Consider the following 72,089-nt stretch of genomic DNA (forward strand, 5'->3'; position numbering starts at 1 on the left):
ACAGAATCTCAAGTAGTCTCAAATGAGCGCTGTAATCTCAGACACCTTTATTATTAAAGCTTTTATTTAGAGAAAGTGATTTGATAAGTTGCTCAGACCAGGTGTCAGAAATGTCATAAAAGTCCTCCTCTACTTTTTTTGTTCGCCAAACTTTGAAATATGAAACACAGGAAACTACGTTGAGACGTGTGTTTTTGAAGGAGGGGGGGGGTGTCATTTTGATTTATGTTACGCTGTGACAAAGACTTAAGGAAAAGAAAAATGATCTTTCTTTTATTCATTTTTTGTTTTGTTTCGGACTTTTCTTTGTGTATAGCTTTATTCAAACCCACGACAGACAGCAGCAGACAGAAGGATGGAGTTAAGATGTGGACTTTTATTGGCCGTACTAGTGGCTTTAAGTAAGTTCATTAGCTAATATTTGCAGTAATTAGTCAATGCAGGGCCGGCTCTAACAATTGCGGGGCCCTGTGCGAAACAGATTGCTCGGGGCAAAGTCTGGGTAGGGATAAAGGATAATAAGTGAAAATTAAGATTTTGTATTACAAAATAAATTCGTTTTTTTTATTCATTTTTTTTACTAAGTACTATATCACGATCAAAATTCTGTTTCCTACATAGATCACGCTCAATAGCAAGAATTACCAAATTGTTCGTGAATTTTTGACCTCAAGTAATTCTTGATTAGTTTTCTTTCTCTTTTGTTCTTATGCTCTTTCTCTTTGCTCTCTTTCATTTTATTTATCTCTTTTCTTTTTCTCCTAGCTCCCTCCCTCTTTTCTCACTTTTCACTAACTCCTCTAATCTTTTGTACCTCATTCTCTCTTTCTTTTTCTATCGCTGTCTTTCTCTCTCGATCGCTTATACAACACGTTTTCCTTCTTTCTCTCCTGCAGAAACACCAACAATTATAGATAGCTTTTTATTGTTATCACCCTAAAATGTGAAGATTCATTAATCTGATGATTGGGTAAATATTCAATACAATCATTCTATTAATATTACAGCGTCCGGACAAATCCCTCCCCGGCCTAATATTGTGATCAGTGGAGTACCCTGCACCCAGTCGGACATCAGCAACATGATAGGTAAGTGTATGATCAAGTTCTCCCGCGGCCACGGTCCAGCGGTCATGGTCAAGATGAGGAAAAGTCTTCAGTGCGAGACGTCTATGATAAACTGCACGTGAGTTGTTGTTTTGGTTAACTTCAAGACGTGACAGTTTTGGTTAACTTCAAGGCATGACAGTTTTGGTTAACTTCAAGGCGTGACAGTTTTGGTTAATTTCAAGACGTGACAGTTTTGGTTAACTTCAAGGCATGACAGTTTTGGTTAACTTCAAGGCGTGACAGTTTTGGTTAACTTCAAGGCGTGACAGTTTTGGTTAATTTCAAGGCGTGACAGTTTTGATTAATTTCAAGGCGTGAGTGTTTTGATTAACTTCAAGGCGTGACATTTTTGGTTAACTTCAAGGCATGACCGTTTTGGCTTAAGTCAAGGCGTGACAGTTTTGGTTAACTTCATGGCGTGATAGTTGGTTAACTTCAAGGTGTGACAGTTTTGATTAACTTCAAGGCGTGACAGTTTGGTTAACTTCAAGGCGTGACAGTTTTGATTAACTTCAAGGCGTGACAGTTTTGATTAACTTCAAGGCGTGACAGTTTTGGTTAACTTCAAGGCGTGACAGTTTTGGTTAACTTCAAGGCGTGACGGTTTTGGTTAACTTCAAGGTGTGATAGTTGGTTAACTTCAAGGCGTGACAGTTTTGGCTAAAGTCAAGGCGTGACAGTTTTGGATAACAAAGAAACAAGATGTTATACTTTTAGCAAACTTCAAGACGTGACAATTTTGGATAACGATGACTCGTGATGTGACAGTTTTGAATATAAATGATTCATGCGGAGAAACATAGAATGTAATAGAGCAGGGGTTCTCAACCTGTGGATCGCGACCCCCTTGGGGGTCGAATGACGATTTGCCAGGGGTCAGCTAAGACCATCGAAAATATGGATTGTTTATGTCTATTCTTCTATTGCTGTATGTGTGTGTGGGGAGGGGGGTCGCGGCAGAGTGGGGGATTGTAAAAAGGGGTCGCCGGACATAAAAGGTTGAGAACCACTGGAATAGAGAGAGAAAAGGAAAGAGAGATGAAGAGATAAAGAGAGAGAAAAGAAAAGAGATATAAAGAGAGAGGTAAAAGGAAAGAGAGATAAAGAGAGAGAGAGAGAGAGAGAAAAGGAAAAAGAGAAAAAAAATTAAGAGAGAGAGAGAGAGAGAAGGAAAGAGAGACAAGAGAAAGAGAAAGAGAGAGAGAGAAAAAAAAAGGGTTCGGAAAGAATCAGGAGAGAAAGACATTTAAAGAGGGGAATACCAAAAACAAATCTTTAAAGAAATGAAAACGAGAGTTTCACTTGTTTCTTAAGTGATAGTCAACATAAAATCTTTTATTTCTTTTCTGAAGTATATGCTTACTAATTAGTCTAATCTGACCTTGCATATAAAATATATCAAATATATCATTTGACCAGCTCGCTGTGTAAATACCATATTTCCATATCTCAGCGCTGTGTACATTCAATAGGCCTGTATCTGATGATATGTGTACATTCCATTGGCCCATATCTCAGAGCTGTGTAAGTTACATTACTTTTATGTATCAGAGCTGCGTAAGTTACATTACTTTTATGTCTCAGAGCTGTGTAAGTCACATGTCTTTTATGTCTCAGAGCTGTGTAAGTTACATGCCTTTTATGTCTCAGAGCTGTGTAAGTTACATGTCTTTTATGTCTCAGAGCTGTGTAAGTTACATGCCTTTTATGTCTCAGAGCTGTGTAAGTTACATGTCTTTTATGTCTCGGAGCTGTGTAATTTACATGTCTTTTTTTTTTCTCAGAGCTGTGATGGAAACCAGAGTTTGTCTAGCAAATCTTGGTCCACAGGAGTTGTCTTCACCATGCCGCCCTTACATTGACACCGTGTCTGACCATCAGTTTGGTAAGTACCGCTACTCACTGTAAGACGGAGCTTACTGACATGTACCATCTGGTTTATATACTGCAACAGACTGATACAATAAAGATGTCTAGTTATAACTTATAACGTATATAACTTAGCTAAATAACATCAACGAAAGGATTATAAAACAGCACGTTTAATCATAAATAATAAACATTATAAGAAAGCTAGAGCCAAATTAATAACAGCTCAAGCGTCGTTGTTTGACATCCTCTTCTCTGTTTCTCTATTGTGTCCCATAGTGCACAGTTTCGCGCCTAATGACAGTGTGTACTGCAGGCAGTAGCGGCTTTAGGGGGTGGCAAGTGGGGCAACCGCTCTAGGCCCCGCGCCTGAGGGGGCCCAAAGATCGGAGATTTTATTATCACAAACTTGATCACTACACATTTTCCTGATAAAATCCGATTGGACGTCGATGTTTCTATAGGCTTACCTACAAAATAAACTCTTTGAATTGGTTGCTTCCGCCTAAGTGTTTTATAGGCTACTGTGCATAGACATCATGCGGCCATGGGAGTATTTAAAAAAAATAAATTTAACTTGAAAGAAAAATCTTTTATGCAGAACAATTACAATACTGTATATAATGCACTTGTGGGGTCAATAGTAGGCCCAACAGTACCTATGTAATGTTCTATGTTTTGTAACAAACATAAGGCCTACAGCTTAGAGGCGGACATACTGAATTGTTATTGTTACATTGTTAGAGACGGATTAGCCCATAAGCGTGATATGGTGTATAAAGTCTACCCTTACTGCTCAAGGCCCCGCACAAAACACTCGCCCAGGGCCCCGCGCACTGCTAAGGGTCATAACAATAACATCATCTTATCTTAATCTGTCTTGGTCCCATCTGGGGCACACCACTTTGAAATTGTTCAATTGACATTTTACAATTTTTCATCGTGTAATTCCTAAGTGACAAGATCTGTAACTCCAATTATGCTTCGGTTACATTGGATTTAGACAAAGTTGTCTGCCCCTCTCTATCAGGTGCTAAAAACATAATTTTAATACGCCTTCCATTGAGGCTCAATGGGGGTTCCTAAGATATTTCTGTATATAAAGCAGGAAATTTTATTTTTTAAAATAACGTCGTTTAAATGTGTACATTTGTTAGTTGTTATTTTCGTTGTTGTATATCCCTGTACTTCTTAAAATTTTGAAGCAGGGGAGCTTTACACACTCACATCACGCACCATGGGTCTTGTACCATCACTAGCATAGCGGATTTTCATGTGTTGTAATGATTGAATAGTGCTGAATAAAAGTGAAAGCAATAGAAGAAAGGTTGGCTGTTTCTAAGAACTTAGATCATTTTATAAATTACAGACGTCCCTTCAACGAAGACGATAATTACTTCCTAGAATCTTATCTCTCAGAGACCACTTCTGAATTTATACAATATTGGAAGTATAATTATTCAAAAGTGCAGCTAAAGTATATGCCTATTATAACAATGGGTGGTTAATACCACTTGGTATTTTTAGATCTTTGTTTAAGTGAGGAAACGACAGAGATTCTCGTTACGAAATAAAACAATCTCTTTCTTCAAGGGGAAATCACAACAAGAAATAGAAAAAAACAACAACAAAATAAACAAAGGGAAAAAACATGAACTACTGCCATTTTATCTGAAAATTACGGGGATTAGCTCCCTTTCTGCTATATAAAACAAAATTAATTAATTAGTACTAAATCATCAATTAATTGGTTAATTATTTGGATTAATTAGTGTATTGTTATCGATTATGAATAATTGAACTTGATCCGTGAATTGGAAGTGGGAGAAAAAACGTGACAAAACGTGATAAGGAGGACTAAATACACACACACACACATACACACACACACATACATATATATATATATATATCACAAAAAATTGATTAACTAATTGTTTAGACCTAATTATTTATAGTGATTCATGTCTTGTCAGGTTAAGCGAATAATTGTGCAAAGTTGATCCGAGAATGGCAAATGGAAGAAAAAAATATAATATTTTCAAACTTTTTACCAAACAAACAGACAGACAGAGTGAGTTGATAAAAACTTTGTAAAAAAGATTAAGCATACACTTATTCATTGTTTGCTGCGACTACATTTTTATGTCGGAGAGTTTAGGTGACTAGTCCAATATCTGGGATGAGCTACTTGCACAGTAGTTTTCAGGTCAAGCAGCTCTCTATAGCTTTTCTTCTATGGTGGTGTTTTGGGGCCACTGTCTTGCTCGATGAAGAATACAATTTTTAAGGACATGGTTGAGATTCTCTGGAGAGAACTGCTAATTTCACTGGTTCCAATTTTCAGCTTCCGAACATATGTTGTCTCATCCTATTGTATCCGGAACATATGTTGTCTCATTCTGTTGTGTCTAGAACATATGTTGTCTCATTCTGTTGTGTCTAGAACGAATGTTGTCTCATTCTGTTGTGTCTAGAACATATGTTGTCTCATCCTATTGTATCCGGAACATATGTTGTCTCATTCTGTTGTGTCTAGAACATATGTTGTCTCATTCTGTTGTGTCTAGAACATATGTTGTCTCATTCTTTTGTGTCTAGAACATATGTTGTCTCATCCTATTGTATCCGGAACATATGTTGTCTCATTCTGTTGTGTCTAGAACATATGTTGTCTCATTCTGTTGTGTCTAGAACATATGTTGTCTCATTCTGTTGTGTCTAGAACATATGTTGTCTCATTCTGTTGTGTCTAGAACATATGTTGTCTCATCCTATTGTATCCGGAACATATGTTGTCTCATTCTGTTGTGTCTAGAACATATGTTGTCTCATTCTGTTGTGTCTAGAACATATGTTGTCTCATTCTGCTGTGTCTAGAACGAATGTTGTCTCATTCTGTTGTGTCTAGAACATATGTTGTCTCATTCTGTTGTGTCTAGAACATATTTTGTCTCATTCTGTGTCTAGAACATATGTTGTCTCATTCTGTTGTGTCTAGAACATATGTTGTCTCATTCTGTGTCTAGAACGAATGTTGTCTCATTCTGTTTCTAGAACATATGTTGTCTCATTCTGTTGTGTCTAGAACATATTTTGTCTCATTCTGTGTCTAGAACATATGTTGTCTCATTCTGTTGTGTCTAGAACATATGTTGTCTCATTATTTTGTGTCTAGAACATATGTTGTCTCATTCTGTGTCTAGAACGAATGTTGTCTCATTCTGTTTCTAGAACATATGTTGTCTCATTCTGTGTCTAGAATATATGTTGTCTCATTCTGTTGTGTCTAGAACATATGTTGTCTCATCCTATTGTATCCGGAACATATGTTGTCTCCTTCTGTTGTGTCTAGAACATATGTTGTCTCATTCTGTTGTGTCTAGAACATATGTTGTCTCATTCTGTTGTGTCTAGAACGAATGTTGTCTCATTCTGTTGTGTCTAGAACATATGTTGTCTCATTCTGTTGTGTCTAGAACATATGTTGTCTCATTCTGTTGTGTCTAGAACATATGTTGTCTCATTCTGTTGTGTCTAGAACGAATGTTGTCTCATTCTGTTGTGTCTAGAACATATGTTGTCTCATTCTGTTGTGTTTAGAACATATGTTGTTTCATTCTGTGTCTAGAACATATGTTGTCTAATTCTGTTGTGTCTAGAACATATGTTGTCTCATTCTGTTGTGTCTAGAACATATGTTGTCTCATTCTGTTGTGTCTAGAACATATGTTGTGTCATTCTGTTGTGTCTAGAATATATGTTGTCTCATTCTGTTGTGTCTAGAACATATGTTGTCTCATCCTATTGTATCCGGAACATATGTTGTCTCCTTCTGTTGTGTCTAGAACATATGTTGTCTCATTCTGTTGTGTCTAGAAAATATGTTGTCTCATTCTGTGGTGTCTAGAACATATGTTGTCTTCTTCTGTTTCTAGAACATATGTTGTCTCATTCTGTTGTGTCTAGAACATATGTTGTCTCATTCTGTTGTGTCTAGAACATATGTTGTCTCATTCTGTGTCTAGAACGAATGTTGTCTCATTCTGTTTCTAGAACATATGTTGTCTCATTCTGTTGTGTCTAGAACTTATTTTGTCTCATTCTGTGTCTAGAACATATGTTGTCTCATTCTGTTGTGTCTAGAACATATGTTGTCTCATTATTTTGTGTCTAGAACATATGTTGTCTCATTCTGTGTCTAGAACGAATGTTGTCTCATTCTGTTTCTAGAACATATGTTGTCTCATTCTGTGTCTAGAATATATGTTGTCTCATTCTGTTGTGTCTAGAACATATGTTGTCTCATCCTATTGTATCCGGAACATATGTTGTCTCCTTCTGTTGTGTCTAGAACATATGTTGTCTCATTCTGTTGTGTCTAGAACATATGTTGTCTCATTCTGTTGTGTCTAGAACGAATGTTGTCTCATTCTGTTGTGTCTAGAACATATGTTGTCTCATTCTGTTGTGTCTAGAACATATGTTGTCTCATTCTGTTGTGTCTAGAACATATGTTGTCTCATTCTGTTGTGTCTAGAACGATTGTTGTCTCATTCTGTTGTGTCTAGAACATATGTTGTCTCATTCTGTTGTGTCTAGAACATATGTTGTCTCATTCTGTTGTGTCTAGAACATATGTTGTGTCATTCTGTTGTGTCTAGAATATATGTTGTCTCATTCTGTTGTGTCTAGAACATATGTTGTCTCATCCTATTGTATCCGGAACATATGTTGTCTCCTTCTGTTGTGTCTAGAACATATGTTGTCTCATTCTGTTGTGTCTAGAACATATGTTGTCTCATTCTGTTGTGTCTAGAACGAATGTTGTCTCATTCTGTTGTGTCTAGAACATATGTTGTCTCATTCTGTTGTGTCTAGAACATATGTTGTCTCATTCTGTTGTGTCTAGAACGAATGTTGTCTCATTCTGTTGTGTCTAGAACATATGTTGTCTCATTCTGTTGTGTCTAGAACATATTTTGTCTCATTCTGTGTCTAGAACATATGTTGTCTCATTCTGTTGTGTCTAGAACATATGTTGTCTCATCCTATTGTATCCGGAACATATGTTGTCTCATTCTGTGTCTAGAACATATGTTGTCTCATTCTTTTGTGTCTATAACATATGTTGTCTCATTCTGTGTCTAGAACGAATGTTGTCTCATTCTGTTTCTAGAACATATGTTGTCTCATTCTGTGTCTAGAACACATGTTTTCTCATTCTGTTGTGTCTAGAACATATGTTGTCTCCTTCTGTTTCTAGAACATATGTTGTCTCATTCTGTTGTGTCTAGAAAATATGTTGTCTCATTCTGTGGTGTCTAGAACATATGTTGTCTCATTCTGTGTCTAGAACGAATGTTGTCTCATTCTGTGGTGTGTAGAACATATGTTGTCTCATTCTGTGTCTAGAACATATGTTGTCTCCTTCTGTGTCTAGAACAAATGTTGTCTCATTCTGTTGTGTCTAGAACATATGTTGTCTCATTCTGTTGTGTCTAGAACATATGTTGTCTCATTCTGTTGTGCTCTTCTGATCTGAAGTTAAAAATTATAAATTGAGAAAAACTAGAAAAGTCAATTGCAACTGGTGAGCTCTCTGAAAGACATAGAGCTAAATGGAGAGCACTACAACTAACAGCTGCTACACAACAGACAGATTGTCATCAAACAGTTCTTTCAAATCATGAAAAAGTTTGATGCATCCTGTGTGAACTCTGGACAGCCCAAGTAAAGCTAAACAACAATTGCAAGAGAAATGTTCTCCAATGGATCCCAGAACACATTGAAATTGAAGGAAATAGAAAATCTGACACACTTATAATACTTTTGGGAATGAGCAAGCAAAAATAAAAAATTGCACTTTATCCGGAAGAAATAAAGAAACTAATCGTGAGTAGAATAAACCAAAAATGGACAAGTACAAGAAAGATGACGCCTATTATAAGCCACACTCACACGACCAACTGCCCTCTTTATAAATTGGTTTCCCCAACATAGAAGAAGAAAGTTAAACTCTACTACTTGAAATTAACCGTTTCTTCTCGAAACAAATGTGTCAGTAAACATTGTTTGCACATCTCTTGAGACGTTGACATGTGCATAACGTGACACTGTTACTTCATAATCAGCTAAGATTCAGCATAACGCGCAGCGTATCACTAGACGAACAGAGTACATAGAATGTGAGTAGCTCTTGAAAACTCCAGGTAAACTTTGGCTGCTGTGACATGTTGAGCTTACAGAGAAGTGGGGGGGGGGAGGGGAAAGAAGAGGGGAATTAAAACAGATGGTGGTCTAGGGTGTGAGATAGTAACGTCATGAGTTGAAATAAAAGACTTTTTGCCTTATTCTAGGTCTGTTCAACTTGCCCTGTCACGTCCGGCATCTTAAAGCCCACTGCATGGATCTGTTTATAAAGAATGGGCTGACACAATTTGTAAGTTAATAGTTTAATTTTTGTTTACGATTTCTTGATATTAGCTCACACTTTTCTTCATAGTCAAAAACACAAGTAAACAAAAAAATCAAAACCACAATTATAACAAGAAAATAAAAAAGAAATAATATAAAAAAAAAACAACAACATAGGTGTACATGCAAAACACAGCACATCTTATAGGAAGAACTTCACATTTACAGTCATATCTGTAAGAGATAGTTTCCCTTTTCGATATCAAACAAAATTAATTAATTAACACTATATAATTAAATGATTTGTTAATTTTTTGATTGGTTTATGTTTTGATTGGTTTATGTTTTGTTAGGAACACTGAATAATTATGCAAATTTCAACTTGATTCGAGAATAGGAAGTGGAGGCAATGTCGTGCTCAAACGTGTACCAGACAGAGTGAGTCTGATGATGTAAGCTTTGTAAAAAAAACAAAAAATAACTCAAAACCACTAGTTAAAAACTCAAGACTAAAAAAAAATAAACTCTAAACCACAAGTAAACAACGATAAAAGCACATTGCTAATTCCATATACTAGGACAAATTTGTACAAATGCTCCTTCTCCTCTAGTGCTATTAAAGTTTGGAATGTGTTGCCTGAGCTAGCCAGGAAAACCAGTGACTTGACAGAATTTAGATAATTGGTTAACATGCATGACTAAATGCATGACGCGTAGGACGTAATCATCTTCTTTTTTACAGTAACGTCTGTATTATATAAGATTAGTAAATAAAATAATAAATACAATAGTTCAATCCTTTATTTTGAGCTGAGATTGTGCATCTAGTACTTTGGCTGGTAAGCTACGTTATTACAGCGTCGCGCTAACAACGCAAATGTAATGGATTCAATTCCCATGATGGCCATTTTTCCCTTTTTTTTCTAATAAAAATTATATTTGCTTCGTTTACTCAGTTGTTTAAATAAAAAGTAGGATTTCATTTAAAAAATGTTTTTATATTATTGCTTGGGTATTCCATGGGTGAAGCGCCTCTTCCATGCTCCTACACCAAGCACTGCACATTTTGGCCAGGGTATTTCTTCATGTATCACCGTGCTGCATCTCGTCAAACACAGCCCAAGCCAAATTTGGAAATATAAATTTTTAGTCTTCATCATTCTATAGTACTTTTAAAAAATTAAAGAAAAATCACAAGGGGAATAACAACTAGTGCAAGATTTGGTATAAGTTACCTCCCTAAACGTCCCTGTTTTACTAAAGAAATCTGTTTTAGTGAAATAAATACTTACTCAGTTATTAAAGACACTATTTTGGTTTCATTTCAGTGAGAAACAGACGGTGGCCAGTGTGATTTCTCTGCAGAATCTTTGTCAGTTTTATGTTCAACGTGTCTGCCAATGGTTTTATGTTCAACGTGTCTGCCAAAGGTTTTATATTCAACGTGTCTGCCAATGGTTTTATGTTCAACGTGTCTGCCAATGGTTTTATGTTCAACGTGTCTGCCAATGCTGTGATGTTCAACGTGTCTGCCAATGCTTTTATATTCAACGTGTCTGCCAATGGTTTTATGTTCAACGTGTCTGCCAATGGTTTTATGTTCAACGTGTCTGTCAATGGTTTTATGTTCAACGTGTCTGCCAATGCTTTTATATTCAACGTGTCTGCCAATGGTTTTATGTTCAACGTGTCTGTCAATGGTATTATGTTCAACGTGTCTGTCAATGGTATTATGTTCAACGTGTCTGTCAATGGTTTTATGTTCAACGTGTCTGTCAATGGTTTTATGCTCAACCTGTCTGTCAATGGTTTTATGTTCAACGTGTCTGTCAATGGTTTTATGTTCAACTTGTCTGTCAATGGTTTTATGCTCAACACAATGACAGTTTCAACGACATGATTTTAGTTGCAGTAAACTTTAGTTCAATGTGTCATGTTATTATGTGGGTTCAGCAACAACTCAATCCAATATCTATTATACGTTGACATATCCTTAACTCTTTTTCTCCGTAATTATTTACCATATTCTGGTATCGTCAGTTAGGAGAGAAAGAGTTAATGTACGAACAAATAAAAATACTTTACTCATTAACAGCATTGTCTCCCAATTTATCTTTCATGTATATCAACATATTAATAGAACTTTTAAACCTGAAAAAAAAAAAGAAAAACAAAAATTAATCTGCTGCAACTAATTATCCCTTATTCTAAGATTCTAATGATTCGCTGGCCAGACAAGATCTCGAATGAGAAACTGTGGCAAAGAGCAAAGCAACAGCCCATTGAAGTAGACGCTGGAGATAGATAGGTCACACCCTTCACAAGCCTGAATCCAACATAAGCCTAGCCCTAACCAGGAACCCCCAAGGAAAGAGGAAGAGAGGACGGCCCAAGAATACATGGCGCCACGATTTGGAAGCAGACGCCAAGTAGAGGGGCATAACGTGTGTTACAGCTAGAGCGCCTCGCCCAGAACCCAGATGCCTGGGTGGATACCTATGCCCCAGAAGGGACCACAGGCAGAGATAAAGATGACGATGATTCTTTATTCTACGAGAGTTGTTAGTACAACCATATGTTTTGTTAATGTTTGTACACCCATATGTTTTGTTAATGTTTGTACACCCATATAATTTGTTAATATTTGTACACCCATAAGTTTTGTTAATGTTTATACGCCCATATGTTTTCTAAATGTTTGTACACCCATATGTTTTCTTAATGTTTGTACACCCATATGTTTTCTTAATGTTTGTACACCCATATGTTTTCTTAATGTTTGTACACCAATATGTTTTCTTAATGTTTGTACACCCATATGTTTTGTTAATTAAGATAATTGTGTCATTGTCATCATTTTCTTTTGACACTTTGCATCATTTTTGTGTTTTGGGGGTTTTCTTTGCTGGAAACAACGTCAATAATACCGTGCCGAAAAGCAACTGCGTTATTGAAACAAGAAAGCTAAATAATGTTGAATTTAAATGTAGAAACTTGAAGAGAATTAAACAGATGTTCAATTTGTCATCAACCATATAACACGCATACGTGCTTGGTCTATAAAAAATGTTGCGGCGGTAATGTAAAGCTATCTACTTTCTAATATTAAAACAATCAGAAAAGACCATATTTCAACCACAAAATGTGTCAAAAATCGCTATACTAGCAGTAAAAATTTTAAAATGTATCATGTAATGAAGATTTTAGTTAAAACTGTTAGCATTTCTTCCATTTTAAGCTTTGCAAAGGCTCTAAAACCATTTTTCTTGTATTTGAAATATAAAATTGAATTTTCTTTATTATGAAGTAGTTAAAGTAAGTGCATCATCTGAAAGCCATCTCATGTTGAGGGATTTGTATCATTTTTCTTGAAGGGGGCTACCACCTTCTACCATGCGCAACCTCAGGTAGCGGATAGGGGAAAGACACTTAGATATAAGGGTTAGCTGTGAATAGCAAATAAACAGTTGTGGACCAACTGGTTTGCAGTTCTGGAGGATGAGGTGAAGTATTCCAGTGGTTAGAATATTTACTAAAAACATCTCAGAAATCCAGGGAAATGATTGCAAAATGCGAGTATAGGGCGCTCTAACTCTAAACCCGGGTAGATGAAACTCGTTAGCTAGGGATAGCACTTCATCTAGAAGAGAAAACTCCTAAAATAAACACCTGCTGCCTTGCAGATGATCAAAAGCTATGGGATCCAGGGGCTCCTAGTAACACATATGTAGATATTTATTTATACATATATAAATAAAACATTTAAAGTATCGTCAATGTTTTTGGTTTTCTAAAATAAAGTTTTTCATTTTTTTTACAACTGATAAAAAAAGAAAAAAAAAAGCTCTTACTGGGATTCGAACCTGCTATTTTAGGTTCTATAGGCTGATGCTCTAGAAAACCGCCAAACAGTTTATCTATTTTTAGAAAAATTTTGTTAATTATACATAATTTTCAATAGCTTTTCAAAGATGTAAATCTACAAAAAAGCTAAATAATGTTGAATTTAAATGTAGAAACTTGAAGAGAATTAAACAGATGTTCTATTTTCCACAAACAATATAACACGCCAACGTGATTGGTATATAAAAAATGTTGCGGCGGTAATGTAAAGCTATCTACTTTCTAATATTAAAACAATCAGAAAAGACCATATTTCAACTACAAAATGTGTCAAAAATTGCTATGCTAGCAGTAAAAATTTTAAAATGTATCATGTAATTAAGATTTTAGTTAAAACTGTTAGCATTTTTTCCATTTTAAGCTTTGCAAAGGCTCTAAAACCATTTTTCTTGTATTTGAAACATAAAATTGAATTTTCTTTATTATGAAGTAGTTAAAGTAAGTGCATCATCTGAAAGCCATCTCATGTTGAGGGATTTGTATCATTTTTCTTGAAGGGGGCTACCACCTTCTACCATGCGCAACCTCAGGTAGCGGATAGGGGAAAGAAACTTAGATATAAGGGTTAGCTGTGAATAGCAAATAAACAGTTGTGGACCAACTGGTTTGCAGTTCTGGAGGATGAGGTGAAGTATTCCAGTGGTTAGAATATTTACTAAAAACATCTCAGAAATCCAGGGAAATGATTGCAAAATGCGAGTATAGGGCGCTCTAACTCTAAACCCGGGTAGATGAAACTCGTTAGCTATGGATAGCACTTCATCTAGAAGAGAAAACTCCTAAAATAAACACCTGCTGCCTTGCAGATGATCAAAAGCTATGGGATCCAGGGGCTCCTAGTAACACATATGTAGATATTTATTTATACATATATAAATAAATATTTAAAGTATCGTCAATGTTTTTGGTTTTCTAAAATAAAGTTTTTCATTTTTTTTACAAATGATAAAAAAGGAAAAAAAAAATGCTCTTACTGGGATTCGAACTTGCTATTTTAGGTTCTATAGGCTGATGCTCTAGAAAACCGCCAAACAGTTTATGTATTTTTAGAAAAATTTTGTTAATTATACATAATTTTCAATAGCTTTTCAAAGATGTAAATCTACAAAAAAGCTAAATAATGTTGAATTTAAATGTAGAAACTTGAAGAGAATTAAACAGATGTTCTATTTTCCACAAACAATATAACACGCCAACGTGATTGGTCTATAAAAAATGTTGCGGCGGTAATGTAAAGCTATCTACTTTCTAATATTAAAACAATCAGAAAAGACCATATTTCAACCACAAAATGTGTCAAAAATCGCTATGCTAGCAGTAAAAATCTTAAAATGTATCATGTAATGAAGATTTTAGTTAAAACTGTTAGCATTTTTTCCATTTTAAGCTTTGCAAAGGCTCTAAAACCATTTTTCTTGTATTTGAAACATAAAATTGAATTTTCTTTATTATGAAGTAGTTAAAGTAAGTGCATCATCTGAAAGCCATCTCTCGTTGAGGGATTTGTATCATTTTTCTTGAAGGGGGCTACCACCTTCTACCATGCGCAACCTCAGGTAGCGGATAGGGGAAAGACACATAGATATAAGGGTTAGCTGTGAATAGCAAATAAACAGTTGTGGACCAACTGGTTTGCAGTTCTGGAGGATGAGGTGAAGTATTCCAGTGGTTAGAATATTTACTAAAAACATCTCAGAAATCCAGGGAAATGATTGCAAAATGCGAGTATAGGGCGCTCTAACTCTAAACCCGGGTAGATGAAACTCGTTAGCTATGGATAGCACTTCATCTAGAAGAGAAAACTCCTAAAATAAACACCTGCTGCCTTGCAGATGATCAAAAGCTATGGGATCCAGGGGCTCCTAGTAACACATATGTAGATATTTATTTATACATATATAAATAAATATTTAAAGTATCGTCAATGTTTTTGGTTTTCTAAAATAAAGTTTTTCATTTTTTTTACAAATGATAAAAAAAGAAAAAAAAATGCTCTTACTGGGATTCGAACCTGCTATTTTAGGTTCTATAGGCTGATGCTCTAGAAAACCGCCAAACAGTTTATGTATTTTTAGAAAAATTTTGTTAATTATACATAATTTTCAATAGCTTTTCAAAGATGTAAATCTACAAAAAAGCTAAATAATGTTGAATTTAAATGTAGAAACTTGAAGAGAATTAAACAGATGTTCTATTTTCCACAAACAATATAACACGCCAACGTGATTGGTCTATAAAAAATGTTGCGGCGGTAATGTAAAGCTATCTACTTTCTAATATTAAAACAATCAGAAAAGACCATATTTCAACCACAAAATGTGTCAAAAATCGCTATGCTAGCAGTAAAAATCTTAAAATGTATCATGTAATGAAGATTTTAGTTAAAACTGTTAGCATTTTTTCCATTTTAAGCTTTGCAAAGGCTCTAAAACCATTTTTCTTGTATTTGAAACATAAAATTGAATTTTTTTTATTATGAAGTAGTTAAAGTAAGTGCATCATCTGAAAGCCATCTCATGTTGAGGGATTTGTATCATTTTTCTTGAATGGGGCTACCACCTTCTACCATGCGCAGCCTCAGGTAGCGGATAGGGAAAAGACACTTAGATATAAGGGTTAGCTGTGAATAGCAAATAAACAGTTGTGGACCAACTGGTTTGCAGTTCTGGAGGATGAGGTGAAGTATTCCAGTGGTTAGAATATTTTCTAAAAACATCTCAGAAATCCAGGGAAATGATTGCAAAATGCGAGTATAGGGCGCTCTAACTCTAAACCCGGGTAGATGAAACTCGTTAGCTAGGGATAGCACTTCATCTAGAAGAGAAAACTCCTAAAATAAACACCTGCTGCCTTGCAGATGATCTTGGATGATCAAAAGCTATGGGATCCAGGGGCTCCTAGTAACACATATGTAGATATTAATTTATACATATATAAATAAATATTTAAAGGATCGTCAATGTTTTTGGTTTTCTAAAATAAAGTTTTTCATTTTTTTTACAACTGATAAAAAAAGAAAAAAAAATGCTCTTACTGGGATTCGAACCTGCTACTTTAGGTTCTATAGGCTGATGCTCTAGTAAACCGCCAAACATGTTATGTAATTTCAGAAAAATTATGTTTATTATACATAATTTTCAATAGCTTTTCAAAGATGTAAATCTACAAATACAATAAACACTTTTCTACAAATATTGTTTCAAACTACAAATTACCACATTAAATGAATTATTTTCTGTGGCTTAAAACAGAATTTAAAAAATAAAATATAGTGTATAATACAAAGAACTCGAGTTGACCTTAACGATTTAAATTTTAGTAAAATCTATACAAATTAAAAATAGATGACATCTTTTCCAAGAGTTATCTTTCTTTCAGTAGTTGACCTTTCCGTTTTTAATTTTTGTAGTACAATGACAAAGAGAACTCTGTTAATCTTTATATAATAAAATTTTAAATATTTTTGAACAAAAAACCTTTTCTCAAAATGAAATGTTAAAGTGGTGTAAAAATAATAATACGTTCATATGTTTCTATATTTTTAAAAATTTACACACAAAAAAATATTAATATTTCTCTTTTTTAATAAAATGTTAACATTTTAATTTTTGCACAATTCTATGGAAAACCAAAATTACTTTGATTGCCTTATTTATATAAATAGAAAACGTAAATCTCGTCTCAGCCAACATACCGTAATAACAATAAAAGATTCCCGAATTGTCATTTTTACCCATAAATCAAGCTTTATTAGTTTGACCCAGACATGCACATAAACAGGAAACTGTGAAATCTGTCGTGTCAAAACGTCGTCAAAAAGTGAAAAATGAACACACATTGCATTCAAGCATATACAAATATTTTGTATTATCAGCTCACCGTGTGTAATACAAATTTGAACACGTTATTTATCCAACTTCCTATTTTCGTATCAAGCTGAAATTTTACTTAATGAATTATTTTCAAAGAAAAACACGAGTTTATTTAAAGGAATGGACAAACTATTTTATTAAATTAATAACATAATAACTTTTGTTTGATTTAAAAAAAAAAGGGAAATCATTCTTTTATTATAGAGATATATGGATGTCAATGTTGAGGTTTTCCCTCTTACATAAACTTGGCTGTTGTTTTTTTTTTAAATTATTTTTTTCTATTCTGCTTGTGATTAGAAAATTACCTTGCTGTGTTAAGATAATTGTTTCATTGTCATCATTTTCTTTTGACACTTTGCATCATTTTTGAATTTTTGGGGTTTTCTTTGCTGGAAACAACGTCAATAATACCGTGCCGAAAAGCAACTGCGTTATTGAAACGGGAAAGCTAAATAATGTTGAATTTAAATGTAGAAACTTGAAGAGAATTAAACAGATGTTCTATTTTCCACAAACAATATAACACGCCAACGTGATTGGTCTATAAAAAATGTTGCGGCGGTAATGTAAAGCTATCTACTTTCTAATATTAAAACAATCAGAAAAGACCATATTTCAACCACAAAATGTGTCAAAAATCGCTAAGTTAGCAGTAAAAATTTTAAAATGTATCATGTAATGAAGATTTTAGTTAAAACTGTTAGCATTTTTTCCATTTTAAGCTTTGCAAAGGCTCTAAAACCATTTTTTTTTGTATTTGAAACATAAAATTGAATTTTCTTTATTATGAAGTAGTTAAAGTAAGTGCATCATCTGAAAGCCATCTCTCGTTGAGGGATTTGTATCATTTTTCTTGAATGGGGCTACCACCTTCTACCATGCGCAACCTCAGGTAGCGGATAGGGGAAAGACACTTAGAAACCAAAATTACTTTGATTGCCTTATTTATATAAATAGAAAACGTAAATCTCGTCTCAGCAAAGAAATGTCGGAAGGGCCAAACAAATTATACTTGGCGCTAGAACAAAATACACAACAAAATAGAATAATAACCAACATAACAGACAAAGAAGGAAACAAAATACAGGAGAGTGACAAAATTATAGAAATTTTTACAAAACACTTCGTCAACATGTATAATGAAGAACAAACAGATACAGACGCACAAAATATATTTCTAAAACACTGTAAAACATTACCTCCATCAGAAAAACAAAAGACAAATAGACCCTTTACATTAGAGGAGCTGAGGGTTGCTTTAGACACAACACAAAATAACAAATCCCCTGGCCCAGACGGTTTAACATATGAATTCTATAAAACCTTTTTCTCCCAAATAGGACCCCTACTACTAAGACTATACAATGATATGTTAGAAACAGGACAGACGCCTGCAGACTTTAATCTTGCATACATCACACTATTACCAAAAAAAACCTGAAAACAACACAACACCTAGTGACTTTAGACCCATTTCCCTTTTAAATGCTGACTATAAACTGCTGACCAAAATGATTTTTTTAAGAGTTAGGCCCCTTATACCCCACCTACATATTTCAGGTGGATGTAATGAGGGACTTCTGTCCCTTTCTTGATTTTCAACCAAGCGGCCCACTTGTCCGAATTGCCTAACTTGACAGGCTCTACTTTGGAGCCTTCTTCACCGAAAGATTGGAAAATCTCAATGATTTTGTTTTTTACAATAGTGGGTGCCACCCAATGCAGTGTAATTTTTACTTTTTCATCCTCAATGGTTGAAACTTCAACTTTGAGGGTGCTTTCAGTCCCAAAAGTCTTTCCTAGAATACGGGCTCTCACCCTTGGACTATTGGGAACTAAGAACCAGACGAAAGGGTTCTCGAATCTATAGAGAGAACCCACTTCGTCAGGAGACAGACTTAAAACAGTCATGAGGTTAGCCATTGAAGCCTTAATAGACTCTTGCCCTATCAATTTGAGCAGCAGAGTACCAGAAAGGTGAACTAAACCACCTTCCAAGTCTTTCTTCTCAATTAAGAAAGTTTTTATTGACATGACTGTGTAAATAAATGTAAACTCAAATGAATTAATCAAATAGTAAATAGTAAATCAAATAGAAGTAAAGATGAACGAGTGAACGAGTGAACAAAAAATTGAAATATCTAGAATAGAGTGTGTAGAGTGAATACACGAGTGAACAAAAAAATAAAATATTTAGAGTATAAACACTATGGAGTGTGTAAAGTGAATACCAAAATAAAAGGGCTTCTCACGTCACACTAATAATCCATAGAATATCACAATAATCCAATAATGAATACACAAAAAATACACAAAATATTTTAAGAATTTTTTATAAACCCTTTGCCTAGACAAAAAAAAAATGACTATTTTTTTTTTTTTTTTTTTTTTTTTTTTTTTTTTTTTTTTTAGGAAACCTCAGTTTTTAGCTTTTGACTTCAGTTGTCTAGCTTAGTACATCCTAGGAATCCTTGGGCTTTTGCCTCTTTTCTTTGCCTCTTTTTTGGGCGTTGCCTCTTTTTTGGGCTATAGGCCTCTTTATTGGGCTTTTTTTTTTTTTTTTTTTTTCAAAGAAAAAAACACAAAAAAACATCATTCTAAATTATTAACAATAATTAACACAAGGAAAATTTCATTAAAAAAAAAAAAAAAAAAAAAAAAAAAAAAAAAAAAAAAAAAAGACATTTTTATCAAAGTCATATTCCAGGATTTTCAGTATGATCGCGGAGTAGGCTGCAGCGAAGATCCATAAGATGGGAATGTGTCCAGAAAATGATGACAGCAAAGGTCCAGAAAAAGGTGACAGCAACGGTCCATAAAATGTTGACAGCAAATGTCCGGAAATTGGTGAAAAAAAACATTCACAAAAATTTTGAAGGTGTTCCTTAAAATGAGTATTGCCAAACTATATTTTTATTATTTTTTTTTATTTTTTTTTAAAGACTTATGAGTGATTAGCATTCATTTTTATTTAGATTTAGATTTATTTTTGCAACAATTTTTCCCTTAAGAACCTAAGACAAAGGACCTCCATCCTATATCCTTAGAAATTCTCTGGGGTCTGCTAGAGTTACAAAAATATACATTTAATGAAGCAGATTGGTTTCTATTTAAGTACAGAGCACAAAGTAAGTATGTGTATGAAGAGCTTAAAAAATTATTTCATTTTGGCATATAACTCATTTTAAGATTAGATTTATTATTATTATTATTTATTGTAATAGTGTTTTTTTTTTTGTGTTTTTTTTTTCCGTTTCTGTTTTATTTTTTAACAATTTAGTAGTCCATTTGGTCCATTTTCATGAAATCCTGTCCTGTTTGGGTTGTCTTGAAAATTTATTAATTTGGTCAAAGGGATGTAACCAAAAGAAATTTCCACCTTGCATCTTCGAGTCCTAATTGTCTCTCTTGTTGAAAAAAGAAATTAATGAATAGTTTATAGGTAATTTTTAGTAATTATAATTTTAAAGCAAATAAATGATGTATTAAAAACATACACATGCAAATTTTTAATAGTTATTACTTATACAAAACCACACACTCATACATTCAAACTTATTTTCTTCATTGTTTTAAAAGGCTTTGTAAATTGATAATTTATGATACAAATGGAATCTACCAATTCATGATAGAAAATAAAGGATTCCTCGGTTAATATAGTTTATAGGTAATTTTTAATAATTATAATTTTAAAGAAAATAAATGATGTATTAAATACATACACATGCAAATTTTTAATAGTTATTACTTATACAAAACCACACACCCATACATTCAAACTTATTTTCTTCATTGTCTTAAAAGACTTTGTAAATTGATAATTTATGATACAAATGGAATCTACCAATTCATGATAGAAAAGAAAGGATTCCTTGGTTAATATATAACATATGTACATACAATGGGTAGATGTAAAATTACCTTGGGGTTAGCCTTTATAGTGTTCAATTTTAAAATCAACTATTGGCGTAAATTAGTTTAATAAATTTTATTAAAAAAGAGCTGATTTTACATTTTTCTAATACTTTAAAGAGATAATTATGGCTGAATCTATCAAAGGAACAAAAATCCCGGGACCCATCCCAGTAGTCAAAGTTAAGGCTTATGCCGATGACACAACATTTTTTCCCTCCTCTGAAAATGATATTAATAACATAGTTAAAAAGTTTACAATTTTTGGCCATGCCAGTGGTTCTAAAATTAATATAAATAAATCCTTAATAATGGGTGTAGGGAAGTGGACATTTAAGGAAAGATATTCTGACCTGACATTGTTGTTTTATTGAATTTTTTACCAGTGACCAAGTTGTTGTTAGGTTAAAATTTGGATTGTTTGTATCTTGTAAGCAAGACTTGAGTGTGTTTGAGATTAATTCTATAAAAGAGGTATTTCTAGAAGAGAATTATTAAATTTCCAATGACTAGTTTTCCTTTTCTTTTTTTTACTTTCCTTACTTATCGTAACTATTATTGCCTTATGGTCTGAATATTCCAGAGACTCTTCCAAATGAGCTACCTTACTTATAAGGTACTCCGTTGGTACGTAAATTCTGTCTAGTCTGGAAGTTACGGGATAAGCTTTATTCACCGAAGTAGTGTCCTGACCTGTGGGGTTTACACTCCTATACGAATCCAGTAATTTGAATTCACTCTCAATGTCTTTCAAGAAATTATTAATGGTAGTGTACCTCTGTGAAGGAAGATTCACCGTTGTTGTGTACTGCTTGTCTAGTGTGGACGTGATGTAATTAAAATCCCCTCCTAAAATTAAACTATCCCCTCTGTATGTGTCGTGTAATTTTTCACTCAAATATTCAAAAAATTCCCGTTTTTCTGTTTTTTTCGCTGGTGCATAGATGTTAGCCAGTGTAAATGTTTCATTTCTTGTTTCTACTTTTATGATGACTACTCTCCCTTTATTGTCACTATACTTGTGGACTATTTTAAACCTATCTGACACCTGAAAAATGGCTACCCCCCTGCATCTGCTACCATAACTAAAACACCCTTCCTTAAAACCCATATCTGTTGTGTATTTGTGTCCATTGTGTTCTGTATCTAAGTTTGTCTCTTGTAAAAAAATAAAGTCTGGTTTGTACTTTCTTGATAAGTGAACTACATATTTTTGTTTGTTTGTGAGTCCGTGAATGTTGAGAGACAAAACCGTGATGTCCTCCATGATTATATATTTAAATGGGTTTGTTTGTAACTAAGGTGCATGTGTGTTTTTGTGAAAATTGAATTGATATTGGATTCCTGTAGGAAAATAAAGTCCGGTTTGCGTGTTTTAGTTGAGTGAACTATGAATTTTTGTTTATTTTTCAGACTTCGAATGTTAAGTGAAAGAATTGTGATGTCTGCCATGATTGTGTGTTGGTAGGTTATTGCGTTGTGTGTGTGTTGTGTGTGTTTGACACTGTGTGTGTGCCTACTATTTAAAAGTAGTTCATGTGTTAGGCGGTGTGTCAGGGTCCTCCCCCTCATCAATTACTAGAGGTCCAGGAGAGCTGGGGATATCTTCCGAATCCTCCATTTCCTCTCCCGTTCTCCCCCTTTCCCGTCTCACCTCAGAGCCTTCCCCCTGGTCATCTGAGGTAGAGTACAGAGAAAGAGTTCTTTTTCTGTTTGTTTTGCTTGGAGAGCTTGGCTCCGATCTAGCGTGTCCGGTGGTTTTAATTTTTGTGTGTGTGCTAGACCCTGTGCTACTTTCGCCTTTTTTTGGGGGGGAGAGGGTACCCTTCCTACTGTCCATACGTTTTTCAGGTGTTGTACCTTTTTTTTTGCTTTTCACTGGTTCGAACCCATCTTCATCTACCTCAGGGGGTATAGCCTTGGTCTGCTCCCTTTCACTATCTTTTTTTAAGACTGACGCATATGTGTTCCTTTTACCTTCCAAGGACCTCTCAACGTCCTTTTTGGGACCCCTAGGGGTAGCCCTGTTGGGACATTGGTTTGACCAATGGTCTTCCTTCTGGCAGAACCAACATTGCTGCCTTCTCCCCGGTGTAGTGATTAAGACCTTGTAAGTCCTGGGGTCTTCTTCATACTTCAGTTGTATGTAGTGGGGTAACTCGGCACCCTTACGGGGTTTAATCCAAGCTGCCCACTTGTCACTAGCCCCTAGCCTAAAAGCTTCTATTTTGGAGCCTTCTGCAGCAAGGGTACTGAAAATCTCCTCAATTTTTTTCTTTGAGATGGTGGGTGACACCCAGTGAAGCGTCACTTTTATTTTCTCTTCCTCCAGGGTGGTAACTTCCACCTTGAAGGTGTCTTCGCTTCCGAAGACCTTTCCTATGATCCTGTTCCTCACCACCGGTGAGGAAACACCCAGGAACCATAGGAAAGGGTTCTCAAAACGGTACAGGGAACCCACCTCCTCCGGCCCGAGCCTCAAGGCTTGTCATTTTTACCCATAAATCAAGCTTTATTAGTTTGACCAAGACATGCACATAAACAGGAAACTGTGAAATCTGTCGTGTCAAAACGTCGTCAAAAAGTGAAAAATGAACACACATTGCATTCAAGCATATAATAATAATAATAATTTTATTTATAAAGCGCTGTTAACAAACAAAATGTAGGCTCAAGGCGCTGTAATAACATTACAAACAAAAACACGAGAGCTAAAATGACAGTTAATCTAAAAAAGTTTTAAACAGATAGGTCTTAATGTTCTTCTTAAAAGTGGTGTAGCATGTTGTCTGTCTGAGATCAATGGGGAGTGAGTTCCAAACCTTTGGTCCGTGAACTGAAAAAGCACGCAGACCGTAGCTTTTGAGGGAGAAACGTGGCACTACTAAAAGCGTTGAGTCCATTGAGCGCAGGGTTCTCTGGGGGACATATGGAGTAATCAGTTCGCTAAGGTACAAGGGCATCTCATTGTTATATATACACTGATGACAAAGTGTGGCGACCTTGTAATCGATTCTCGCTTTCACGGGAAGCCAATGGAGCGTGCGCAAGAGCGTAGTAGCAGAATATTGTCTAGTTTTTTTAAGGACTATTCGAGCGGCGTTGTTCTGTATACGTTGCAGTTTGGCTATTTTGTCATCAGGTATACCTGCTAGCACGGCGTTGCAGTAGTCAAGGCGGGAGAGTATGAATGCCACAGCTAGCGTTTTTGCTGACTCCGTTGTTAAATATGGTCGGATTTGGCCTAATCTGCGCAGCTGCAGATAAAGACCTTTGCAGAGCTGATTTATGTGTGGGTCGAAAGATAGTGTTGAGTCGAAGAAAACTCCAAGATTCCGCACTACATGGACAAAAGGAACATGGCAGTTAGTGATAAAGAGAGAATCTGTGCTTTCAACTTTTGAGACATTGTTCCTAGTGCCAATCTTAATTATTTCTGTCTTGTCTTCGTTCATCTTGAGTTTATTTTCAACCATCCAATCGCTCACCCTTGCAACGGTACTACTGATTTTCTCTGCCAGATGCGACACCTCTGAGGGTACTGATGAATCGTATAACTGTGAGTCATCGGCAAAGAAATGGTATAAGATGCCGGTTGGCCGTATGACACCGCTGAGTGGATATGTGTACATAGTGAACAGTACTGGGCCTAGAACTGATCCTTGGGGTACTCCGTACTTCAAAAGTAAGCTTGTTGATTCCGTCCCGCTAACAACGACACTTTGGGTGCGTTCCGTCAGGTAGGATCCAAGCCACTTTAGGACGACTCCTGCTAAACCAAAAGTTGCAGAGAATCTGGCCATCATAATTTCATGGTCTAGCGTATCAAAGGCTGCGGACAAGTCCAGCATGGAAAGAATTGATATGTGGCCTTTGTCGGAATTGTGAAGTAAGTCGTTTAGTACCCTGACCACTGCTGTCTCTGTGCTACGGCACTTCGTATATGCAGATTGAAATTCTTCCAAGAGACAGTACTGTTCAAGATGAGAAAGAATTTGCTCTAACACGATGCGCTCCAGAAGCTTTGACAGGAAGGGAAGATTTGATACCGGGCGATAGTTTTTTAGACATTCCGGGTCAAGACTGGATTTCTTTAATAAGGGCCTGACAAGTGCATGCTTAAATTGCTGTGGTACAATGCCTGAAGTCAGTGAAGAGTTCACAATGTTGGTAATTGTAGGTACAAGCTCATCTAAACATTCAAGGAGCAAGGAGGTTGGAATGGGATCAAGGTCACATGACTTATTTGGCATCTTTAAAATAGTACTTTTGACATAATCTTCAGATACACGCTGAAACTCGCAAAAAGGAGTATTTTGAAAAATTGGAGAGTGGTCAAGCTGTGATGAGAGGGATGGCATGTCATTTCTAATCTGCTCAATCTTCCCAATGAAGAATCTATTGAAGGAATCAGGAAGTTCAGATACTGGGATAGATGACGGCAAACGTTCATTATTTGCTCCCCCTAACATTTCAGCGGTGATCCTGAATAGCTCCTTTGAAGAATCAGAATTTTCGATTTTTTGTCGAATATGACTAGCTTTTGCGTCTCTAATCATACGGTTAACCTTGTTTTTTTCTCGTATGTATATTTGTCGATGTATCGTCAGACCTGTCTTTTGAAATCTACGTTCGGCACGTCGGCGAATAAGTTTGGCAGTCTTTATGTCTTCCGTCAACCAGGGTGCAGATGGCCTAACTGAGACTGTACGAGTGACAAGAGGTGCATGGCTGTCCAGCAACTTTTTCAAGCAAGAATTGTAATTGCTGAGAACGTCTGTGTTGCTTTGTTGCAACAGCAAAGAGGTCACGTCCATTTTGAAGGAGGCAATATCTATGGCTTTAAGTTTACGGGAAGTCACGTTTTTCTTTGGCTTTTTTGCTTTTGATAGGCGCATTTCAAAGTGTACAAGAAAATGATCTGATAAGCCGCGGTCTGAGACATTGAGTTTGGCTATAAGCTCACTTGCATTTGTAACAATCCAGTCAAGAGTATGGCCTTTGACGTGTGTCGGAACATTTATCAGTTGGTCTAAGTTGCGATCCTTTAGCGCATTTTTTAGCGACACCGCGTATGTCTCATTTTCACTGTCAAAATGCAAGTTCACATCGCCTATGACAAATAGATCTTTTGTTGATATGTGACTGTCAAGGAGGTCTTGAAATTCTTCGATGAAAACTTTTGTTTTTAATTTATTTCTCTTGCTTGGTGGTGGGCGGTACAGGAAAATAAAAGTCAGTGTTCTACTGTGGTGGGAAAGGCGAAACTCGCACATCTCAAAGGTGGTGTACGTTGAGCTTTCAGGTCTTATTGTTACATACTTGGCTAGACTATCTCTGTACAGTATTGCTAAGCCCCCTCCGCTGCCTGTTTTTCGAGGTAGACTCTTTAAAAGAAAGCCTGGTGGCGTTAGCTCGATGGTTCTTGGCTCATCACCAACTTCTTTAAACCATGTCTCACTAAGGAAAACGATGTCGTAGCTATCATCAGTTATGGTGTCTGCAAGCTCAAGAGCTTTGTTACTGCATGACTGGGCGTTGAGGTGCATTATTTTAAGCAGACTGGAGGATATAGTCACCAGAGGCGTAGCACATTTTGAAGACACAGGAGGAGTAATATCCCGAATTATAGGTTTTTGATGGGGACATCTGACCTCTGTCGTGTGAGTAATAGGGGTGGGGTGGTTAATAAAACAGTTTAGTAGGGAACTGCTGAACTCTGTCGTAGAAGAAATGACAGGGGTAGGGGTGGGGTTAACAACACAGTTAAGAGTCCTGGAAACTGTGTGACATGTATCTGTTGAGTTGAATTGCGATGGGTTATACCATAGGCGAATAAGACGCCCAGCCCTAGACCCACGAACTGTCGGCAGTTTACGCCCGATGCCAAGTCGACGAATATTTCGGAAAACCTCGCTATCTAGTCGTGATTTGAGTAACACACATGTGCGTCCTATGCAACGTAATAGATTAGCGTCCATGACTCCAGTACGGTGATTTGACACACTAGGACTGATGACACACAGGTTTGCGCTCCGACTGCTATGTAGTGGCCACGGTACACGGTTTTACCAAGCACATCAATCCCTCGGGCTATGAGTATCACTCTGTTACTGTTTATATAGATGCTTGTTAAACTAAAGGATAGTAAATGAATACAAAAACTAATTAAATTTAATTAACCTGACTTAAATCTATCGAACTAAATACACCAATCTATAGACGAAATCTACACAAATCTAATGGTATACAAATATTTTGTATTATCAGCTCACCGTGTGTAATACAAATTTGAACACGTTATTTATCCAACTTCCTATTTTCGTATCAAGCTGAAATTTTACTTAATGAATTATTTTCAAAGAAAAACACGAGTTTATTTAAAGGAATGGACAAACTATTTTATTAAATTAATAACATAATAACTTTTGTTTGATTTAAAAAAAAAAGGGAAATCATTCTTTTATTATAGAGATATATGGATGTCAATGTTGAGGTTTTCCCTCTTACATAAACTTGGCTGTTGTTTTTTTTTTTAAATTATTTTTTTCTATTCTGCTTGTGATTAGAAAATTACCTTGCTGTGTTAAGATAATTGTTTCATTGTCATCATTTTCTTCTGACACTTTGCATCATTTTTGTATTTTTGGGGTTTTCTTTGCTGTAAACAACGTCAATAATACCGTGCCTAAAAGCAACTGCGTTATTGAAACGGGAAAGCTAAATAATGTTGAATTTAAATGTAGAAACTTGAAGAGAATTAAACAGATGTTCTATTTTCCGCAAACAATATAACACGCCAACGTGATTGGTCTATAAAAAATGTTGCGGCGGTAATGTAAAGCTATCTACTTTCTAATATTAAAACAATCAGAAAAGACCATATTTCAACCACAAAAGGTGTCAAAAATCGCTATGCTAGCAGTAAAAATCTTAAAATGTATCATGTAATGAAGATTTTAGTTAAAACTGTTAGCTTTTTTCCATTTTAAGCTTTGCAAAGGCTCTAAAACCATTTTTCTTGTATTTGAAACATAAAATTGAATTTTCTTTATTATGAAGTAGTTAAAGTAAGTGCATCATCTGAAAGCCATCTCATGTTGAGGGATTTGTATCATTTTTCTTGAATGGGGCTACCACCTTCTACCATGCGCAACCTCAGGTAGCGGATAGGGGAAAGACACTTAGATATAAGGATTAGCTGTGAATAGCAAATAAACAGTTGTGGACCAACTGGTTTGCAGTTCTGGAGGATGAGGTGAAGTATTCCAGTGGTTAGAATATTTACTAAAAACATCTCAGAAATCCAGGGAAATGATTGCAAAATGCGAGTATAGGGCGCTCTAACTCTAAACCCGGGTAGATGAAACTCGTTAGCTAGGGATAGCACTTCATCTAGAATAAAAAACTCCTAAACACCTGCTGCCTTGCAGATGATCTTGGATGATCAAAGGCTATGGGAGCCAGGGGCTCCTAGTTGCACATATGTAGATATTAATTTATACATATATAAATAAATATTTAAATTATCGTCAATTTTTTTGGGTTATCTAAAATAAAGTTTTTCCTTTATTTTGTTTTACAAATGATGAAAAAAGAAAAAAAAACCTCTTACTGGGATTCGAACCTGCTATTTTAGGTTCTATAGGCTGATGCTCTAGAAAACCGCCAAACAGCTTATGTAAATTTAGAATATTTTTGTTAATTAAACATAATTTTCAATAGCTTTCAAAGATGTAAATCTACAAATACAATAAACACTTTTTTACAAATATTGTTTCAAACTACAAATTAGCATATTAAATGAAACATTTTCTGTGGCTTAAAACAGTATTTAAAAAAGAAAATATAGTGTATAATACAAAATACTCGAGTTGACCTTTGCGAGTTAAATTTTAGTAAAATCTATACAAATTAAAAATAGATGACATCTTTTCCAAGAGTTATCTTTCTTTCAGTAGTTGACCTTTCCGTTTTTAATTTCCGTAGTACAATGACAAAGAGAACTCTGTTAATCTTTATATAATAAAATTTTGAATATTTTTAAACAAAAAAACCTTTTCTCAAAATGAAATGTCAAAGTGGTGTAAAAATAATAATACGTTCATATGTTTCTATATTTTAAAAAATTTACACACAAAAAAATATTAATATTTCTCTTTTTTAATAAAATTTTAACATTTTAATTTTTTGCACATTTCTATGGAAAACCAAAATTACTTTTAATGCCTTTTTTATATAAATAGAAAACGTAAATCTCGTCTTAGCCAACATATTTTTAAAAACAAAAAAAGATTCCAAAATTGTCATTTTTACCCATAAATTAAGCTTTATTAGTATGACCCAGACATGCACATAAACAGGAAACTAACATCTGTCGTGTCAAAACGTCGTCAAAAAGTGAAAAATGAACACACATTTCATTCAAGAATATAAAAATATTTTGTATTATCAGCTCACAGTGTGTTCCTTATTCAAAATTGAACACGTTAATTATCCAACTTGCCATTTTCGTATCAAGCTGAAATTTTACTTAATTAATTATTTTCAAAGAAAAACACGAGTTTATTTAAAGGAATGAACAAATTTGTTATTAAATTTATAACATAATAACTTTTCTTTAATTTTTTTTAAAAAAGGGAAATTATTCTTTTATTATAGAGATTTATGGATGTCAATGTGGAGGTATTCCACCTGACATAAACTTGGTTGTTGTTTTTTTTTTTTATTTTTTTTTATTCTGCTTGTCATTAGAAAATTACCTTGCTGTGTTAAGATAAGTATTCCAGTGGTTAGAATATTTACTAAAAACATCTCAGAAATCCAGGGAAATGATTGCAAAATGCGAGTATAGGGCGCTCTAACTCTAAACCCGGGTAGATGAAACTCGTTTGCTAGGGATAGCACTTCATCTAGAAGAGAAAACTCCTAAAATAAACACCTGCTGCCTTGCAGATGATCTTGGATGATCAAAAGCTATGGGATCCAGGGGCTCCTAGTAACACATATGTAGATATTAATTTATACATATATAAATAAATATTTAAAGTATCGTCAATGTTTTTGGTTTTCTAAAATAAAGTTTTTCATTTTTTTTACAAATGATAAAAAAAGAAAAAAAAAATGCTCTGACTGGGATTCGAACCTGCTATTTTAGGTTCTATAGGCTGATGCTCTAGTAAACCGCCAAACAGGTTGTGTAACTTTAGAAAAATTTTGTATATTATACAAAATTTTCAATAGCTTTTCAAAGATGTAAATCTACAAATACAATACACAGTTTTCTACAAATATTGTTTCAAACTACAAATTACCACATTAAATGAAACATTTTCTGTGGCTTAAAACAGTATTTAAAAAAGAAAATATAGTGTATAATACAAAGTACTCGAGTTGACCTTTATGATTTAAATTTTAGTAAAATCTATACAAATTAAAAATAGATGACATCTTTTCCAAGAGCTATCTTTCTTTCAGTAGTTGACCTTTCCGTTTTTAATTTCCGTAGTACAATGACAAAGAGAACTCTGTTAATCTTTATATAATAAAATTTTGAATATTTTTGAACAAAAAACCTTTTCTCAAAATGAAATGTTAAAGTGGTGTAAAAATAATAATACGTTCATATGTTTCTATATTTTTAAAAATTTACACACAAAAAAATATTAATATTTCTCTTTTTTAATAAAATGTTAACATTTTAATTTTTGCACATTTCTATGGAAAACCAAAATTACTTTGATTGCCTTATTTATATAAATAGAAAACGTAAATCTCGTCTCAGCCAATATACGTTAAAAATAATAAAAGAATCCCGAATTGTCATTTTTACCCATAAATCAAGCTTTATTAGTTTGACCCAGACATGCACATAAACAGGAAACTGTGAAATCTGTCGTGTCAAAACGTCGTCAAATAGTGAAAAATGAACACACATTGCATTCAAGCATATATAAATATTTTGTATTATCAGCTCACCGTGTGTAATACAAATTTGAACACGTTATTTATCCAACTTCCTATTTTCGTATCAAGCTGAAATTTTACTTAATGAATTATTTTCAAAGAAAAACACGAGTTTATTTAAAGGAATGGACAAACTATTTTATTAAATTAATAACATAATAACTTTTGTTTGATTTGAAAAAAAAATGGAATTCATTCTTTTATTATAGAGATATATGGATGTCAATGTTGAGGTTTTCCCTCTTACATAAACTTGGCTGTTGTTTTTTTTTTAAATTATTTTTTTCTATTCTGCTTGTGATTAGAAAATTACCTTGCTGTGTTAAGATAATTGTTTCATTGTCATCATTTTCTTTTGACACTTTGCATCATTTTTGTATTTTTGGGGTTTTCTTTGCTGGAAACAACGTCAATAATACCGTGCCGAAAAGCAACTGCGTTATTGAAACGGGAAAGCTAAATAATGTTTAATTTAAATGTAGAAACTTGAAGAGAATTAAACAGATGTTCTATTTTCCACAAACAATATAACACGCCAACGTGATTGGTCTATAAAAAATGTTGCGGCGGTAATGTAAAGCTATCTACTTTCTAATATTAAAACAATCAGAAAAGACCATATTTCAACCACAAAATGTGTCAAAAATCGCTATGCTAGCAGTAAAAATCTTAAAATGTATCATGTAATGAAGATTTTAGTTAAAACTGTTAGCATTTTTTCCATTTTAAGCTTTGCAAAGGCTCTAAAACCATTTTTTTTGTATTTAAAACATAAAATTGAATTTTCTTTATTATGAAGTAGTTAAAGTAAGTGCATCATCTGAAAGCCATCTCATGTTGAGGGATTTGTATCATTTTTCTTGAATGGGGCTACCACCTTCTACCATGCGCAACCTCAGGTAGCGGATAGGGGAAAGACACTTAGATATAAGGGTTAGCTGTGAATAGCAAATAAACAGTTGTGGACCAACTGGTTTGAAGTTCTGGAGGATGAGGTGAAGTATTCCAGTGGTTAGAATATTTACTAAAAACATCTCAGAAATCCAGGGAAATGATTGCAAAATGCGAGTATAGGGCGCTCTAACTCTAAACCCGGGTAGATGAAACTCGTTAGCTAGGGATAGCACTTCATCTAGAATAGAAAACTCCTAAAATAAACACCTGCTGCCTTGCAGATGACCTTGGATGATCAAAAGCTATGGGATCCAGGGGCTCCTAGTAACACATATGTAGATATTAATTTATACATATATAGATAAATATTTAAAGTATCGTCAATGTTTTTGGTTTTCTAAAATAAAGTTTTTCATTTTTTTTTACAAATGATAAAAAAAGAAAAAAAAAATGCTCTTACTGGGATTCGAACCTGCTATTTTAGGTTCTATAAGCTGATGCTCTAGTAAACCGCCAAAGAGGTTATGTAATGTTAGAAAAATTTTGTTAATTATACACAATTTTCAATAGCTTTTTAAAGATGCAAATCTACAAATACAATACACACTTTTCTACAAATATTGTTTCAAACTACAAATTACCACATTAAATGAAACATTTTCTGTGGCTTAAAACAGTATTTAAAAAAGAAAATATAGTGTATAATACAAAGTACTCGAGTTGACCTTTGCGATTTAAATTTTAGTAAAATCTATACAAATTAAAAATAGATGACATCTTTTCCAAGAGTTATCTTTCTTTCAGTAGTTGACCTTTCCGTTTTTAATTTCCGTAGTACAATGACAAAGAGAACTCTGTTAATCTTTATATAATAAAATTTTGAATATTTTTGAACAAAAAACCTTTTCTCAAAATTAAATTTTAAAGTGGTGTAAAAAAAATAATACGTTCATATGTTTCTATATTTTTAAAAATTTACACACAAAAAAATATTAATATTTCTCTTTTTTAATAAAATGTTAACATTTTAATTTTTGCACATTTCTATGGAAAACCAAAATTACTTTGATTGCCTTATTTATATAAATAGAAAACGTAAATCTCGTCTCAGCTAAGAAATAATAAAAACAATTAAAGATTCCCGATTTGTCATTTTTACCCATAAATCAAGCTTTATTAGTTTGACCCAGACATGCACATAAACAGGAAACTGTGAAATCTGTCGTGTCAAAACGTCGTCAAATAGTGAAAAATAAACACACATTGCATTCAAGCATATATAAATATTTTGTATTATCAGCTCACCGTGTGTAATACAAATTTGAACACGTTATTTATCCAACTTCCTATTTTCGTATCAAGCTGAAATTTTACTTAATGAATTATTTTCAAAGAAAAACACGAGTTTATTTAAAGGAATGGACAAACTATTTTATTAAATTAATAACATAATAACTTTTGTTTGATTTAAAAAAAAATGGAATTCATTCTTTTATTATAGAGATATATGGATGTCAATGTTGAGGTTTTCCCTCTTACATAAACTTGGCTGTTGTTTTTTTTTTAAATTATTTTTTTCTATTCTGCTTGTGATTAGAAAATTACCTTGCTGTGTTAAGATAATTGTTTCATTGTCATCATTTTCTTTTGACACTTTGCATCATTTTTGTATTTTTGGGGTTTTCTTTGCTGGAAACAACGTCAATAATACCGTGCCGAAAAGCAACTGCGTTATTGAAACGGGAAAGCTAAATAATGTTGAATTTAAATGTAGAAACTTGAAGAGAATTAAACAGATGTTCTATTTTCCACAAACAATATAACACGCCAACGTGATTGGTCTATAAAAAATGTTGCGGCGGTAATGTAAAGCTATCTACTTTCTAATATTAAAACAATCAGAAAAGATCATATTTCAACCAAAAAATGTGTCAAAAATCGCTATGCTAGCAGTAAAAATCTTAAAATGTATCATGTAATGAAGATTTTAGTTAAAACTGTTAGCATTTTTTCCATTTTAAGCTTTGCAAAGGCTCTAAAACCATTTTTATTGTATTTGAAACATAAAATTGAATTTTCTTTATAATGAAGTAGTTAAAGTAAGTGCATCATCTGAAAGCCATCTCATGTTGAGGGATTTGTATCATTTTTCTTGAATGGGGCTACCACCTTCTACCATGCGCAACCTCAGGTAGCGGATAGGGGAAAGACACTTAGATATAAGGGTTAGCTGTGAATAGCAAATAAATAGTTGTGGACCAACTGGTTTGCAGTTCTGGAGGATGAGGTGAAGTATTCCAGTGGTTAGAATATTTACTAAAAACATCTCAGAAATCCAGGGAAATGATTGCAAAATGCGAGTATAGGGCGCTCTAACTCTAAACCCGGGTAGATGAAACTCGTTAGCTAGGGATAGCACTTCATCTAAAAGAGAAAACTCCTAAAATAAACACCTGCTGCCTTGCAGATGATCTTGGATGATCAAAAGCTATGGGATCCAGGGGCTCCTAGTAACACATATGTAGATATTAATTTATACATATATAAATAAATATTTAAAGTATCGTCAATGTTTTTGGTTTTCTAAAATAAAGTTTTTCATTTTTTTTACAAATGATAAAAAAAGAAAAAAAAATGCTCTTACTGGGATTCGAACCTGCTATTTTAGGTTCTATAGGCTGATGCTCTAAAAAACCGCCAAACAGGTTATATAAATTTAGAAAAATTTTGTATATTATACAAAATTTTCAATAGCTTTTCAAAGATGTAAATCTACAAATACAATACACAGTTTTCTACTAATATTGTTTCAAACTACAAATTACCACATTAAATGAAACATTTTCTGTGGCTTTAAACAGTATTTAAAAAAGAAAATATAGTGTATAATACAAAGTACTCGAGTTGACCTTTACGATTTAAATTTTAGTAAAATCTATACAAATTAAAAATAGATGACATCTTTTCCAAGAGTTATCTTTCTTTCAGTAGTTGACCTTTCCGTTTTTAATTTCCATAGTACAATGACAAAGAGAACTCTGTTAATCTTTATATAATAAAATTTTGAATATTTTTGAACAAAAAACCTTTTCTCAAAATGAAATGTTAAAGTGGTGTAAAAATAATAATACGTTCATATGTTTCTATATTTTTAAAAATTTACACACAAAAAAATATTAATATTTCTCTTTTTTAATAAAATGTTAACATTTTAATTTTTGCACATTTCTATGGAAAACCAAAATTACTTTGATTGCCTTATTTATATAAATAGAAAACGTAAATCTCGTCTCAGCCAATATACGCTAAAAATAATAAAAGAATCCCGAATTGTCATTTTTACCCATAAATCAAGCTTTATTAGTTTGACCCAGACATGCACATAAACAGGAAACTGTGAAATCTGTCGTGTCAAAACGTCGTCAAATAGTGAAAAATGAACACACATTGCATTCAAGCATATATAAATATTTTGTATTATCAGCTCACCGTGTGTAATACAAATTTGAACACGTTATTTATCCAACTTCCTATTTTCGTATCAAGCTGAAATTTTACTTAATGAATTATTTTCAAAGAAAAACACGAGTTTATTTAAAGGAATGGACAAACTATTTTATTAAATTAATAACATAATAACTTTTGTTTGATTTGAAAAAAAAATGGAATTCATTCTTTTATTATAGAGATATATGGATGTCAATGTTGAGGTTTTCCCTCTTACATAAACTTGGCTGTTGTTTTTTTTTTAAATTATTTTTTTCTATTCTGCTTGTGATTAGAAAATTACCTTGCTGTGTTAAGATAATTGTTTCATTGTCATCATTTTCTTTTGACACTTTGCATCATTTTTGTATTTTTGGGGTTTTCTTTGCTGGAAACAACGTCAATAATACCGTGCCGAAAAGCAACTGCGTTATTGAAACGGGAAAGCTAAATAATGTTTAATTTAAATGTAGAAACTTGAAGAGAATTAAACAGATGTTCTATTTTCCACAAACAATATAACACGCCAACGTGATTGGTCTATAAAAAATGTTCCGGCGGTAATGTAAAGCTATCTACTTTCTAATATTAAAACAATTAGAAAAGACCATGTTCCAACCACAAAATGTGTCAAAAATCGCTATGCTAGCAGTAAAAATTTTAAAATGTATCATGTAATGAAGATTTTAGTTAAAACTGTTAGCATTTTTTCCATTTTAAGCTTTGCAAAGGCTCTAAAACCATTTTTCTTGTATTTAAAACATATAATTGAATTTTCTTTATTATGAAGTAGTTAAAGTAAGTGCATCATCTGAAAGCCATCTCATGTTGAGGGATTTGTATCATTTTTCTTGAAGAGGGCGCAACCTCAGGTAGCGGATAGTGGAAAGACACTTAGATATAAGGGTTAGCTGTGAATAGCAAATAAACAGTTGTGGACCAACTGGTTTGCAGTTCTGGAAGATGAGGTGAAGTATTCCAGTGGTTAGAATATTTACTAAAAACATCTTAGAAATCCAGGGAAATGATTGCAAAATGCGAGTATAGGGCGCTCTAACTCTAAACCCGGGTAGATGAAACTCGTTAGCTAGGGATAGCACTTCATCTAGAAGAGAAAACTCCTAAAATAAACACCTGCTGCCTTGCAGATGATCTTGGATGATCAAAAGCTATGGGATCCAGGGGCTCCTAGTAACACATATGTAGATATTAATTTATACATATATAAATAAATATTTAAAGTATCGTCAATGTTTTTGGTTTTCTAAAATAAAGTTTTTCATTTTTTTTACAAATGATAAAAAAAGAAAAAAAAATGCTCTTACTGGGATTCGAACCTGCTATTTTAGGTTCTATAGGCTGATGCTCTAGTAAACCGCCAAACAGGTTATATAAATTTAGAAAAATTTTGTATATTATACAAAATTTTCAATAGCTTTTCAAAGATGTAAATCTACAAATACAATACACAGTTTTCTACTAATATTGTTTCAAACTACAAATTACCACATTAAATGAAACATTTTCTGTGGCTTTAAACAGTATTTAAAAAAGAAAATATAGTGTATAATACAAAGTACTCGAGTTGACCTTTACGATTTAAATTTTAGTAAAATCTATACAAATTAAAAATAGATGACATCTTTTCCAAGAGTTATCTTTCTTTCAGTAGTTGACCTTTCCGTTTTTAATTTCCATAGTACAATGACAAAGAGAACTCTGTTAATCTTTATATAATAAAATTTTGAATATTTTTGAACAAAAAACCTTTTCTCAAAATGAAATGTTAAAGTGGTGTAAAAATAATAATACGTTCATATGTTTCTATATTTTTAAAAATTTACACACAAAAAAATATTAATATTTCTCTTTTTTAATAAAATGTTAACATTTTAATTTTTGCACATTTCTATAGAAAACCAAAATTACTTTGATTGCCTTATTTATATAAATAGAAAACGTAAATCTCGTCTCAGCCAAAGTCATTAAAAATAATAAAAGAATCCCGAATTTTCATTTTTACCCATAAATCAAGCTTTATTAGTTTGACCCAGACATGCACATAAACAGGAAACTGTGAAATCTGTCGTGTCAAAACGTCGTCAAAAAGTGAAAAATGAACACACATTGCATTCAAGCATATACAAATATTTTGTATTATCAGCTCACCGTGTGTAATACAAATTTGAACACGTTATTTATCCAACTTCCTATTTTCGTATCAAGCTGAAATTTTACTTAATGAATTATTTTCAAAGAAAAACACGAGTTTATTTAAAGGAATGGACAAACTATTTTATTAAATTAATAACATAATAACTTTTGTTTGATTTTAAAAAAAAAGGGAAATCATTCTTTTATTATAGAGATATATGGATGTCAATGTTGAGGTTTTCCCTCTTACATAAACTTGGCTGTTGTTTTTTTTTTAAATTATTTTTTTCTATTCTGCTTGTGATTAGAAAATTACCTTGCTGTGTTAAGATAATTGTTTCATTGTCATCATTTTCTTTTGACACTTTGCATCATTTTTGTATTTTTGGGGTTTTCTTTGCTGGAAACAACGTCAATAATACCGTGCCGAAAAGCAACTGCGTTATTGAAACGGGAAAGCTAAATAATGTTGAATTTAAATGTAGAAACTTGAAGAGAATTAAACAGATGTTCTATTTTCCACAAACAATATAACACGCCAACGTGATTGGTCTATAAAAAATGTTGCGGCGGTAATGTAAAGCTATCTACTTTCTAATATTAAAACAATCAGAAAAGACCATATTTCAACCACAAAATGTGTCAAAAATCGCTAAGTTAGCAGTAAAAATTTTAAAATGTATCATGTAATGAAGATTTTAGTTAAAACTGTTAGCATTTTTTCCATTTTAAGCTTTGCAAAGGCTCTAAAACCATTTTTTTTTTGTATTTGAAACATAAAATTGAATTTTCTTTATTATGAAGTAGTTAAAGTAAGTGCATCATCTGAAAGCCATCTCATGTTGAGGGATTTGTATCATTTTTCTTGAATGGGGCTACCACCTTCTACCATGCGCAACCTCAGGTAGCGGATAGGGGAAAGACACTTAGATATAAGGGTTAGCTGTGAATAGCAAATAAACAGTTGTGGACCAACTGGTTTGCAGTTCTGAGGGATGAGGTGAAGTATTCCAGTGGTTAGAATATTTACTAAAAACATCTCAGAAATCCAGGGAAATGATTGCAAAATGCGAGTATAGGGCGCTCTAACTCTAAACCCGGGTAGATGAAACTCCGTAGCTAGGGATAGCACTTCATCTAGTAGAGAAAACTCCTAAAATAAACACCTGCTGCCTTGCAGATGATCTTGGATGATCAAAAGCTATGGGATCCAGGGGCTCCTAGTAACACATATGTAGATATTAATTTATACATATATAAATAAATATTTAAAGTATCGTCAATGTTTTTGGTTTTCTAAAATAAAGTTTTTCATTTTTTTTACAATTGATAAAAAAAGAAAAAAAAATTCTTACTGGGATTCGAACCTGCTATTTTTGGTTCTATAGGCTGATGCTCTAGTAAACCGCCAAACATGTTATGTAATTTCAGAAAGATTATGTTAATTATACATAATTTTCAATAGCTTTTCAAAGATGTAAATCTACAAATACAATAAACACTTTTCTACAAATATTGTTTCAAACTACAAATTACCACATTAAATGAAACATTTTCTGTGGCTTAAAACAGAATTTAAAAAATAAAATATAGTGTATAATACAAAGTACTCGAGTTGACCTTTACGATTTAAATTTTAGTAAAATCTATACAAATTAAAAATAGATGACATCTTTTCCAAGAGTTATCTTTCTTTCAGTAGTTGACCTTTCCGTTTTTAATTTCCGTAGTACAATGACAAAGAGAACTCTGTTAATCTTTATATAATAAAATTTTGAATATTTTTGAACAAAAAACCTTTTCTCAAAATGAAATGTTAAAGTGGTGTAAAAATAATAATACGTTCATATGTTTCTATATTTTTAAAAATTTACACACACAAAAATATTAATATTTCTCTTTTTTAATAAAATGTTAACATTTTAATTTTTGCACATTTCTATGGAAAACCAAAATTACTTTTAATGCCTTATTTATATAAAAAGAAAACGTAAATCTCGTCTTAGGCAAAATTGAATATAAACAAAAAAAGATTATCGAATTGTTATTTTTACCCATAAATTAAGCTTTATTAGTTTGACCCAGACATGCACATAAACAGGAAAGTGTGAAATCTGTCGTGTCAAAACGTCGTCAAAAAGTGAAAAATGAGCACACATTGCATTCAAGCATATACAAATATATTGTATTATCAGCTCACCGTGTGTATTACAAATTTGAACACGTTATGTATCCAACTTCCCATTTTCGTATCAAGCTGAAATTTTACTTAATGAATTATTTTCAAAGAAAAACACGAGTTTATTTAAAGGAATGAACAAACTATTTTATTAAATTAATAACATAATAACTTTTGTTTGATTTAAAAAAAAGGGAAATCATTCTTTTATTATAGAGATATATGGATGTCAATGTGGAGGTTTTCCCTCTTACATAAACTTAGCTGTTGTTTTTTTTTTAAATTATTTTTTTCTATTTTGCTTGTGATTAGAAAATTACCTTGCTGTGTTAAGATAATTGTTTCATTGTCATCATTTTCTTTTGACACTTTGCATCATTTTTGTATTTTAGGGTTTTCTTTGCTGGAAGAGGGCGCAACCTCAGGTAGCGGATAGGGGAAAGACACTTAGATATAAGGGTTAGCTGTGAATAGCAAATAAACAGTTGTGGACCAACTGGTTTGCAGTTCTGGAAGATGAGGTGAAGTCTTCCAGTGGTTAGAATATTTACTAAAAACATCTTAGAAATCCATGGAAATGAATGCAAAATGCGAGTATAGGGCGCTCTAACACTAACTCTAAACCTAGGTAGATGAAACTCGTTAGCTAGGGATAGCACTTCATCTAGGAGAGAAAACTCCTAAAATAAACACCTGCTGCCTTGCAGATGATCTTGGATGATCAAAGGCTATGGGATCCAGGGACTCCTAGTAACACATATAATAAAATTAAACATTTTTTTACAAATGATAAAAAAAGAAAAAAAAAAGCTCTTACTGGGATTCGAACCTGCTATTTTAAGTTCTATAGGCTGATGCTCTAGAAAACCGCCAAACAGCTTATGTAAATTTAGAATATTTTTGTTAATTAAACATAATTTTCAATAGCTTTCAAAGATGTAAATCTACAAATACAATAAACACTTTTTTACAAATATTGTTTCAAACTACAAATTAGCATATTAAATGAAACATTTTCTGTGGCTTAAAACAGTATTTAAAAAAGAAAATATAGTGTTTAATACAAAATACTCGAGTTGACCTTTGCGATTTAAATTTTAGTAAAATCTATACAAATTAAAAATAGATGACATCTTTTCCAAGAGTTATCTTTCTTTCAGTAGTTGATTTTTCCGTTTTTAATTTCCGTAGTACAATGACAAAGAGAACTCTGTAGATGTTTATATAACAAAATTTTGAATATTTTTAAACAAAAAAAACTTTTCTCAAAATGAAATGTCAAAGTGGTGTAAAAATAATAATACGTTCATATGTTTCTATATTTTAAAAAATTTACACACAAAAAATATTAATATTTCTCTTTATGAATAAAATTTTAACATTTTAATTTTTGCACATTTCTATGGAAAACCAAAATTACTTTTAATGCCTTATTTATATAAATAGAAAACGTAAATCTTAGCCGGTAGGTCCCAGCCGTATAAAATGATTCCCAACTTGTCATTTTTACCCATAAATTAAGCTTTATCAGTTTGACCCAGACATGCACATAAACAGGAAACTGTGACATCTGTCGTGTCAAAACGTCGTCAAAAAGTGAAAAATGAACACACATTTCATTCAAGAATATAAAAATATTTTGTATTATCAGCTCACAGTGTGTCTAATACAAATTTGAACACGTTAATTATCCAACTTGCCATTTTCGTATCAAGCTGAAATTTTACTTAATTAATTATTTTCAAAGAAAAACACGAGTTTATTTAAAGGAATGAACAAACTATGTTATTAAATTGATAACATAATAACTTTTCTTTAATTTTTTTAAAAAAGGGAAATTATTCTTTTATTATAGAGATTTATGGATGTCAATGTGGAGGTATTCCCCCTTACATAAACTTGGTTGTTGTTTTTTTTTTTTTTAATTTTTTTTTATTCTGCTTGTCATTAGAAAATTACCTTGCTGTGTTAAGATAATTGTGTCATTGTCATCGTTTTCTATTGACACTTTGCATCATTTTTGTATTTTTGGGGTTTTCTTTGCTAAAAACAACGTCAATAATACTGTGCCGAATAGGAATCCTTGGGCCTTTGCCTCTTTTCTTTGCCTCTTTTTTGGGCATTGCCTCTTTTTTGGGCTATTGGCCTCTTTATTGGGCTTTTTTTAAAATTTTTTTTAAATTTTTTTTTTTATACAAGAATAGGTGCATATTTTATTAAGTAAGCGTACAAATTAAGTAGTTACATTTTAAAGTACAATGATTGCAAAACATAGCAATGCATATAGTTACATTTTGGTTGTCATAATATTTTAATGTTTTAAATTGCTTTGTATATGGCGTTATTTTTTTCCAATAGAATTAAATGAATATTTTTGAAATTTAGGGTCTTAAAATATATGTGGTGAGAATGTCAACAATAGGTAATTAAATAGAAACTATCAAAGAGTGAAAGTAGAAACTTAAATGATATTAAAACATTTTAAACATCGTAGTCACATTTTTTTTCCACTTTGTCTACATTGCTTATGTTTGTTTTCTTTGTGCTTTGCTACATTACCCCAGTTCTTTATATTAACTTCTATCAAACATGCATACACATCTATGTGTGTACACACTTATACGAACATAGGCATTTAAACTTTTATATTGTTTCTTTTGTTGTCTCCCTTTTAAAGACAATTTTTGATATCCTCCCTTGAGATTTGGAAAACTACTTCCTCATCATCAAGGTGGAAATCCTGTCTGCTAGAGTCAGTACACCTGGAGTTTCTGTTCAGAAACAATTTCTCTGTGGCTGGTCACAGGGACCAATTAGAGTCGTACTGAAAGTTATTTTATATGTATCTTTTTATCACTATATATATGTATATATATATATATATATATATATATATATATACTTTTTTTTCTTGATAATTTTCCACTTTCTTCTTTTTTTTTTCCCCTTTTATACATTTTTCCTCTTCCCCTCTTTAATATATTATTTCTCTGTAGACTGCACAAGCATGCGCAATATTGACAATGGTAGTGGAGAATTTTTTTTATTTTTTTTACAACTTTTGACAATGAAACTAAATACTAATTTAGTAACAATTTGATGTAGAAGCTTGTTGAGATATGAAGTTATGTTGATGCTCAATATTAGAAAAACAGAAGAAAAATAATATATGTACAGACTGTAAGTTTCTGCAAGGTAGTAAGAAATAATATATTTGTATTTAGACTGCACAGGTATGCACAATACGGATAGTGGTGGTATTTTGTCAATTTTCGTAAAGCAGTCACTATGGACATAATTGTTAAAAAGTACAAATTTATACAAAGAATTGTTTGCTTAGATATCATGTGGTCATGCCTGATTCTCAATACAGTAACAACAGAAGAAAAACAATGTTTACATAAAACGTAAAGGTCTGCCCTTGTTCTTGATTTCTTGGAGTTACTCTTTTCTTTCCCTTTTCTTGGGTTTTCACGTGTTCGCTCCTGGTTCCTCATTGTTTTTTCCGTTCCTTGACTTGACGGCCTAATGTTCCATTTCGATATGATTCTCTGTTTTGATCGAATGAGATCTCTCGTTTTCTCCTGCCTAACTCGCTCGTCTTTGTGGATCAAAACTTTGGTTAAAGTCTTTACAGTCACAAGGTCAAGGCGTGGCCTTCGTGATTGTGTACTGTCTTGAATTGTCTTAACTCTTGTCAATTTTAAGGGGCGATCACTGTTTTTTTTTTATTTGGAGTACTAGCTTTTTTAATGATATGGTTACAGGGTCTTTAAACATATAAAAAGGATCATTTAGGATATATATCTATACACACGCATACACACTCGCATACACATATTCATATATATATTCCCTTTTCTTTAAGCTAATGGACAATCTTGGTATTTTTATGTAGCGCTATATTGTTTCACTTTGCGTTCAATAATTTTCTTAAAAATGTGATCTAATAATACTTTGGCATATTGTTTATTATGGTAGACAATTTGTAAGTAGGTAATCCAAATAAGGTTACTATATTCTGATAAAATAATTACATTGATGTCTCTTAGTTTTTTATTTATGGCTTTAGGTACTTTGTTAAAGAAAATAGCAGTATTTACATTTGCACAGGTTTGACTGTTTGCGTCAATAATATCTTCTAAAGTTTTTTTTGCTTCCTCAACCAGCTCACATTCACTAAATAAGTGTTTCTCTGGGTTTTGGTTTTCTTTTTTACAAATTGCACAGGTATATTTGGACCCTGTTGTAGTTGAGAGTCTTCCTTTTATTGGGGTCATCCCGAAGAGTAATCTGTAGGCCACTTCTCGTGCTTTGGGTGTTATGTATTTGTTGTGTAAATGCGTGAATGTGTCTGTCCAGTTGGTTGGTTTAACCCCTAACTCCCTGACTCCCTGACCCACTTTATTCTAACTTCTAGGTTTTCTTTCAACTTGTCTCTGAGTATAGTGTATATTGTTTTTGAGTCGTGGTGTGTTATGTTTTCATTGCTGGGTAGGTGTCTTGTGAGTGATCTATAGAATGGATGTGTATGGTTACCAAAATGGTGGGGTGTGTTGTTTTGAATGGGGAGGAGTTTGTTTAGTCTAAGTCCAAAATAATATAATACTAAGGGGAAGTTATTAGGAGACCTTACTACTTTCCCTACAAATTTTATTCTAAGCGTTTTGATTTTTGTGTGAATGTCTTGTAAGCCTATACCTCCTTCTTTTTTGTCTTGTATGAGTGTTGTGTGTTTTATGTTCTTTATTGTGTTTTTGAAAATAAAATTTTTGATAGTGGTATTGATGTTGTTTATGAAATTAGGAGGAGGTTCTACTATATTTGCTAAGTAGATTATCTTCGGGATGACCAAGTTGTTTATTAATATAGCTCTCCCAAATATGGTTGTCGCCATGTACTGAAACATTCTAATCACGTTCTTTGTGTGGGCCAGAATCTCCGCCCACTATTCACGGCAATAGTGTGCTGGGTTGCTAGTCCACACGATGCCACATACTTTTATTTCTTTCTGTATTTTAAGGTTAAAGGGAATGTTGGGGGGATTTCCCATCTACCTAGTCCCATAATTGAGGATTTATTAATGTTTATTTTGGACCCCCTCGCCCTCCCAAATAATGTAAATTTCTCTATAATTTTAGCTATGTCTTTTTCTGAGGTGGGGAAAAGGGTGGTATCGTCGGCATAAGCCTTAATTTTTACTACGGGGGCTGTACCGGGGATTTTTATTCCTAATAATGGGAGGGGATTTTAACTTTATAGAGGCTCAATTAGACAAACAATACACACACACACAATATCCACCCTCTCAGCCGGTAGCAGAAACACACAACTACATGGGAGAAATAGTAAACTATTTCCACCTGGTAGATGCTTATAGGAAATTAGAACCGAATGGCAAGGAAACTACATTAAGACACAGATCCTACCAGGTTGAAACCAGAATTGACCGTTTTTACGCACCCACGGACACCAACATACTTAGTGTGACACATTTAGGAGAAACCCTACACTACTCCGACCATAAAGGTGTACTTTTGGAACTTGGAAAAAAAAATAATAAAAAGAAAAAAAACAAAAGAATCCCATTGGAAATTAAACAACAACCTTTTGGAAGACCCACTAATCCAAAGAGTAATAAACCAACTCCTGCTAGCAACAACACAAGACATAGAAAACGAATACAAATTAACCAAGACGTGGACAATAATAAAAAATTCCATCAAACAACAATTCAAAATTTTAGAAAGAATCAAACAAACAAAGAGGGTAAATGAAGAAAACAGAATAAAAAATCTGCTTACTCAAATGCAGGATGAAATTGAAAAAACAGACCTAACCACACAACTTGAAGAGTTATACAAACACAAATATAGAGGAGCCGAAATCAGATGCAAAAACACCCAAATGTCGGAAGGGCCAAACAAATTATACTTGGCGCTAGAACAAAATACACAACAAAATAGAATAATAACCAACATAACAGACAAAGAAGGAAACAAAATACAGGAGAGTGACAAAATTATAGAAATTTTTACAAAACACTTCGTCAACATGTATAATGAAGAACAAACAGATACAGACGCACAAAATATATTTCTAAAACACTGTAAAACATTACCTCCATCAGAAAAACAAAAGACAAATAGACCCTTTACATTAGAGGAGCTGAGGGTTGCTTTAGACACAACACAAAATAACAAATCCCCTGGCCCAGACGGTTTAACATATGAATTCTATAAAACCTTTTTCTCCCAAATAGGACCCCTACTACTAAGACTATACAATGATATGTTAGAAACAGGACAGACGCCTGCAGACTTTAATCTTGCATACATCACACTATTACCAAAAAAAACCTGAAAACAACACAACACCTAGTGACTTTAGACCCATTTCCCTTTTAAATGCTGACTATAAACTGCTGACCAAAATGATTTTTTTAAGAGTTAGGCCCCTTATACCCCACCTACATATTTCAGGTGGATGTAATGAGGGACTTCTGTCCCTTTCTTGATTTTCAACCAAGCGGCCCACTTGTCCGAATTGCCTAACTTGACAGGCTCTACTTTGGAGCCTTCTTCACCGAAAGATTGGAAAATCTCAATGATTTTGTTTTTTACAATAGTGGGTGCCACCCAATGCAGTGTAATTTTTACTTTTTCATCCTCAATGGTTGAAACTTCAACTTTGAGGGTGCTTTCAGTCCCAAAAGTCTTTCCTAGAATACGGGCTCTCACCCTTGGACTATTGGGAACTAAGAACCAGACGAAAGGGTTCTCGAATCTATAGAGAGAACCCACTTCGTCAGGAGACAGACTTAAAACAGTCATGAGGTTAGCCATTGAAGCCTTAATAGACTCTTGCCCTATCAATTTGAGCAGCAGAGTACCAGAAAGGTGAACTAAACCACCTTCCAAGTCTTTCTTCTCAATTAAGAAAGTTTTTATTGACATGACTGTGTAAATAAATGTAAACTCAAATGAATTAATCAAATAGTAAATAGTAAATCAAATAGAAGTAAAGATGAACGAGTGAACGAGTGAACAAAAAATTGAAATATCTAGAATAGAGTGTGTAGAGTGAATACACGAGTGAACAAAAAATAAAATATTTAGAGTATAAACACTATGGAGTGTGTAAAGTGAATACCAAAATAAAAGGGCTTCTCACGTCACACTAATAATCCATAGAATATCACAATAATCCAATAATGAATACACAAAAAATACACAAAATATTTTAAGAATTTTTTATAAACCCTTTGCCTAGACAAAAAAAAAATGACTATTTTTTTTTTTTTTTTTTTTTTTTTTTTTTTTTTTTTTTTTAGGAAACCTCAGTTTTTAGCTTTTGACTTCAGTTGTCTAGCTTAGTACATCCTAGGAATCCTTGGGCTTTTGCCTCTTTTCTTTGCCTCTTTTTTGGGCGTTGCCTCTTTTTTGGGCTATAGGCCTCTTTATTGGGCTTTTTTTTTTTTTTTTTTTTTCAAAGAAAAAAACACAAAAAAACATCATTCTAAATTATTAACAATAATTAACACAAGGAAAATTTCATTAAAAAAAAAAAAAAAAAAAAAAAAAAAAAAAAAAAAAAAAAAAGACATTTTTATCAAAGTCATATTCCAGGATTTTCAGTATGATCGCGGAGTAGGCTGCAGCGAAGATCCATAAGATGGGAATGTGTCCAGAAAATGATGACAGCAAAGGTCCAGAAAAAGGTGACAGCAACGGTCCATAAAATGTTGACAGCAAATGTCCGGAAATTGGTGAAAAAAAACATTCACAAAAATTTTGAAGGTGTTCCTTAAAATGAGTATTGCCAAACTATATTTTTATTATTTTTTTTTATTTTTTTTTAAAGACTTATGAGTGATTAGCATTCATTTTTATTTAGATTTAGATTTATTTTTGCAACAATTTTTCCCTTAAGAACCTAAGACAAAGGACCTCCATCCTATATCCTTAGAAATTCTCTGGGGTCTGCTAGAGTTACAAAAATATACATTTAATGAAGCAGATTGGTTTCTATTTAAGTACAGAGCACAAAGTAAGTATGTGTATGAAGAGCTTAAAAAATTATTTCATTTTGGCATATAACTCATTTTAAGATTAGATTTATTATTATTATTATTTATTGTAATAGTGTTTTTTTTTTTGTGTTTTTTTTTTCCGTTTCTGTTTTATTTTTTAACAATTTAGTAGTCCATTTGGTCCATTTTCATGAAATCCTGTCCTGTTTGGGTTGTCTTGAAAATTTATTAATTTGGTCAAAGGGATGTAACCAAAAGAAATTTCCACCTTGCATCTTCGAGTCCTAATTGTCTCTCTTGTTGAAAAAAGAAATTAATGAATAGTTTATAGGTAATTTTTAGTAATTATAATTTTAAAGCAAATAAATGATGTATTAAAAACATACACATGCAAATTTTTAATAGTTATTACTTATACAAAACCACACACTCATACATTCAAACTTATTTTCTTCATTGTTTTAAAAGGCTTTGTAAATTGATAATTTATGATACAAATGGAATCTACCAATTCATGATAGAAAATAAAGGATTCCTCGGTTAATATAGTTTATAGGTAATTTTTAATAATTATAATTTTAAAGAAAATAAATGATGTATTAAATACATACACATGCAAATTTTTAATAGTTATTACTTATACAAAACCACACACCCATACATTCAAACTTATTTTCTTCATTGTCTTAAAAGACTTTGTAAATTGATAATTTATGATACAAATGGAATCTACCAATTCATGATAGAAAAGAAAGGATTCCTTGGTTAATATATAACATATGTACATACAATGGGTAGATGTAAAATTACCTTGGGGTTAGCCTTTATAGTGTTCAATTTTAAAATCAACTATTGGCGTAAATTAGTTTAATAAATTTTATTAAAAAAGAGCTGATTTTACATTTTTCTAATACTTTAAAGAGATAATTATGGCTGAATCTATCAAAGGAACAAAAATCCCGGGACCCATCCCAGTAGTCAAAGTTAAGGCTTATGCCGATGACACAACATTTTTTCCCTCCTCTGAAAATGATATTAATAACATAGTTAAAAAGTTTACAATTTTTGGCCATGCCAGTGGTTCTAAAATTAATATAAATAAATCCTTAATAATGGGTGTAGGGAAGTGGACATTTAAGGAAAGATATTCTGACCTGACATTGTTGTTTTATTGAATTTTTTACCAGTGACCAAGTTGTTGTTAGGTTAAAATTTGGATTGTTTGTATCTTGTAAGCAAGACTTGAGTGTGTTTGAGATTAATTCTATAAAAGAGGTATTTCTAGAAGAGAATTATTAAATTTCCAATGACTAGTTTTCCTTTTCTTTTTTTTACTTTCCTTACTTATCGTAACTATTATTGCCTTATGGTCTGAATATTCCAGAGACTCTTCCAAATGAGCTACCTTACTTATAAGGTACTCCGTTGGTACGTAAATTCTGTCTAGTCTGGAAGTTACGGGATAAGCTTTATTCACCGAAGTAGTGTCCTGACCTGTGGGGTTTACACTCCTATACGAATCCAGTAATTTGAATTCACTCTCAATGTCTTTCAAGAAATTATTAATGGTAGTGTACCTCTGTGAAGGAAGATTCACCGTTGTTGTGTACTGCTTGTCTAGTGTGGACGTGATGTAATTAAAATCCCCTCCTAAAATTAAACTATCCCCTCTGTATGTGTCGTGTAATTTTTCACTCAAATATTCAAAAAATTCCCGTTTTTCTGTTTTTTTCGCTGGTGCATAGATGTTAGCCAGTGTAAATGTTTCATTTCTTGTTTCTACTTTTATGATGACTACTCTCCCTTTATTGTCACTATACTTGTGGACTATTTTAAACCTATCTGACACCTGAAAAATGGCTACCCCCCTGCATCTGCTACCATAACTAAAACACCCTTCCTTAAAACCCATATCTGTTGTGTATTTGTGTCCATTGTGTTCTGTATCTAAGTTTGTCTCTTGTAAAAAAATAAAGTCTGGTTTGTACTTTCTTGATAAGTGAACTACATATTTTTGTTTGTTTGTGAGTCCGTGAATGTTGAGAGACAAAACCGTGATGTCCTCCATGATTATATATTTAAATGGGTTTGTTTGTAACTAAGGTGCATGTGTGTTTTTGTGAAAATTGAATTGATATTGGATTCCTGTAGGAAAATAAAGTCCGGTTTGCGTGTTTTAGTTGAGTGAACTATGAATTTTTGTTTATTTTTCAGACTTCGAATGTTAAGTGAAAGAATTGTGATGTCTGCCATGATTGTGTGTTGGTAGGTTATTGCGTTGTGTGTGTGTTGTGTGTGTTTGACACTGTGTGTGTGCCTACTATTTAAAAGTAGTTCATGTGTTAGGCGGTGTGTCAGGGTCCTCCCCCTCATCAATTACTAGAGGTCCAGGAGAGCTGGGGATATCTTCCGAATCCTCCATTTCCTCTCCCGTTCTCCCCCTTTCCCGTCTCACCTCAGAGCCTTCCCCCTGGTCATCTGAGGTAGAGTACAGAGAAAGAGTTCTTTTTCTGTTTGTTTTGCTTGGAGAGCTTGGCTCCGATCTAGCGTGTCCGGTGGTTTTAATTTTTGTGTGTGTGCTAGACCCTGTGCTACTTTCGCCTTTTTTTGGGGGGGAGAGGGTACCCTTCCTACTGTCCATACGTTTTTCAGGTGTTGTACCTTTTTTTTTGCTTTTCACTGGTTCGAACCCATCTTCATCTACCTCAGGGGGTATAGCCTTGGTCTGCTCCCTTTCACTATCTTTTTTTAAGACTGACGCATATGTGTTCCTTTTACCTTCCAAGGACCTCTCAACGTCCTTTTTGGGACCCCTAGGGGTAGCCCTGTTGGGACATTGGTTTGACCAATGGTCTTCCTTCTGGCAGAACCAACATTGCTGCCTTCTCCCCGGTGTAGTGATTAAGACCTTGTAAGTCCTGGGGTCTTCTTCATACTTCAGTTGTATGTAGTGGGGTAACTCGGCACCCTTACGGGGTTTAATCCAAGCTGCCCACTTGTCACTAGCCCCTAGCCTAAAAGCTTCTATTTTGGAGCCTTCTGCAGCAAGGGTACTGAAAATCTCCTCAATTTTTTTCTTTGAGATGGTGGGTGACACCCAGTGAAGCGTCACTTTTATTTTCTCTTCCTCCAGGGTGGTAACTTCCACCTTGAAGGTGTCTTCGCTTCCGAAGACCTTTCCTATGATCCTGTTCCTCACCACCGGTGAGGAAACACCCAGGAACCATAGGAAAGGGTTCTCAAAACGGTACAGGGAACCCACCTCCTCCGGCCCGAGCCTCAAGGCGGCGACGATGGACGCCATCGAAGCTCGAACTGCTCCCTGTCAGGACAGTTTTATTAGTAGAGTACCTGGTTGGTGGACCAAGCCACCCTCCAGATCCTTTTTTTCTATTAGGAATGTCTTTATAGACATAGTAGAAAGAAAGGAAAAAAAAGGAAATGAACAGAAAAAAAACAAACAAATCAATGAACACACTCCTTAAGGAGTAAATTGGAGACACAACACTCCAAAGAACACACTCCTTAAGAAATAAATTGGAGACACAGCACTCCAAAAGAAAACACAAGAAAGTTTAAAAAACCGTAAATCCAAATGAATCGAAACTCCAAAGAAAACACAAATAAACAAATAAAGAAAAAAATACTTCCAATAGATATAGATTAAACTGTGGAAACAGAGGCCTAAAACGCTGCCTCGACCTGGGAGACCTTGCTGATCATGGGAGAACCGCCAAATGACTATTTGGGAATCTTTTTTTGTTTTTATAATATGTTGCCTAAAACGAGATTTACGTTTTCTATTTATATAAAAAAAGCATTAAAAGTAATTTTGGTTTTCCATAGAAATGTGCAAAAATTAAAATGTTAAAATTTTATTCATAAAGAGAAATATTAATATTTTTTGTGTGTAAATTTTTTAAAATATTGAAACATATGAACGTATTATTATTTTTACACCTCTTTGACATTTCATTTTGAGAAAAGGTTTTTTTGTTTAAAAATATTCAAAATTTTGTTATATAAACATCTACAGAGTTCTCTTTGTCATTGTACTAGAGAAATTAAAAACGGAAAGGTCAACTACTGAAAGAAAGATAACTCTTGGAAAAGATGTCATCTATTTTTAATTTGTATAGATTTTACTAAAATTTAAATCGCAAAGGTCAACTCGAGTATTTTGTATTATACACTATATTTTATTTTTTAAATACTGTTTTAAGCCACAGAAAATGTTTCATTTAATATGCTAATTTGTAGTTTAAAACAATATTTGTAAAAAAATGTTTATTGTATATGTAGATTTACATCTTTGAAAGCTATTGAAAATTATGTTTAATTAACACAAATATTCTAAATTTACATAAGCTGTTTGGGGGTTTTCTAGAGCATCAGCCTATAGAACCTAAAATAGCAGGTTCGAATCCCAGTAAGAGCTTTTTTTTTTCTTTTTTCATCATTTGTAAAACAAAATAAAGGAAAAACTTTATTTTAGATAACCCAAAAATCTGACGATAATTTAAATATTTATTTATCTATGTATAAATTAATATCTACATATGTGCTACTAGGAGCCCCTGGCTCCCATAGCCTTTGATCATCCAAGATCATCTGCAAGACAGCAGGTGTTTATTGTCGGGGTTTTCTCTTAGATGAACTGCTATCCCTAGCTAACGAGTTTCATCTACCCGGGTTTAGAGTTAGAGCGCCCTATACTCGCATTTTGCAATCATTTCCCTGGATTTCTGAGATGTTTTTAGTAAATATTCTAAACACTGGAATACTTCACCTCATTTTCCATAACTGCAAACCAGTTGGTCCACAACTGTTTATTTGCTATTCACAGCTAACTCTTATATCTAAGGGTCTTTTCCCTATCCGCTACCTGAAGACGCGCTTGGTAGAAGGTGGTAGCTCCCCCTAGAAAAAGGATACAAATCCCTCAACATGAGATGGCTTTCAGATGATGCACTTACTTTAATTACTTCATAATAAAGAAAATTAACTTTTATCTTTCAAATACAAGAAAAATGGTTTTAGAGCCTTTGCCAAGCTTAACATGTAAGAAATGCTAACAGTTTAAACTGAAATCTTCTTTACATGACACATTTTTAAATTTTTACTGCTAGCATAGCGATTTTTGACACATTTAGTGGTTGAAACATGGCCTTACCTGATTGTTTTAATATGAGAAAGTAGATAGCTTTACATTACCGCCGGAACATTTTTTATAGACCAAGCACGTTGGCGTGTTATATGGTTGATTGCAAATTGAACATCTGTTTAATTCTCTTCAAGTTTCAACATTTAAGTTCAACATTATTTAGCTTTCTTGTTTCAATAACGCAGTTGCTTTTCGGCACGGTATTATTGACGTTGTTTCCAGCAAAGAAAACCCCCAAAATACAAAAATGATGCAAAGTGTCAATAGAAAACGATGACAATGACACAATTATCTTAACACAGCAAGGTAATTTTCTAATGACAAGCAGAATAAAAAAAATTTAAAAAAAAACAAAAACAACCAAGTTTATGTAAGGGGGAATACCTCCACATTGACATCCATAAATCTCTATAATAAAAGAATAATTTCCCTTTTTTAAAAAAATTAAAGAAAAGTTATTATGTTATCAATTTAATAACATAGTTTGTTCATTCCTTTAAATAAACTCGTGTTTTTCTTTGAAAATAATTAATTAAGTAAAATTTCAGCTTGATACGAAAATGGCAAGTTGGATAATTAACGTGTTCAAATTTGTATTAGACACACTGTGAGCTGATAATACAAAATATTTTTATATTCTTGAATGAAAAGTGTGTTCATTTTTCACTTTTTAACGACGTTTTGACACGACAGATGTCACAGTTTCCTGTTTATGTGCATGTCTGGGTCATACTAATAAAGCTTAATTTATGGGCAAAAATGACAATTTGGGAATCTTTTTTTGTTTTTAAAATATGTTGGCTAAGACGAGATTTACGTTTTCTATCTATATAAATAAGGCATTAAAAGTAATTTTGGTTTTCCATAGAAATGTGCAAAAATTAAAATGTTAAAATTTTATTCAAAAAGAGAAATATTAATATTTTTTGTGTGTAAATTTTTAAAAATATAGAAACATATGAACGTATTATTATTTTTACACCACTTAGACATTTCATTTTGAGAAAAGGTTTTTTTGTTTAAAAATATTCAAAATTTTGTTATATAAACATCTACAGAGTTCTCTTTGTCATTGTACTACTTAAATTAAAAACGGAAAGGTCAACTACTGAAAGAAAGATAACTCTTGGAAAAGATGTCATCTATTTTTAATTTGTATAGATTTTACTAAAATTTAAATCGCAAAGGTCAACTCGAGTATTTTGTATTATACACTATATTTTCTTTTTTAAATACTGTTTTAAGCCACAGAAAATGTTTCATTTAATATGCTAATTTGTAGTTTAAAACAATATTTGTAAAAAAGTGTTTATTGTATTTGTAGATTTACATCTTTGAAAGCTATTGAAATCTATGTTTAATTAACAAAAATATTCTAAATTTACATAAGCTGTTTGGCGGTTTTCTAGAGCATCAGCCTATAGAACCTAAAATAGCAGGTTCGAATCCCAGTAAGAGCTTTTTTTTTTTCTTTTTTCATCATTTGTAAAACAAAATAAAGGAAAAACTTTATTTTAGATAACCCAAAAATCTGACGATAATTTAAATATTTATTTATATATGTATAATTTAATATCTACATATGTGCTACTAGGAGCCCCTGGCTCCCATAGCCTTTTATCATCCAAGATCATCTGCAAGGCAGCAGGTGTTTATTGTCGGGGTTTTCTCCTAGATGAACTGCTATCCCTAGCTAACGAGTTTCATCTACCCGGGTTTAGAGTTAGAGCGCCCTATACTCGCATTTTGCAATCCTTTCCCTGGATTTCTGAGATGTTTTTAGTAAATATTCTAAACACTGGAATACTTCACCTCATCCTCCATAACTGCAAACCAGTTGGTCCACAACTGTTTATTTGCTATTCACAGCTAACTCTTATATCTAAGGGTCTTTTCCCTATCCGCTACCTGAAGACGCGCTTGGTAGAAGGTGGTAGCTCCCCCTAGAAAAAGGATACAAATCCCTCAACATGAGATGGCTTTCAGATGATGCACTTACTTTAATTACTTCATAATAAAGAAAATTAACTTTTATCTTTCAAATACAAGAAAAATGGTTTTAGAGCCTTTGCCAAGCTTAACATGTAAGAAATGCTAACAGTTTAAACTGAAATCTTCTTTACATGACACATTTTTAAATTTTTACTGCTAGCATAGCGATTTTTGACACATTTAGTGGTTGAAACATGGCCTTACCTGATTGTTTTAATATGAGAAAGTAGATAGCTTTACATTACCGCCGGAACATTTTTTATAGACCAAGCACGTTGGCGTGTTATATGGTTGATTGCTAATTGAACATCTGTTTAATTCTCTTCAAGTTTCAACATTTAAGTTCAACATTATTTAGCTTTCTTGTTTCAATAACGCAGTTGCTTTTCGGCACGGTATTATTGACGTTGTTTCCAGCAAAGAAAACCCCCAAAATACAAAAATGATGCAAAGTGTCAATAGAAAACGATGACAATGACACAATTATCTTAACACAGCAAGGTAATTTTCTAATGACAAGCAGAATAAAAAAAATTTAAAAAAAAAAAACAACAACCAAGTTTATGTAAGGGGAAATACCTCCACATTGACATCCATAAATCTCTATAATAAAAGAATAATTTCCCTTTTTTAAAAAAATTAAAGAAAAGTTATTATGTTATCAATTTAATAACATAGTTTGTTCATTCCTTTAAATAACCTCGTGTTTTTCTTTGAAAATAATTAATTAAGTAAAATTTCAGCTTGATACGAAAATGGCAAGTTGGATAATTAACGTGTTCAAATTTGTATTAGACACACTGTGAGCTGATAATACAAAATATTTTTATATTCTTGAATGAAAAGTGTGTTCATTTTTCACTTTTTGACGACGTTTTGACACGACAGATGTCACAGTTTCCTGTTTATGTGCATGTCTGGGTCATACTAATAAAGCTTAATTTATGGGCAAAAATGACAATTTGGGAATCTTTTTTTGTTTTTAAAATATGTTGGCTAAGACGAGATTTACGTTTTCTATCTATATAAATAAGGCATTAAAAGTAATTTTGGTTTTCCATAGAAATGTGCAAAAATTAAAATGTTAAAATTTTATTCAAAAAGAGAAATATTAATATTTTTTGTGTGTAAATTTTTAAAAATATAGAAACATATGAACGTATTATTATTTTTACACCACTTAGACATTTCATTTTGAGAAAAGGTTTTTTTGTTTAAAAATATTCAAAATTTTGTTATATAAACATCTACAGAGTTCTCTTTGTCATTGTACTACTTAAATTAAAAACGGAAAGGTCAACTACTGAAAGAAAGATAACTCTTGGAAAAGATGTCATCTATTTTTAATTTGTATAGATTTTACTAAAATTTAAATCGCAAAGGTCAACTCGAGTATTTTGTATTATACACTATATTTTCTTTTTTAAATACTGTTTTAAGCCACAGAAAATGTTTCATTTAATATGCTAATTTGTAGTTTAAAACAATATTTGTAAAAAAGTGTTTATTGTATTTGTAGATTTACATCTTTGAAAGCTATTGAAATCTATGTTTAATTAACAAAAATATTCTAAATTTACATAAGCTGTTTGGCGGTTTTCTAGAGCATCAGCCTATAGAACCTAAAATAGCAGGTTCGAATCCCAGTAAGAGCTTTTTTTTTTCTTTTTTCATCATTTGTAAAACAAAATAAAGGAAAAACTTTATTTTAGATAACCCAAAAATCTGACGATAATTTAAATATTTATTTATATATGTATAATTTAATATCTACATATGTGCTACTAGGAGCCCCTGGCTCCCATAGCCTTTTATCATCCAAGATCATCTGCAAGGCAGCAGGTGTTTATTGTCGGGGTTTTCTCCTAGATGAACTGCTATCCCTAGCTAACGAGTTTCATCTACCCGGGTTTAGAGTTAGAGCGCCCTATACTCGCATTTTGCAATCATTTCCCTGGATTTCTGAGATGTTTTTAGTAAATATTCTAAACACTGGAATACTTCACCTCATCCTCCATAACTGCAAACCAGTTGGTCCACAACTGTTTATTTGCTATTCACAGCTAACTCTTATATCTAAGGGTCTTTTCCCTATCCGCTACCTGAAGACGCGCTTGGTAGAAGGTGGTAGCTCCCCCTAGAAAAAGGATACAAATCCCTCAACATGAGATGGCTTTCAGATGATGCACTTACTTTAATTACTTCATAATAAAGAAAATTAACTTTTATCTTTCAAATACAAGAAAAATGGTTTTAGAGCCTTTGCCAAGCTTAACATGTAAGAAATGCTAACAGTTTAAACTGAAATCTTCTTTACATGACACATTTTTAAATTTTTACTGCTAGCATAGCGATTTTTGACACATTTAGTGGTTGAAACATGGCCTTACCTGATTGTTTTAATATGAGAAAGTAGATAGCTTTACATTACCGCCGGAACATTTTTTATAGACCAAGCACGTTGGCGTGTTATATGGTTGATTGCTAATTGAACATCTGTTTAATTCTCTTCAAGTTTCAACATTTAAGTTCAACATTATTTAGCTTTCTTGTTTCAATAACGCAGTTGCTTTTCGGCACGGTATTATTGACGTTGTTTCCAGCAAAGAAAACCCCCAAAATACAAAAATGATGCAAAGTGTCAATAGAAAACGATGACAATGACACAATTATCTTAACACAGCAAGGTAATTTTCTAATGACAAGCAGAATAAAAAAAATTTAAAAAAAAAAAAAACAACCAAGTTTATGTAAGGGGAAATACCTCCACATTGACATCCATAAATCTCTATAATAAAAGAATAATTTCCCTTTTTTAAAAAAATTAAAGAAAAGTTATTATGTTATCAATTTAATAACATAGTTTGTTCATTCCTTTAAATAACCTCGTGTTTTTCTTTGAAAATAATTAATTAAGTAAAATTTCAGCTTGATACGAAAATGGCAAGTTGGATAATTAACGTGTTCAAATTTGTATTAGACACACTGTGAGCTGATAATACAAAATATTTTTATATTCTTGAATGAAAAGTGTGTTCATTTTTCACTTTTTGACGACGTTTTGACACGACAGATGTCACAGTTTCCTGTTTATGTGCATGTCTGGGTCATACTAATAAAGCTTAATTTATGGGCAAAAATGCAATTTGGGAATCTTTTTTTGTTTATAAAATATGTTGGCTAAGACGAGATTTACGTTTTCTATCTATATAAATAAGGCATTAAAAGTAATTTTGGTTTTTCATAGAAATGTGCAAAAATTAAAATGTTAAAATTTTATTCAAAAAGAGAAATATTAATATTTTTTGTGTGTAAATTTTTAAAAATATAGAAACATATGAACGTATTATTATTTTTACACCACTTTGACATTTCATTTTGAGAAAAGGTTTTTTTGTTTAAAAATATTCAAAATTTTGTTATATAAACATCTACAGAGTTCTCTTTGTCATTGTACTACGGAAATTAAAAACGGAAAGGTCAACTACTGAAAGAAAGATAACTCTTAGAAAAGATGTTATCTATTTTTAATTTGTATAGATTTTACTAAAATTTAAATCGCAAAGGTCAACTCGAGTATTCTGTATTATACACTATATTTTCTTTTTTAAATACTGTTTTAAGCCACAGAAAATGTTTCATTTAATATGCTAATTTGTAGTTTGAAACAATATTTGTAAAAAAGTGTTTATTGTATTTGTAGATTTACATCTTTGAAAGCTATTGAAAATTATGTTTAATTAACAAAAATATTCTAAATTTACATAAGCTGTTTGGCGGTTTTCTAGAGCATCAGCCTATAGAACCTAAAATAGCAGGTTCGAATCCCAGTAAGAGCTTTTTTTTTCTTTTTTCATCATTTGTAAAACAAAATAAAGGAAAAACTTTATTTTAGATAACCCAAAAATCTGACGATAATTTAAATATTTATTTATATATGTATAAATTAATATCTACATATGTGCTACTAGGAGCCCCTGGCTCCCATAGCCTTTGATCATCCAAGATCATCTGCAAGGCAGCAGGTGTTTATTGTCGGGGTTTTCTCCTAGATGAACTGCTATCCCTAGCTAAAAAGTTTCATCTACCCGGGTTTAGAGTTAGAGCGCCCTATACTCGCATTTTGCAATCATTTCCCTGGATTTCTGAGATGTTTTTAGTAAATATTCTAAACACTGGAATACTTCACCTCATCCTCCATAACTGCAAACCAGTTGGTCCACAACTGTTTATTTGCTATTCACAGCTAACTCTTATATCTAAGGGTCTTTTCCCTATCCGCTACCTGAAGACGCGCTTGGTAGAAGGTGGTAGCTCCCCCTAGAAAAAGGATACAAATCCCTCAACATGAGATGGCTTTCAGATGATGCACTTACTTTAATTACTTCATAATAAAGAAAATTAACTTTTATCTTTCAAATACAAGAAAAATGGTTTTAGAGCCTTTGCCAAGCTTAACATGTAAGAAATGCTAACAGTTTAAACTGAAATCTTCTTTACATGACACATTTTTAAATTTTTACTGCTAGCATAGCGATTTTTGACACATTTAGTGGTTGAAACATGGCCTTACCTGATTGTTTTAATATGAGAAAGTAGATAGCTTTACATTACCGCCGGAACATTTTTTATAGACCAAGCACGTTGGCGTGTTATATGGTTGATTGCTAATTGAACATCTGTTTAATTCTCTTCAAGTTTCAACATTTAAGTTCAACATTATTTAGCTTTCTTGTTTCAATAACGCAGTTGCTTTTCGGCACGGTATTATTGACGTTGTTTCCAGCAAAGAAAACCCCCAAAATACAAAAATGATGCAAAGTGTCAATAGAAAACGATGACAATGACACAATTATCTTAACACAGCAAGGTAATTTTCTAATGACAAGCAGAATAAAAAAAATTTAAAAAAAAAAAACAACAACCAAGTTTATGTAAGGGGAAATACCTCCACATTGACATCCATAAATCTCTATAATAAAAGAATAATTTCCCTTTTTTAAAAAAATTAAAGAAAAGTTATTATGTTATCAATTTAATAACATAGTTTGTTCATTCCTTTAAATAACCTCGTGTTTTTCTTTGAAAATAATTAATTAAGTAAAATTTCAGCTTGATACGAAAATGGCAAGTTGGATAATTAACGTGTTCAAATTTGTATTAGACACACTGTGAGCTGATAATACAAAATATTTTTATATTCTTGAATGAAAAGTGTGTTCATTTTTCACTTTTTGACGACGTTTTGACACGACAGATGTCACAGTTTCCTGTTTATGTGCATGTCTGGGTCATACTAATAAAGCTTAATTTATGGGCAAAAATGACAATTTGGGAATCTTTTTTTGTTTTTAAAATATGTTGGCTAAGACGAGATTTACGTTTTCTATCTATATAAATAAGGCATTAAAAGTAATTTTGGTTTTCCATAGAAATGTCCAAAAATTAAAATGTTAAAATTTTATTCAAAAAGAGAAATATTAATATTTTTTGTGTGTAAATTTTTAAAAATATAGAAACATATGAACGTATTATTATTTTTACACCACTTAGACATTTCATTTTGAGAAAAGGTTTTTTTGTTTAAAAATATTCAAAATTTTGTTATATAAACATCTACAGAGTTCTCTTTGTCATTGTACTACTTAAATTAAAAACGGAAAGGTCAACTACTGAAAGAAAGATAACTCTTGGAAAAGATGTCATCTATTTTTAATTTGTATAGATTTTACTAAAATTTAAATCGCAAAGGTCAACTCGAGTATTTTGTATTATACACTATATTTTCTTTTTTAAATACTGTTTTAAGCCACAGAAAATGTTTCATTTAATATGCTAATTTGTAGTTTAAAACAATATTTGTAAAAAAGTGTTTATTGTATTTGTAGATTTACATCTTTGAAAGCTAATGAAATCTATGTTTAATTAACAAAAATATTCTAAATTTACATAAGCTGTTTGGCGGTTTTCTAGAGCATCAGCCTATAGAACCTAAAATAGCAGGTTCGAATCCCAGTAAGAGCTTTTTTTTTTCTTTTTTCATCATTTGTAAAACAAAATAAAGGAAAAACTTTATTTTAGATAACCCAAAAATCTGACGATAATTTAAATATTTATTTATATATGTATAATTTAATATCTACATATGTGCTACTAGGAGCCCCTGGCTCCCATAGCCTTTTATCATCCAAGATCATCTGCAAGGCAGCAGGTGTTTATTGTCGGGGTTTTCTCCTAGATGAACTGCTATCCCTAGCTAACGAGTTTCATCTACCCGGGTTTAGAGTTAGAGCGCCCTATACTCGCATTTTGCAATCATTTCCCTGGATTTCTGAGATGTTTTTAGTAAATATTCTAAACACTGGAATACTTCACCTCATCCTCCATAACTGCAAACCAGTTGGTCCACAACTGTTTATTTGCTATTCACAGCTAACTCTTATATCTAAGGGTCTTTTCCCTATCCGCTACCTGAAGACGCGCTTGGTAGAAGGTGGTAGCTCCCCCTAGAAAAAGGATACAAATCCCTCAACATGAGATGGCTTTCAGATGATGCACTTACTTTAATTACTTCATAATAAAGAAAATTAACTTTTATCTTTCAAATACAAGAAAAATGGTTTTAGAGCCTTTGCCAAGCTTAACATGTAAGAAATGCTAACAGTTTAAACTGAAATCTTCTTTACATGACACATTTTTAAATTTTTACTGCTAGCATAGCGATTTTTGACACATTTAGTGGTTGAAACATGGCCTTACCTGATTGTTTTAATATGAGAAAGTAGATAGCTTTACATTACCGCCGGAACATTTTTTATAGACCAAGCACGTTGGCGTGTTATATGGTTGATTGCTAATTGAACATCTGTTTAATTCTCTTCAAGTTTCAACATTTAAGTTCAACATTATTTAGCTTTCTTGTTTCAATAACGCAGTTGCTTTTCGGCACGGTATTATTGACGTTGTTTCCAGCAAAGAAAACCCCCAAAATACAAAAATGATGCAAAGTGTCAATAGAAAACGATGACAATGACACAATTATCTTAACACAGCAAGGTAATTTTCTAATGACAAGCAGAATAAAAAAAATTTAAAAAAAAAAAACAACAACCAAGTTTATGTAAGGGGAAATACCTCCACATTGACATCCATAAATCTCTATAATAAAAGAATAATTTCCCTTTTTTAAAAAAATTAAAGAAAAGTTATTATGTTATCAATTTAATAACATAGTTTGTTCATTCCTTTAAATAACCTCGTGTTTTTCTTTGAAAATAATTAATTAAGTAAAATTTCAGCTTGATACGAAAATGGCAAGTTGGATAATTAACGTGTTCAAATTTGTATTAGACACACTGTGAGCTGATAATACAAAATATTTTTATATTCTTGAATGAAAAGTGTGTTCATTTTTCACTTTTTGACGACGTTTTGACACGACAGATGTCACAGTTTCCTGTTTATGTGCATGTCTGGGTCATACTAATAAAGCTTAATTTATGGGCAAAAATGCAATTTGGGAATCTTTTTTTGTTTATAAAATATGTTGGCTAAGACGAGATTTACGTTTTCTATCTATATAAATAAGGCATTAAAAGTAATTTTGGTTTTTCATAGAAATGTGCAAAAATTAAAATGTTAAAATTTTATTCAAAAAGAGAAATATTAATATTTTTTGTGTGTAAATTTTTAAAAATATAGAAACATATGAACGTATTATTATTTTTACACCACTTTGACATTTCATTTTGAGAAAAGGTTTTTTTGTTTAAAAATATTCAAAATTTTGTTATATAAACATCTACAGAGTTCTCTTTGTCATTGTACTACGGAAATTAAAAACGGAAAGGTCAACTACTGAAAGAAAGATAACTCTTAGAAAAGATGTTATCTATTTTTAATTTGTATAGATTTTACTAAAATTTAAATCGCAAAGGTCAACTCGAGTATTCTGTATTATACACTATATTTTCTTTTTTAAATACTGTTTTAAGCCACAGAAAATGTTTCATTTAATATGCTAATTTGTAGTTTGAAACAATATTTGTAAAAAAGTGTTTATTGTATTTGTAGATTTACATCTTTGAAAGCTATTGAAAATTATGTTTAATTAACAAAAATATTCTAAATTTACATAAGCTGTTTGGCGGTTTTCTAGAGCATCAGCCTATAGAACCTAAAATAGCAGGTTCGAATCCCAGTAAGAGCTTTTTTTTTCTTTTTTCATCATTTGTAAAACAAAATAAAGGAAAAACTTTATTTTAGATAACCCAAAAATCTGACGATAATTTAAATATTTATTTATATATGTATAAATTAATATCTACATATGTGCTACTAGGAGCCCCTGGCTCCCATAGCCTTTGATCATCCAAGATCATCTGCAAGGCAGCAGGTGTTTATTGTCGGGGTTTTCTCCTAGATGAACTGCTATCCCTAGCTAAAAAGTTTCATCTACCCGGGTTTAGAGTTAGAGCGCCCTATACTCGCATTTTGCAATCATTTCCCTGGATTTCTGAGATGTTTTTAGTAAATATTCTAAACACTGGAATACTTCACCTCATCCTCCATAACTGCAAACCAGTTGGTCCACAACTGTTTATTTGCTATTCACAGCTAACTCTTATATCTAAGGGTCTTTTCCCTATCCGCTACCTGAAGACGCGCTTGGTAGAAGGTGGTAGCTCCCCCTAGAAAAAGGATACAAATCCCTCAACATGAGATGGCTTTCAGAAGATGCACTTACTTTAATTACTTCATAATAAAGAAAATTAACTTTTATCTTTCAAATACAAGAAAAATGGTTTTAGAGCCTTTGCCAAGCTTAACATGTAAGAAATGCTAACAGTTTAAACTGAAATCTTCTTTACATGACACATTTTTAAATTTTTACTGCTAGCATAGCGATTTTTGACACATTTAGTGGTTGAAACATGGCCTTACCTGATTGTTTTAATATGAGAAAGTAGATAGCTTTACATTACCGCCGGAACATTTTTTATAGACCAAGCACGTTGGCGTGTTATATGGTTGATTGCAAATTGAACATCTGTTTAATTCTCTTCAAGTTTCAACATTTAAGTTCATTATTATTTAGCTTTCTTGTTTCAATAACGCAGTTGCTTTTCGGCACGGTATTATTGACGTTGTTTCCAGCAAAGAAAACCCCCAAAATACAAAAATGATGCAAAGTGTCAATAGAAAACGATGACAATGACACAATTATCTTAACACAGCAAGGTAATTTTCTAATGACAAGCAGAATAAAAAAAAATTTAAAAAAAAAAAAAACAACCAAGTTTATGTAAGGGGGAATACCTCCACATTGACATCCATAAATCTCTATAATAAAAGAATAATTTCCCTTTTTTAAAAAAATTAAAGAAAAGTTATTATGTTATCAATTTAATAACATAGTTTGTTCATTCCTTTAAATAAACTCGTGTTTTTCTTTGAAAATAATTAATTAAGTAAAATTTCAGCTTGATACGAAAATGGCAAGTTGGATAATTAACGTGTTCAAATTTGTATTAGACACACTGTGAGCTGATAATACAAAATATTTTTATATTCTTGAATGAAAAGTGTGTTCATTTTTCACTTTTTGACGACGTTTTGACACGACAGATGTCACAGTTTCCTGTTTATGTGCATGTCTGGGTCATACTAATAAAGCTTAATTTATGGGCAAAAATGACAAGTTGGGAATCTTTTTTTGTTTTTAAAATCGGTTGGCTTAGACGAGATTTACGTTTTCTATTTATATAAATAAGGCATTAAAAGTAATTTTGGTTTTCCAAAGAAATGTGCAAAAATTAAAATGTTAAAATTTTATTCAAAAAGAGAAATATTAATATTTTTTGTGTGTAAATTTTTAAAAATATAGAAACATATGAACGTATTATTATTTTTACACCACTTTGACATTTCATTTTGAGAAAAGGTTTTTTTGTTTAAAAATATTCAAAATTTTGTTATATAAACATCTACAGAGTTCTCTTTGTCATTGTACTACTTAAATTAAAAACGGAAAGGTCAACTACTGAAAGAAAGATAACTCTTGGAAAAGATGTCATCTATTTTTAATTTGTATAGATTTTACTAAAATTTAAATCGCAAAGGTCAACTCGAGTATTATGTATTATACACTATATTTTCTTTTTTAAATACTGTTTTAAGCCACAGAAAATGTTTCATTTAATATGCTAATTTGTAGTTTGAAACAATATTTGTAAAAAAGTGTTTATTGTATTTGTAGATTTACATCTTTGAAAGCTATTGAAAATTATGTTTAATTAACAAAAATATTCTAAATTTACATAACCTGTTTGGCGGTTTTCTAGAGCATCAGCCTATAGAACCTAAAATAGCAGGTTCGAATCCCAGTAAGAGCTTTTTTTTGTTCTTTTTTCATCATTTGTAAAACAAAATAAAGGAAAAACTTTATTTTAGATAACCCAAAAATCTGACGATAATTTAAATATTTATTTATATATGTATAAATTAATATCTACATATGTGCTACTAGGAGCCCCTGGCTCCCATAGCCTTTGATCATCCAAGATCATCTGCAAGGCAGCAGGTGTTTATTGTCGGGGTTTTCTCCTAGATGAACTGCTATCCCTAGCTAACGAGTTTCATCTACCCGGGTTTAGAGTTAGAGCGCCCTATACTCGCATTTTGCAATCATTTCCCTGGATTTCTGAGATGTTTTTAGTAAATATTCTAAACACTGGAATACTTCACCTCATCCTCCATAACTGCAAACCAGTTGGTCCACAACTGTTTATTTGCTATTCACAGCTAACTCTTATATCTAAGGGTCTTTTCCCTATCCGCTACCTGAAGACGCGCTTGGTAGAAGGTGGTAGCTCCCCCTAGAAAAAGGATACAAATCCCTCAACATGAGATGGCTTTCAGATGATGCACTTACTTTAATTACTTCATAATAAAGAAAATTAACTTTTATCTTTCAAATACAAGAAAAATGGTTTTAGAGCCTTTGCCAAGCTTAACATGTAAGAAATGCTAACAGTTTAAACTGAAATCTTCTTTACATGACACATTTTTAAATTTTTACTGCTAGCATAGCGATTTTTGACACATTTAGTGGTTGAAACATGGCCTTACCTGATTGTTTTAATATGAGAAAGTAGATAGCTTTACATTACCGCCGGAACATTTTTTATAGACCAAGCACGTTGGCGTGTTATATGGTTGATTGCAAATTGAACATCTGTTTAATTCTCTTCAAGTTTCAACATTTAAGTTCAACATTATTTAGCTTTCTTGTTTCAATAACGCAGTTGCTTTTCGGCACGGTATTATTGACGTTGTTTCCAGCAAAGAAAACCCCCAAAATACAAAAATGATGCAAAGTGTCAATAGAAAACGATGACAATGACACAATTATCTTAACACAGCAAGGTAATTTTCTAATGACAAGCAGAATAAAAAAAAATTTAAAAAAAAAAAAAACAACCAAGTTTATGTAAGGGGGAATACCTCCACATTGACATCCATAAATCTCTATAATAAAAGAATAATTTCCCTTTTTTAAAAAAAATAAAGAAAAGTTATTATGTTATCAATTTAATAACATAGTTTGTTCATTCCTTTAAATAAACTCGTGTTTTTCTTTGAAAATAATTAATTAAGTAAAATTTCAGCTTGATACGAAAATGGCAAGTTGGATAATTAACGTGTTCAAATTTGTATTAGACACACTGTGAGCTGATAATACAAAATATTTTTATATTCTTGAATGAAAAGTGTGTTCATTTTTCACTTTTTGACGACGTTTTGACACGACAGATGTCACAGTTTCCTGTTTATGTGCATGTCTGGGTCATACTAATAAAGCTTAATTTATGGGCAAAAATGACAATTTGGGAATCTTTTTTTGTTTTTGGATAATGTTAGCTTAGACGAGATTTACGTTTTCTATTTATATAAATAAGGCATTAAAAGTAATTTTGGTTTTCCATAGAAATGTGCAAAAATTAAAATGTTAAAATTTTATTCAAAAAGAGAAATATTAATATTTTTTGTGTGTAAATTTTTAAAAATATAGAAACATATGAACGTATTATTATTTTTACACCACTTTGACATTTCATTTTGAGAAAAGGTTTTTTTGTTTAAAAATATTCAAAATTTTGTTATATAAACATCTACAGAGTTCTCTTTGTCATTGTACTACTTAAATTAAAAACGGAAAGGTCAACTACTGAAAGAAAGATAACTCTTGGAAAAGATGTCATCTATTTTTAATTTGTATAGATTTTACTAAAATTTAAATCGCAAAGGTCAACTCGAGTATTATGTATTATACACTATATTTTCTTTTTTAAATACTGTTTTAAGCCACAGAAAATGTTTCATTTAATATGCTAATTTGTAGTTTGAAACAATATTTGTAAAAAAGTGTTTATTGTATTTGTAGATTTACATCTTTGAAAGCTATTGAAAATTATGTTTAATTAACAAAAATATTCTAAATTTACATAAGCTGTTTGGCGGTTTTCTAGAGCATCAGCCTATAGAACCTAAAATAGCAGGTTCGAATCCCAGTAAGAGCTTTTTTTTGTTCTTTTTTCATCATTTGTAAAACAAAATAAAGGAAAAACTTTATTTTAGATAACCCAAAAATCTGACGATAATTTAAATATTTATTTATATATGTATAAATTAATATCTACATATGTGCTACTAGGAGCCCCTGGCTCCCATAGCCTTTGATCATCCAAGATCATCTGCAAGGCAGCAGGTGTTTATTGTCGGGGTTTTCTCCTAGATGAACTGCTATCCCTAGCTAAAAAGTTTCATCTACCCGGGTTTAGAGTTAGAGCGCCCTATACTCGCATTTTGCAATCATTTCCCTGGATTTCTGAGATGTTTTTAGTAAATATTCTAAACACTGGAATACTTCACCTCATCCTCCATAACTGCAAACCAGTTGGTCCACAACTGTTTATTTGCTATTCACAGCTAACTCTTATATCTAAGGGTCTTTTCCCTATCCGCTACCTGAAGACGCGCTTGGTAGAAGGTGGTAGCTCCCCCTAGAAAAAGGATACAAATCCCTCAACATGAGATGGCTTTCAGATGATGCATTTACTTTAATTACTTCATAATAAAGAAAATTAACTTTTATCTTTCAAATACAAGAAAAATGGTTTTAGAGCCTTTGCCAAGCTTAACATGTAAGAAATGCTAACAGTTTAAACTGAAATCTTCTTTACATGACACATTTTTAAATTTTTACTGCTAGCATAGCGATTTTTGACACATTTAGTGGTTGAAACATGGCCTTACCTGATTGTTTTAATATGAGAAAGTAGATAGCTTTACATTACCGCCGGAACATTTTTTATAGACCAAGCACGTTGGCGTGTTATATGGTTGATTGCAAATTGAACATCTGTTTAATTCTCTTCAAGTTTCAACATTTAAGTTCAACATTATTTAGCTTTCTTGTTTCAATAACGCAGTTGCTTTTCGGCACGGTATTATTGACGTTGTTTCCAGCAAAGAAAACCCCCAAAATACAAAAATGATGCAAAGTGTCAATAGAAAACGATGACAATGACACAATTATCTTAACACAGCAAGGTAATTTTCTAATGACAAGCAGAATAAAAAAAATTTAAAAAAAAAAAACAACAACCAAGTTTATGTAAGGGGGAATACCTCCACATTGACATCCATAAATCTCTATAATAAAAGAATAATTTCCCTTTTTTAAAAAAATTAAAGAAAAGTTATTATGTTATCAATTTAATAACATAGTTTGTTCATTCCTTTAAATAAACTCGTGTTATTCTTTGAAAATAATTAATTAAGTAAAATTTCAGCTTGATACGAAAATGGCAAGTTGGATAATTAACGTGTTCAAATTTGTATTAGACACACTGTGAGCTGATAATACAAAATATTTTTATATTCTTGAATGAAAAGTGTGTTCATTTTTCACTTTTTGACGACGTTTTGACACGACAGATGTCACAGTTTCCTGTTTATGTGCATGTCTGGGTCATACTAATAAAGCTTAATTTATGGGCAAAAATGACAATTTGGGAATCTTTTTTTGTTTTCAAAATTTGTTGGCTAAGACGAGATTTACGTTTTCTATTTATATAAATATGGCATTAAAAGTAATTTTGGTTTTCCATAGAAATGTGCAAAAATTAAAATGTTAAAATTTTATTCAAAAAGAGAAATATTAATATTTTTTGTGTGTAAATTTTTAAAAATATAGAAACATATGAACGTATTATTATTTTTACACCACTTTGACATTTCATTTTGAGAAAAGGTTTTTTTGTATAAAAATATTCAAAATTTTGTTATATAAACATCTACAGAGTTCTCTTTGTCATTGTACTACGGAAATTAAAAACGGAAAGGTCAACTACTGAAAGAAAGATAACTCTTGGAAAAGATGTCATCTATTTTTAATTTGTATAGATTTTACTAAAATTTAAATCGCAAAGGTCAACTCGAGTATTATGTATTATACACTATATTTTCTTTTTTAAATACTGTTTTAAGCCACAGAAAATGTTTCATTTAATATGCTAATTTGTAGTTTGAAACAATATTTGTAAAAAAGTGTTTATTGTATTTGTAGATTTACATCTTTGAAAGCTATTGAAAATTATGTTTAATTAACAAAAATATTCTAAATTTACATAAGCTGTTTGGCGGTTTTCTAGAGCATCAGCCTATAGAACCTAAAATAGCAGGTTCGAATCCCAGTAAGAGCTTTTTTTTTTCTTTTTTCATCATTTGTAAAACAAAATAAAGGAAAAACTTTATTTTAGTTAACCCAAAAATCTGACGATAATTTAAATATTTATTTATATATGTATAAATTAATATCTACATATGTGCTACCAGGAGCCCCTGGCTCCCATAGCCTTTGATCATCCAAGATCATCTGCAAGGCAGCAGGTGTTTATTGTCGGGGTTTTCTCCTGGATGAACTGCTATCCCTAGCTAACGAGTTTCATCTATCCGGGTTTAGAGTTAGAGCGCCCTATACTCGCATTTTGCAATCATTTCCCTGGATTTCTGAGATGTTTTTAGTAAATATTCTAAACACTGGAATACTTCACCTCATCCTCCATAACTGCAAACCAGTTGGTCCACAACTGTTTATTTGCTATTCACAGCTAACTCTTATATCTAAGGGTCTTTTCCCTATCCGCTACCTGAAGACGCGCTTGGTAGAAGGTGGTAGCTCCCCCTAGAAAAAGGATACAAATCCCTCAACATGAGATGGCTTTCAGATGATGCACTTACTTTAATTACTTCATAATAAAGAAAATTAACTTTTATCTTTCAAATACAGGAAAAATGGTTTTAGAGCCTTTGCCAAGCTTAACATGTAAGAAATGCTAACAGTTTAAACTAAAATCTTCTTTACATGACACATTTTTAAATTTTTACTGCAAGCATAGCGATTTTTGACACATTTAGTGGTTGAAACATGGCCTTACCTGATTGTTTTAATATGAGAAAGTAGATAGCTTTACATTACCGCCGGAACATTTTTTATAGACCAAGCACGTTGGCGTGTTATATGGTTGATGGCAAATTGAACATCTGTTTAATTCTCTTCAAGTTTCAACATTTAAATTCAACATTATTTAGCTTTCTTGTTTCAATAACGCAGTTGCTTTTCGGCACGGTATTATTGACGTTGTTTCCAGCAAAGAAAACCCCAAAAATACAAAAATGATGCAAAGTGTCAATAGAAAACGATGACAATGACACAATTATCTTAACACAGCAAGGTAATTTTCTAATGACAAGCAGAATAAAAAAAAAATTAAAAAAAAAAAAACAACAACCAAGTTTATGTAAGGGGGAATACCTCCACATTGACATCCATAAATCTCTATAATAAAAGAATAATTTCCCTTTTTTAAAAAAATTAAAGAAAAGTTATTATGTTATCAATTTAATAACATAGTTTGTTCATTCCTTTAAATAAACTCGTGTTTTTCTTTGAAAATAATTAATTAAGTAAAATTTCAGCTTGATACGAAAATGGCAAGTTGGATAATTAACGTGTTCAAATTTGTATTAGACACACTGTGAGCTGATAATACAAAATATTTTTATATTCTTGAATGAAAAGTGTGTTCATTTTTCACTTTTTGACGACGTTTTGACACGACAGATGTCACAGTTTCCTGTTTATGTGCATGTCTGGGTCATACTAATAAAGCTTAATTTATGGGCAAAAATGACAATTTGGAAATCTTTTTTTCTTTTTAAAATGTGTTGGCTAAGATGAGATTTACGTTTTCTATTTATATAAATAAGGCATTAAAAGTAATTTTGGTTTTCCATAGAAATGTGCAAAAATTAAAATGTTAAAATTTTATTCAAAAAGAGAAATATTAATATTTTTTGTGTGTAAATTTTTTAAAATATAGAAACATATGAACGTATTATTATTTTTACACCACTTTGACATTTCATTTTGAGAAAAGGTTTTTTTGTTTAAAAATATTCAAAATTTTGTTATATAAACATCTACAGAGTTCTCTTTGTCATTGTACTACGGGAATTAAAAACGGAAAGGTCAACTACTGAAAGAAAGATAACTCTTGGAAAAGATGTCATCTATTTTTAATTTGTATAGATTTTACTAAAATTTAAATAGCAAAGGTCAACTCGAGTATTTTGTATTATACACTATATTTTCTTTTTTAAATACTGTTTTAAGCCACAGAAAATGTTTCATTTAATATGCTAATTTGTAGTTTGAAACAATATTTGTAAAAAAGTGTTTATTGTATTTGTAGATTTACATCTTTGAAAGCTATTGAAAATTATGTTTAATTAACAAAAATATTCTAAATTTACATAAGCTGTTTGGCGGTTTTCTAGAGCATCAGCCTTTAGAACCTAAAATAGCAGGTTCGAATCCCAGTAAGAGCTTTTTTTTTTTACTTTTTTCATCATTTGTAAAACGAAATAAAGGAAAAACTTTATTTTAGATAACCCAAAAAATTGACGATAATTTAAATATTTATTTATATATGTATAAATTAATATCTACATATGTGCTAATAGGAGCCCCTGGCTCCCATAGCCTTTGATCATCCAAGATCATCTGCAA

General features: G+C 32.2%; 1 protein-coding gene across 1 annotated transcript; it reads left to right on the forward strand.

Annotated features, from left to right (window-relative positions):
• The first annotated feature begins 237 nt into the window (after positions 1–237).
• LOC106061241 (uncharacterized) lies at positions 238–11,487 on the forward strand. The gene is made up of 5 exons (XM_013219312.2): positions 238–401; positions 1,008–1,185; positions 2,894–2,994; positions 9,338–9,420; positions 10,724–11,487. Exons 1-5 carry the CDS (start codon positions 356–358, stop codon positions 10,724–10,726), a joined length of 411 nt encoding a protein of 136 aa, XP_013074766.2. The 5' UTR covers positions 238–355; the 3' UTR covers positions 10,727–11,487.
• The last annotated feature ends 60,602 nt before the right edge of the window (positions 11,488–72,089 follow it).

The sequence above is a fragment of the Biomphalaria glabrata genome, chromosome 5 (assembly GCF_947242115.1).
Source record: "Biomphalaria glabrata chromosome 5, xgBioGlab47.1, whole genome shotgun sequence".
NCBI lineage: Eukaryota > Metazoa > Mollusca > Gastropoda > Planorbidae > Biomphalaria > Biomphalaria glabrata.

What these genes read in the sequence shown, in the direction of transcription:
- LOC106061241 (XM_013219312.2), top strand. Translation starts at nt 356, where the DNA reads ATGGAGTTAAGATGTGGACTTTTATTGGCCGTACTAGTGGCTTTAA. An exon ending in ACGTCTATGATAAACTGCAC is followed by an intron (nt 1,186 to 2,893) that starts GTGAGTTGTTGT and finishes TTTTTTTCTCAG; the next exon opens with AGCTGTGATGGAAACCAGAG. An exon ending in CGTGTCTGACCATCAGTTTG is followed by an intron (nt 2,995 to 9,337) that starts GTAAGTACCGCT and finishes GCCTTATTCTAG; the next exon opens with GTCTGTTCAACTTGCCCTGT.